The 70,753-nt window shown below is 38.0% G+C and overlaps 4 protein-coding genes across 6 annotated transcripts; 2 read left to right on the top strand and 2 right to left on the bottom strand.

The window, feature by feature from the left end:
* Nucleotides 1–13,274: 13,274 nt before the first annotated feature.
* On the top strand, nucleotides 13,275–48,846 carry LOC106929037 (rho guanine nucleotide exchange factor 28-like). Its single transcript, XM_088008733.1, has 31 exons — nucleotides 13,275–15,462; nucleotides 23,282–23,403; nucleotides 23,516–23,880; nucleotides 26,602–26,776; nucleotides 27,179–27,290; nucleotides 27,621–27,701; nucleotides 28,709–28,751; nucleotides 30,878–30,967; nucleotides 31,573–31,696; nucleotides 32,492–32,636; nucleotides 32,866–32,921; nucleotides 34,618–34,675; nucleotides 36,586–36,730; nucleotides 37,069–37,199; nucleotides 37,278–37,418; nucleotides 38,650–38,900; nucleotides 38,976–39,101; nucleotides 39,180–39,297; nucleotides 40,469–40,723; nucleotides 40,814–40,890; nucleotides 40,985–41,163; nucleotides 41,355–41,452; nucleotides 41,551–41,748; nucleotides 42,902–43,033; nucleotides 43,127–43,260; nucleotides 43,347–43,394; nucleotides 43,954–44,058; nucleotides 44,171–44,344; nucleotides 44,769–45,020; nucleotides 45,781–46,123; nucleotides 46,216–48,846. The coding sequence occupies exons 1-31, from the start codon at nucleotides 15,348–15,350 to the stop codon at nucleotides 46,404–46,406; spliced, it is 4,584 nt and encodes a 1,527-aa protein (XP_087864859.1). The 5' UTR covers nucleotides 13,275–15,347; the 3' UTR covers nucleotides 46,407–48,846.
* A 47-nt stretch (nucleotides 48,847–48,893) lies between these two features.
* On the top strand, nucleotides 48,894–57,582 carry osmr (oncostatin M receptor). Of its 2 annotated transcripts, XM_088008734.1 has the most exons (17): nucleotides 48,894–49,125; nucleotides 49,244–49,389; nucleotides 50,300–50,453; nucleotides 50,676–50,948; nucleotides 51,211–51,340; nucleotides 51,732–51,880; nucleotides 52,170–52,303; nucleotides 52,380–52,521; nucleotides 52,681–52,760; nucleotides 52,851–53,064; nucleotides 53,334–53,513; nucleotides 53,590–53,691; nucleotides 54,627–54,794; nucleotides 54,910–55,062; nucleotides 55,189–55,270; nucleotides 55,357–55,441; nucleotides 56,143–57,582. In XM_088008734.1, exons 1-17 carry the CDS (start codon nucleotides 49,032–49,034, stop codon nucleotides 56,503–56,505), a joined length of 2,649 nt encoding a protein of 882 aa, XP_087864860.1. In that variant the 5' UTR covers nucleotides 48,894–49,031; the 3' UTR covers nucleotides 56,506–57,582. The 2 variants fall into 2 exon arrangements, with proteins under 2 accessions (XP_087864860.1, XP_014861189.2); XM_015005703.2 differs by lacking the exons at nucleotides 52,170–52,303; nucleotides 52,380–52,521.
* Nucleotides 57,583–57,856: 274 nt separating this feature from the next.
* Nucleotides 57,857–61,761, bottom strand: LOC106929041 (uncharacterized). Of its 2 annotated transcripts, none has more exons than XM_088008737.1 (5): nucleotides 60,874–61,761; nucleotides 60,442–60,570; nucleotides 59,965–60,036; nucleotides 59,248–59,332; nucleotides 57,857–59,046 (listed from the first exon to the last, which is right to left on the bottom strand). In XM_088008737.1, the coding sequence occupies exons 2-5, from the start codon at nucleotides 60,500–60,502 to the stop codon at nucleotides 58,998–59,000; spliced, it is 267 nt and encodes an 88-aa protein (XP_087864863.1). In that variant the 5' UTR covers nucleotides 60,503–60,570; nucleotides 60,874–61,761; the 3' UTR covers nucleotides 57,857–58,997. The 2 variants fall into 2 exon arrangements, with proteins under 2 accessions (XP_087864863.1, XP_087864862.1); XM_088008736.1 differs by having other exon boundaries at nucleotides 60,442–60,484.
* Nucleotides 61,762–61,908: 147 nt separating this feature from the next.
* On the bottom strand, nucleotides 61,909–67,229 carry ykt6 (YKT6 v-SNARE homolog (S. cerevisiae)). The gene is made up of 8 exons (XM_015005704.2): nucleotides 66,809–67,229; nucleotides 66,390–66,532; nucleotides 65,702–65,784; nucleotides 65,149–65,249; nucleotides 64,968–65,072; nucleotides 64,672–64,737; nucleotides 63,547–63,648; nucleotides 61,909–63,461 (listed from the first exon to the last, which is right to left on the bottom strand). The coding sequence occupies exons 2-8, from the start codon at nucleotides 66,491–66,493 to the stop codon at nucleotides 63,426–63,428; spliced, it is 597 nt and encodes a 198-aa protein (XP_014861190.1). The 5' UTR covers nucleotides 66,494–66,532; nucleotides 66,809–67,229; the 3' UTR covers nucleotides 61,909–63,425.
* Nucleotides 67,230–70,753: the final 3,524 nt, after the last annotated feature.

The following is a 70,753-nucleotide window of genomic DNA, read 5'->3' as shown; positions in this document are numbered from 1 at the left end:
TGTTGAATATATTGTAAACATGTTAAATATTTGCAAACCTCCAAAAACAGTTGCTTGTGGATGTGATTAGATTTAAATTGAGCTTGGCTTTGTTTTTCAAATTTTATTGTGATTTCTCCAATCGTCCTTCCACAACCTTTTGCAATCAGGTCAAGAAGGTAGAGAGAAACAGGGATATAATTACCCAGTCTCTGAGATTGAAAAACATCTCAGTTTATTCCATTACAAAATTAGGTCATCTGTTGAGCAAGGCTAATAGAATCTTAATGAGAAAATGAGCATAAAAATCTCCTCATATCAATGTCCATTTATATTCAACATATTGGCCGAGTCCTTTTCCTTCAGCCCGTTTCCTTTGCTCCAGCCTGAGTCAGTTGTTTGATATGTTTCCAAGAATAACCCAAACGGCTCATCTTGTGGCCTCAATACTCTGCTCTATTTAGGACACTTGAGGTGGACAAATTGATTTCTGCTGCTTTATGACTTTTAGAATGTGGCAAATCTGTGAAATGGCTAATGGCCCTGAAATACTTTGAATGACTAAAACTAAAAGCAAAAGTACACTCATTTAATTATGACCATCTGTTTAATTGCTTGTTGAAACAAATTCAGAGTCAGCGACTGACATGACAACGTCTTAATGTATTTGGGGAGTCGTGAAGACAACTTGCAGAAGCTCAAATTGAGCACCAGGATGGGAAAGAAAGACATTAAAATGGCTCTGAACACGGTATGATTGTTGGTCTGGGATTTTGAATCTCTTAGGTTCGGAGTTGGTCATCAAAAAAAAGAGAAAATATCCAATGCATCGCAGTTGTGTGAAGAAAATAAATACCTTATTGATGTCAGATGAAAACGGAAAAATATTTTTCCTTAGGATGTATGTCAAGTTCATCTTTAGTATTCACATGGACTGAGCATAAACAGGATGAATGCACTGATTCTGCTTTATGCCAACAGTGCTAGTTGGTTGTGATTGTATTACAGCGTGATGGATGTTTGTTTGGGAGTCCATGGACTCCTTATTAAAACACTACCTGAAGTTGCTGAATATGTTCATTCGTTTGTGGCCATAGTGTATACATCTTCTGATAACTAATTCACCATATCACAAACCTCGAATAATCACAAACTAGTTTGTTGAACCTGAAAATGAATTTATTATATTTCAGTGGTCACTTCATTCCTAAGAAAGTGGTGACAGATTATTTGCATTTAACTTGCAATGAACAAAACTCTCTTCATTGTGATTGATGCATCATAACTGGAAGTTACATGGACTTTGACATTTAAAGCAGGGAGAAACTTTATTAGGTGCCTGAAATTACATTTGGATGTACTGCTATGAAAAAAATGAAACGTTGTGTACTTTTTTGTGCTGCTTCACATGAGAAGTTAGAATTATTCTTGCCTGTCGGGATCAGGGCAGGTCTTTGCATCAGACACATGAGGCATTCCTTTTTTTATTGAGGGGGGATTCTTTATTGTACCCTCAGGGAGCGCTGTTGGGGGATTTGGTGTACTTTATAAATCTGTAGAATCCTACAGAAGTCAAAGCTTAAACTGAGCCTGCATACTCCGCAAGAAGATCAGTTTTTCTCGGTTTATCATCTTTCTGCTTTATTTTTCTCTCAACTATTCTCACCTTTCTTTATCTCAGGGCGAGGCCAAGGTATTTGCATTGCTGGAGGGGTTAGACACGGTGCCAGAGGATGCTGAAGTCTATGTTGTTCTGGAGGGATCCACGCTGGTCCATGTAACCCGGGCTCAAAACGATGTCATGCTCTACTTTATTGTGCCAGGTATGCATTCTGTTTTTGCTTGTCTTTTTAAACATAAAGGTTTAATTCTATTTGTTTGTCTTGAAACAAAAAATAGTGGGAACGTTGATTTATCTTATCTGCCCTGTGGAAAGCATCGCTATATCTCTAGAGCACATCTGCAAAAGTAATGAGCTTCCTTCTCTGTATTTTGCTAACTCTTTTTTGAAAAAAGAAAAAAAAAATCACTTAAAACAAAATATAGCATTTTTTACAGGTTTACAGACATTAGACATGAATTTATAACAATTCATGTAAATTAATTTTGCCATAATGTCATACAGGTTTTTCTGTCTTTTCATGCCTACCAGTCACCTGACCATCTCTGGCTGAAAATTCATCAATCCTGACAGTGTCTACTTAGCATAGCATGAGATTAAGAAGCGTTTTTATTAGATTTACGGTATTTTATTGATTTAATGGAATTTATTTGTATTTTAATTGTCACATAGGAAAATAAAATACATTTAATTTGATCAGACGTAAATAGGTCAGTATAAAGTTAGTCTTATTGCTTCTTTAGGACACAATCTGCCAGAGGAGGTGTCTGTGCAAGCCTATCTATGTTCTGAATCCATGCAGCTCACCTGGTTGGGCGGGGCTTCCTTAGAGTACGTACATGATGATGCTCAGGTAAGTGGATTTTATTTATGCCACCTGAAGTGTTGCATTATTCTTTTAAAATGTTCTTATCACTACATCCCTTTTCACCAGATAAGGTTTAGCTTTTCAAAAATATTGTTTCTTAAAAGTTGCAGTATGTAGCTTTTATATACATAAAAAAAAAGTTTTTTTACATATTTGTTAAAACTGCCACTGTATTGTGATAGTATGGTATGAGACAGATAATCTGTGAAAAAAAATCTATGTTCTCTGCCTTCTCCCAATGCTCCCAGTGCTATCTGCAAGAAACAACCAATCAAAGCCAGGAGGAGGGCCTTAGCGCTGTTAATCTTGCTTGTGTATGCTCTGCTTACCCTCTCCCCGTTGTTTTCTGCCATGGTACAATTTCTTCCCGACAGTAGAGCCTGTTGTGATGGCAAATTAACAGTTTTCCTGACCAAATTTATGAACTTTAAACAGCAAACGGTCTTTAAAATCCTGTAACAATATTAAATCATGTGTAGCTGGTTTTATAGGCCTCTGTGTAATTGTATACATTTTATGTCAGAATAAATGATGAAATATCCTTATTTATTCCTCATTAGACATCGTTTCCATCAAATTTTACTTTATTGTTACAGGCCTTTACTTCAGTTATTGTATTTGAAATATTGTCTTAGAAAAACACAAAGGCTTTTTAAGGGTTTTCTACTTTTTCTCACATGGCTGAGATTATCCAAAAACATTTGAGTGCAGATTGAGAAGTATCACGCTAGCAGTATTTTTGATTTTTTTTTTAAAGCATCAAAACAAGATAAAAGAAGATTCCTTGAGTTTTCTTCTTCCATGTACTGATTTTATCCTCCTTCACAATTGCTTTATTCCCAGGACTTGGCAGAGCATATCATAATTCACGGACATTGTCTGAATGGCACGGATCACAAGGAGCTGAGCAGCCTCTTCAGCCTGCGCCAGGAGGGCTCTCGGTGGGCTATGGATCGCAAAGTGGCCCTCGCCATGGCCAACCTGGACATTCCTCCAAACTGGAATGTACTGGGCAGCCAGCATGGAGATGGTAAAAGCAGGACTGCACACCATGTTATAGTGTGTATGCAAATATTGGCATTGTTGAAATAATGGAAAGCTGTCTTTTTTTATGGATTATCTAAAGCAGGATTAATCAGAAATATTAAAATTCAAGTGAATAACTTTTCTGGAATGTTAAATTTGAGTTGATTTGGTTAAAATCTTCTGCAGAGAGAAATCAAATCCAGCACCTTGCAGTAAGAGTGAACTCTTCAACCTTTCTGTCCTCCAATTTACTCCCTGCTGCTGTTCCTATTTTCTGAGCTCAGAGGGTTGAAATCGGAAGTGAACATAGTCACATGTGTGCTTCGGTCAGATTCATCAAAGCCAATTAAGCAGTGTGTTATGGGGTTAATAGAGCCTTTCTATTGGGAAGTAACCGCAGGTGCAGCTCAGTAAATCTGAAGGTGAGTGAGTGAGTGCAAGGTTCCTGTATGTCGGTGCCGATCGTTGCTTCCCAGCTGCCACCATCTGTTTGTGTGATCCAAGTGCCTGTGTAAGGCCACCTACATAATTTCACTGGTTAATGTCGTTATGGCAGCCTGTTTCATTGCAATGTCTCCCTCTGAATGTCTGCAGTGGGTGGACTGCATCACTCATGATGTCACTGTATTGTCTGCATTTTATAAACTACTGGGATTAAATCTTTTTTTTCCCCAAGTTTATTTGTAATATCGCATTTCAGCAACAAGGCAATTGAAAAACATAATGCAGTAAACAATTCTGATGTAATTAGCTGCTTTAGTTGGTTTGTTTGTTTAATTAGTAGCATAAAAAATTTAATTAGTTATTTTCATGACCTGATGTTACTTTTGTAAGGTTTCAGAAGCAGGCTGAAAACCTGCTTCTGAACAGTACAAGCAGTACAGCTGCTTGTACTGTTGAATTAGGTCAAATCGAGAGTTTTTTTAGTTTGTGTGGGAAAAAAAAGTATTTTATGTGGGTCAGTTTGCCCATTCTTATTTAAATTAAATAGCTGTTTTGTTTATTTGGTTTAACATTTGGAACAAAAAAAACATCCACACAATTTGTATCTTGATGTTTAGTAGTTAGAATGTATGTGTTAGTTACAAATCAATCAGGATTTATGAATAAATTATTATTAATTTATATATGTTTTTTAAATATTTATTATTATATTATTAAATTATATATATTTTTTTTCAAATATCCAGTTTAAGATTCAAAACTCACAACTTGTTTTTGATGCAGGTTCTACATGCCTTGACTACATGTCTCTACCTGGGACTGGGACTTATTAGTGACTTGCAAAACAATGATTTGGTCCCACCTCTTGCATCGCCTGACCTTTTCATAAACGTAATCATTTAACTGCATACCCATCACTACTCCGCATGTGTAACAAATCAAAGCATTCCCTGTGAGGCTTAACTTTTTAAAAAGTTCCTCTTCTGATCTCTTGCTCCCATAACGACAACATCTGTCTGTGACCGGTGTCTGAATAGTTGGGATTTTAAGCAATGCTACAAACGGAAAGAATTTTCAGGAATGAAATACTTTGGGATAATTTGGAGCACCAAAGAAGCTAAATGAAACTGCACATGCTCCATGTTAGCAGTTTGTTTTCAGCTAATTAGATTTCGGAAATGACGCTCATCTGCTAAAAGATAATCTGTCCTCACTTAGTGTTCAGTTTTTATAGCCCTGAATTGGATTATACTGATTATAACCTAGAATGGATGCATGTTTTTAAAAACAAACGTATAATTCATGTGTTGTGTTCTCCTCACATTCTGTAATAGCCAATCATTTTTCTCTTCTCATTTTTTTCTAATTCCTTTTCTTTCTTGCTTGTGCCTTTTTTTTCTGTATATTGTAATGCCAGACATTTTTTAATGTTGTTGTCTCCGTTTCTCTTTTCTCCAGGTCGCATTCCCAGAGAGTGTCCCCTCCACCTGGCTGTGCGGTGGGGTTTTTATCGTCTTGCAGAGCTGCTGCTTTGCCAGCCGGGGGGTTTGATGGCTGTCAGTCTCCCTAACGAAGAGGGAGTCACACCGCTGCAGCTGGCCCAGACCACAGGCAACACTGAGCTCCTGGAGCTGCTCACAAAGTAAGGAATTAGGATTCTACAAGGAGTTCTTTGAAAAGTTATGACAAAAAAATGTTGTTTTGCTAAAGAGAACATAGAGCCTTCAGTTGCAATGCAGAGTTTAGTTGGTCATTTGTAACATCCCACATTTTATATCATTTTTTGATTTATATAAGTGCTATAAAGGCTTTTCTAGCAAGGCTTTCCATAACATTTAGGAAGTTGTTTTAGGGGAAATTTTTGACCATCCTTCTACAAGGCAAGGATTTTTTTCTTACAATCTCAGAATCTTTAGATGAACAAAATTATGTGTGCAGCCCTATTTACAGTATTACAGGATATGTAATACTGATATGTTTATGAATAAAAGCTGGATTTTTTTTTCTTCCTGCTTTGCAGATTTCTGGGGTTGGATCTGAAAAATCACAGACAGGTCTTACAGAAAATCCCATGTATTTTACCTTTAAAAATGACATTAAAACCATGTATTTCATGAAAAATAAACATGTAGTTCACTCAACTTCTGACATGTGAGTGATGTCAGATCACTCACATGTCATCCACACATGAATAGGTGTGGATTTGGGGCATTTCATTGCAAAAAAGCAATTTGATTCACATGTTTCATGTTTTTATTCATCAAACTCTGTAGAGCAACAACAGGGATCAGGATATTCTCATTTCCAAAAGCCGTAATTGGGAAACTGAGCTGATACCTAAGATTGAATTGGATCATCCCTAATTGATATGTTTAACTATTATCTGTAACATTTTTCTATATTTTGTCAGTTAATTTAGAACAGTTTAATTTCTCTTAATTTACTTTTTTTTTTAAAATTGTATCATCTTGGCCCGTTGCAGCCCACCCAACCCCCTCGCCACTCCACCAGCAGGTCTGACACAAGTGTGGGCAGATCGGTCCCGCTTGCTGCGGTTTTGCCACGACACTGGGAACCTGACTCTGTCCGTTCGACAAAACCTGAGATGGAGTTCAGTGCAGAGTCGATACGCTGATATCCTCCTGCTCAGAAACAGGCTCAGAGATGAGAACTTCCTCAGGGAGGTAAGGAATAGTAAGGTCCAAAAAGCTCTGAGAGGAAGCTTAGTCACATTTTTTTATTTTTTATTAATTAAATTGTTTTTAAAAAGCTTAATAAGCAAATCTTTGTTAATCATAGCAGGAAAATGTGGAATTATCTTATAATTTATTAACAAACAACTAAGCAAGTCTAGATCTGAAAATAATGAAAAAAAAAGAATTTCTTAAATATCTCTTTGAACGAAAAAAAAGCAAAGTTCTCAAAGGTGCTTACATGAAACAAATAACTTTAAAGTTTCCTGAACACAATGAAAGGAATAGAACCACGTACAGAAAAAAATAGCAACTAAAAAGAAAAAAACTCTATACGTAAGAGTAATATTTTATTTCTTCAAGTTTGCCCAACCCAGAATATTCATATCAAAAATTATGTATTGTAATATTACTTAATTCAGGTTTTATTAATGATGGCAGGAACTATTCATTGCTGCAACACAAAAAGTGAAAAATATGCAGAACTTAAACTGTAATTAGATCATTTGCATGAAGAATACCAATGACTATTTATACACAAAAGCTTAATGTTTTTTTCCAATGCGTCTTATCTGTTTCTAGTTTTATTTATTTATTTATTTCTTCATAAACTTTTATTAGTATGGAGTTGGAAAAACGCACAAGACTACCACTGTGCCTATAGCGTAATGTATCTGTGTAAATAGTGTTGTATTCTATTCTATTCTACATGTAAATTATAATTATTTACTATTATTAACGTTACATTATATATATTACATAACATCACATAATTATTTAGTTATGTAAATGATTAAACAGACAAAAATCACAGACAAACAAACACAAGCACAGATTTTATTTGGTTAGTTTGCTGCATATTTTTTTCTCCATCATTACTTTCCATTCTGCAGATCAAAGCGCTCAGAAGGGAACAGGTGGAAACCATAACGGAGAAGGAAGAACTTGTGGATGATCCTGCGGACACCGGTATAAACTCTCTAATTGTTTCTATGAAAAAATATATAACATGACCTGCTTCCAAACTCTGACCTTCTTGTAATATTTAAAATGGTTTTAACCAGTATTATTTTGGTGCTTTCTCCAACACTAAGCTTTGTTGACTCTTCCTCTCATTTTTAGTCAAATACCAAAAGATTTTTATACACATCGGTGAATTTGATCTTTAGGTACTTTGTTACCAGCAACCAACACTTTTCCTCTACTTTCTTAGTTGTGAAAAGAGGACCATAAAAACAGTGCTTGAAATTAAATTGTCAAGAATTAGTGATGCATATGTTATTGGAGAATGGTGAGAGGAGTCGAGTCTCAATGTTTTCACCTGATTGTTGACAGGAACAGACTGCCATCTAATGGGGAGATGAGGTACTGCAGAAGTTTCTCCAAAGGGAAAAATGTGACTTTTGATTTTGGTAGTTTATATAAAATTCAAACCGGTTGTTACAACAAATTTCTCCATAAATAGATAATTTACTTATTCAATTTTTTTTTTAATTTTTTGTTTCACATCATCTAACGCCACTTTTTTATATTTTGAAGAAATATTAAAAGTTTTATGTTTAACAGTTCAGGCCTTCATGGTGAGGCTACCATGTTGGTTTCAGCTGAGCACAGTGAGATTTTCTTCTTAATCATGAACTGAAATTTGGACAAATTCACAATTTTAACGAATAGATTAATAGATTTATGTTGGATCATTAAAAGTCAGCACCTTCTACACTAAGTTGAACCCTGGTAAAGCATAATAAAAATCATTTAACATAATATATCACTCAGGTAAAGATTGGCTGCAGCTGTTGAACAGTGAGTTTTATATTTTCTTTTTTTCTGCCTCCCATAGCTAACCTTTTCACTGTGTGATTAGAATATAAACATTAGTCTTTTCACTGTTCAAGTTGTTTTACACCTTTTATGTATTACTCTGTCTCAAGTTAGGGGCAAGTTTTGGTATTTTGAGTAGCTCAACAACTATATCTGTTACTTAAATTACATGTCTGCTTGTCTTTCCCATTTTGAAGAGTGGCTAAGAGACATTGGCGTTGGTATAACATAAGTACTACCAAGGAAAGCAGGAACAGGTCATCATTTTTTACTGTTTTAAAGTTTCTCAACACTGATTGGCATATTATAGTATTGCTTTAAAAAAATGCTACTTTATTTGCTTTAAATAATTATGAATTTGTGCCAGTTAGTTTGGGGCGTGTTAGTTTTTTTAATGTGGATGCAGACGTACTGCACTGACTGAGATCAACTCTGGCCTGCAGGAGGCGCTGGAGGAAAAGTCTCATAATTCGTCTCAGTACATATTTTTATGGGAGATGTTTCATTCAGTGACCAACAAACAGAGCAAGAGCCACAGTAATGACAGGATGACTAATAGAAGAGAAATGCAGACATTATTTCTGGTGTTTTCCCTTAGTCTCTTTCATCCTTTTATTGTGCATTTGTTCTTCTGTTATCTAAACAATAGATATTACTGCTGTATATCACTACTGTAATGGGGCTTCTACTTCCTGATGTCACAAATTGGAAGAGGAAAAACATTCAATTATTTAAATAGCTTAAGAATTTGACACATTCTTAAGCTGTTGCTTTCTCCCTTTCCCAGGCGTCTTCAAGCTTTTTCGTTTTCTCTCTTAACCTTTCTCTACTTTACGTCATAAATCAAAGCAGCCAAACACTATCTGTTGATGCTTTGTTTCTGGTAAGCGATTACATACCACAGTCTTTGGTCTGAGATGCACATGGTAGTAAAAAGGGGCTAAGAAGAAGGTTGCACAGTTAAAATCCCCTGAGGTTATACAAAAAAACAAATGTCAGACTTTACATGCTATCATTAAAAAACTGACTAACATGTGTGCTTGCTGGAGTTTCTTTTTGAAGTTTAACAGCTTCTGTATGGCTTCATCTTTCAGCTCTGTATGCTGACATGAACGGAGAAAATTCTGCTGATGAAAATGTGAGTATATGATGCAGACCAGATGGTATTAAGAAAAGACCCACAGTGACAAAGCCATCAGAGAGTCTTTGCCTGCACTGCTGATTTTGTCTGTTCTTTTGCTTCTCTCATGCTTAAATGTTTCAGATTATCAAACAAAATACTAAAATAATCTTGAGTTTGTAGAGAAAACTGTGGATTCAGCAACATTTGACATGCCACAACATCCCAATCTGAAGAACTGTCTTTAACCTGAAGCTCACAGTTTGAATAGGTCATTCCAAAACTTTGATCTGGATTTGTTTGAGTCATTTAGAGGGGAACCTGCTGGTGTTGCTCTGCTCCGAGTCATTTCTCATGATATAATCCAGGTGCACATGAGATGTAGAGCAGAATTTATTGTTGCATTCATTATGGCAAATTGTTCAGATTCCACCGCAGCAAAGCAAACCAAGACCATCACATCCTACCATCAGACCTACCATTACGTCCGATGGCAGGACGTTCTTTTTCTGAAATGCTGTTAGATTTTTGTCAGGTCTCATGTGAAATAGTTTTATTTTTTGTCACAGGAGTCCACAAAATGTTTTCATAACATTTCCTAAATTCGTTTTAGGCAAATGTGAGACCATTCCTTCCTTTTTTGCCTAAGCTCTTTTGGATAGTTATGAGGTAACCTTGGTCTGATAATAACATTTGTTTAATAAACTAAAACATCCAAGTGTGACAAAGAAAGAAAAAAAATCAAAGAAATTTGTGAGAAGATGAATATCATAGTATATTTTTCTCATTCTTTTAAATCCTCCTCTGAATGGAGGTTTGATAAACATCTGCTCCAGCTTTGCAGCAAAGTGCCTGTGCCTCTATGCTCTTTATTGCACCTCTTATTGTTGAGGTGTTGGAGTTGGCACCTTGCACACAGTAAAGAAAAGCTGGCTTTGTTGAGCAGGTTGAATGTGTGTTTAATGTTTTGACAGGTGTGACACATGACTCTGGTCATCCAATGGAACCTGTTTTATGTGATACAGATGGTTAACTAATTGATTTCTCTCACACGGCCAGGCGATGGCCAAACACTTGTGTTTTTGTGCTTAGCTATGCTTGTGCTTTCTGGCACGCTCGAGGCAAAAGGTTTCCCTGAGTAAACGTGCTTGTTGTTCCACCGAAAGGTTCTCAACTTCTTCGCTGAGGACTGCGAGGAGCCGTTGATTTTTGCCCTGAATGAGGAGGACGAAGAGGACGATCCTTCACACTCTGGCTCCGGTAAATGTCTTAAGGTTTCCTTTAGCACAAGTGTTTTCTTTACAACTTGGCTTTAACTCTTGAGCTTCTCATGCTTCTGCAAGAGATCAGGCTTTGTGCTGATTTAAACAGATCATTGCTGGTTTATTTGTAGGATGTTATTAAAGTGTATTTTAATCATTAAAGGAGGAAACATTTACTTCTTTTTTTTTTAAACCAAAACTTGGAGCTTAGCATTAATCGTCAACCATGGCTAACTACATTCCCAGCTGACATTGGGATCACATGTCAGGCCAGCTAATAGGTTTTTCCTTCCGACCTTTAGAGGTTTTGGAATCTTGCTACTCTATGTTTATAGTTATGGTGCTACCAAAAAGAAGTCGTTAAATTTGATGTGATGGGCAAAGAAGATGTTGAGCCACCTGATTTCTGATGAGCAGGAAAAAGCTAGACACAGCATTTTAAAACTGTGGCGCAAGTAACTTAATGGTTCTCAGAGGAAGTTTTGGTGTCAAGTATTGACAAGCTAAATCGGACAAATTAATTGTATAATAGATGTAAGGCAGCAACATTACCAAACATTTGTATTCAGACTGTAAATCAATGTCCAAACTTTAGATATTGGTGCCAGATTGAAGGTTTAAAGACTCTGATTTGAAGAACAAGTTTTTTTTTTTTGTAGCCTTCAAAACAAGTTTTAAATAGCATAAAGTCCTCAAAGCAGTATTAAAAGATATAGCTAATAAAGTGCATGGCAGGGTCTGGATTAAGCAGTGTGCATGTTATTACTGTGAGCAGGAAAAGTTGTGGCTTGGTTTTGTTTTCATCATGAAACAGCTCCACCCTTTCACCATTTAATGTTATGATTAATAGGGATTAATATAAAAAGCTGGAAATCTGATGTAATTTATGTCAGCTGGATAATGTTTTCCAACAACTTTTTACTGCTTCCTGTTTTTATTTGTTTTGGTTCTGATTCTTGTTTGAGCCAGTTGTCCCATAAAATATTACAGATTATGGGACCCTAATCCAATTGGAGTAAATTTAGGAAATGTCCTGCTGGAATGAGTTATTTATGGGATTGATGTAATAATTTTCTCACAGTAGTGTATGAGGAGAATATATATATATATATATATATATATATATATATATATATATATATATATATATATATATATATATATATATATATATATATATATATATATATATATATATAAACTACTTAAAATTGTTGCTTATCAGAGGAAGATGAATGGTTGGTATCAAACATCCCATTGAATATTGCTTCAATGGGAAACAATCAAATCTATGAAGGCACGAAACCAATAAGGTCCAAGTCCTGTTTAATAAGCCCATCAGTGTGGTGGTAATTTCAATAAATTTATTTTTTACTGTGTTGGTACTAAAAGGTTTGAGTATCTCTGGACTAGAATAACATGCTAGAAGCTTGAGTGTGGTTTTGCTCTAAGCAGCTTCTGGATAGTAAAACGAAGGTCTTTAAACTGGGAACATCCTGTGGGTTAATAATTGTCCTGATTGCTGCAGAGAAGACTGATGCCTTAGTGTAAGAATGTTGTGGTTACAAGTTAATAATACTTGGAACTGGACGACAACACTCTGTAGTTGGTGCAGTTTTTCCGGTTTCTGGTCCTGCGAGTTTATGTGTTTTTATTGGCTAAATTAGCTTATTTTTGTAAAGTCTCTGAACACTGACCTCCTTCAGCTTTCTAAAAATGTAACTGGAATAAAATGTGGTGTCTCCTTTAACATCACCCACTTCTTTGAACCTTTGAAGACATTAAGTTTTTCATTAGGCATTCTGGAGCATCATGAGTGGCTGACCTTACATATTTAGCAAACTATCGAGCCTTACATTGTGAGTGCATCTGCTTGTTGACACATGCAGTATGGTGTTTGACTGGCGCGTATGCGTCATCAGGTAGACAGATAGAATCTGTGCAGCCGGGGCCTCAGCATGGGATGTGGTATTTGGAAGGTACTTGTCATGTTCCCCCTGTCTTCCTGATGTCATCCTTCTTCTCACCCGCTCAGCTTACTGTAACTTCATTAACAAGGCCATACTTTTTGCAGGTGTTCAAGTATATATTAAAAATGCACTTTAATTTGTTTAAGTTTAAAGACGGAAGACGCAATGGGTTTTTGACCATTCTAATCAATTTCAAAAATAAATTAACGAATGAACTTGCGTATATTTCTGACCAAAATGTTTTAGAAATGATGCAATAACAAAATGAGAAGCTTTGCCATTGATCACATTTTTAGCACTGTATCACATTTATAATAGTTGCAGGTTTTTCCATTTCTAACTCTATTTGCATGATATCCTGTCCAGTAAATAGACATATAGGTGGTGTTAATAAGCCACCTCAGATTTTAAATGTTTCTGCTCTGAACCTGAACCAAGGCTGTTGTGTCTAATGCTAGCTCTAGTGTTTTCGCTTGGAGCTGCATGTTTTTGGATTGAGGTTAATGTGTAGTATATTTACGTAAAAAATTGCTGGTCCATCAAAAATTTTGGGGCGACTCTGTCTCAGTCAGAAGAGTAGTAATATTGCAGAGGTAGGTTTGATTGCAGCTTCCTGCTGCCCCATGTAAATGTACGCTTGGGCGTAACTGCAAGTTTCCTACTGGTCAGTGTGCATTGGGGAAAATGAGTATTTGACACAACATCAATTTTTCACATATTCCCACTTACAAAGAATGGACAGGTCGGTAATGTTCCTCATAGGTACATTTTAGCTGAGTGACACAATCTAAAAATCAAATCCAGAACATTTATTCTTTGATTTCTTGCTCTCACAGACCTGTTAGTCTGTATTTTAGTTAAGAAGCCCTCCTTTCATCCATTCATGTATATAATATTTTCCTGTTGCACCCCCCTGAGTACTTATGTTGCCCAAATCAAAAACCTCCGCTGTATACGTCTGTGTTTAAAGAGAGGCTCTTCACAGCTCAATGAAGAGAGAAGCTTAGAATGTGGAAATGATTTTGTGTGAGAGAAAAGAAAACCACAGAAGGGAAGAATGATTTTAAAAGGGGCCAAAGGAGAGTTTTTTTGGTGTTTTTTTTTTTTTTTTTTTAACAGAGGTGTTTGTGGCTGAATGGGGGTTGCCAAGGATTTTTCTGAATGCAGTTTTCCAGCCGCTCATTGAGATCCCCATAGGCGAGGAGAGCGAGAGAGTTTTAAAGCTGCAGGGAAAAGACACAGAGCAACAGTAAAGGGATTTATGATAGGGATAGTTTGGTGAAGTGACAAGAAACGATAAGTGCAATGCCGGGAGCCCCAACAAGATCAGCCCCCCTCCTCCAGCTCCTCGACCCCAACCGAGGGATCTAATTGGAGACTGGAAAAAAGGATTAAACCCCACACAGACCCCACAAAGGCCAGCATTAATGTGCACCAGTACAGTGCCAACATCCTCCAGCAGCCTTCTCCATACACATGCACACGCACGCACACAACTTTTTTCTGCAGCCACAGTGTGGCTCTTTCTCTCTTCTCAGCAGATACTCTCCCTCCTAAACCCTTCCTGTCCTTTTTTTATCACATTCTTAAATTTATGTGCATTCATAAACATGTGTTTGGCCTCTTTCTGCAGAACCATTGTCCAATTTCTCTCTTAAACTCTCTTTAACCAGCCCATTTGGAGGATTTTTACTTGCCTCTGGGTTGCTGCGCTGTTCGTGCCCCTGCAGGTCGTCAGCAAGAGGAAAAAGTAGGAGAGCAGCAACGTGGAAGAAGAAAACAGCAGCGGCTCTCACTGCTGTCTCCATGGTGAGGCTGCTGACCTGGCAGTCCCCCTCCCCACCCCCATCTCAGCTTTGACATGCTAAAATATAAAGAACGAGAAGGTGGACTGCTAGAGGGGAACTCTGGTCGGATGTGGCATGTTTGGACTCAGCTGCAGAGCGGCTTGTCTTTGAGACGATCACGAACTCAGTGGGTTGATGATTTCTCCCACGTCTGGAGCTGCCTGTCGCATTTTTTTCTGCAGTTTCTGAAGTCACTCCTATCTTCAACTTTGTCTCTCTATCTCTCCCTCTCTCTTTTTCTCTCTCTCTGCTTCACTCCTTCCTTAAGTCACTCTTCAGCGAGTCAGGACCCTCCTCCCCCTTCTGCTGTCAGAATGTGCCGATATCTTCCCCACTCACTACTGAGCACAATCTATGAGTGGCTGGGCTAAAGAACATGGACGCAGAGTTGAGACAAACTGAAAGGCAGCAGCAAGTTATTAGAGAATAAAAACGAGGCTGCAGATGAAAAAGTTGAGTCCTAGCTCTGTTGGACGGGTTGAGGCAGGGGGGAGGCGAGGATTTTAGGGGGAGGGGTGGTTAGAGGAGACAGAGGGGAACATGCTGGCTCACTCTTGAAGTGTCAGACTCTACAGTGGGGCTCTGGAAAAACAAGAGCGAGAGCCGCAGCTTGTCTGGAGCCTGTTCAGCCATGTGGGGAATGGATGTAAAATGAGGCACCACTCGTTTATGTTTGGGACTTTCTGAGCTATTTGGATGAAGGTTTTTTCTTTCACATCAAAAGTCATGGATTCTGACTCAGACTCTCCTTTCAACTACTCCTGGCCATCGTTTCCCAGGATGAGGATATGCCGGAAAACAGGGAAAAAAGGTAACAGGATGTCAGTTTATTTAAAAACTATTGCATTTAAACGTAAAGATAAAAACGTTCTTGAATATGTTTTATGACATTTTCAAATGCCTACAGTGGAATAGGCATAGGACATTCTCACAGCATGACTCCCTCAACCAAAAATACAACGGCTTCACAATATTTAGAAGCTGACAAATATAGAAAACAAAAATATACAGCGTGATGTAACTGGTTTAATTTAAAACAGGGAAATGACAACAATTTCTACTACTGCAAAAAGAATATGCTAATCATTCTCGGTATAATAATCCTACCTATGCTATTTATTTATAGTTCATTTGATATAAACCAAAGAAAAAATGCAGGAAGAACCGTTGCTATGTTCAGTGAAAGACAAGTACAAGCCTGACAAGCTAATATTGGCTGGTTACGCACTGTTATCTGCTGAAGCAGCCACTAGCTGATGGACTGAAAAGGACCTCATACCTGTACAGTCTTAAACCTCTGTTACTTTAATAAATGTGATGATTAATGCTCCTTCAGTTTACACGCCATGACCGCTCATGTTTTGTTTAGGCCAAGAGATATGATTTGAAGTAGTTGAAGGGTGTGTTAGTAACACTAACATATCTGTCAATGAGGACGTTATGTGAAGCGGTATGAAAGGATAAATGTAGACCAAGGAGAACTGAACGAAGTCCAGAATCAACTGCGGTGTAAAGTGATGCTGCTTCAGTACTGTGAAGAGAATAATCAGGAGTAAGTAGAGTTTATTTTTAAAGTGCTTTTCACAGACAAAATCGCAAAGCCTTGTACAATAAAAATCAGTCTTAAAAACCCTAAAAAACACAAGATTACCAGAAGAAACACAACAAAATCAACAAAATGACTTTAAATCGTAGGAACAGTATTTTTCAAATCTTGGTGGTTTTGAAAAAATAACGTTTAGAAAACTCTGTACCTTGATAGAGATTACTGGTCTATGTCTACTACAAAGTTTCTCTATTTGATGTGAGCTGGACAACAAATAGACATGGCCTGGTTTAAAAAGCGTTTCAGTTCTAGGTTATTTTCTTCCTGTACGCTAAAGGTGACAGCTGAGTGCCCTCTTGGCAGATATACGTTTCACCATTCACTGTGGAACAATAAAGTTAAAATTAGAACTGTTCCCATTACGCATTGTCGCTCTCAGGCCTTCTACACCGCAGCAGCGGCTCAGTCAGACTTAGATTGCCGCATCTTTTCCAGTGATGTAACCTGATCTCTGACAGCATGTTGGGGAATGTCAGATGTCCGCTCGAAGGCTGATGAAGCGCTCTGCGGCGTTCATCGTCCTCAGGCCGCACTGCTTCATGGAAGAAGCCTAAAAGTGGTGCTCTCATAGCACAGTTCCAAAGAAAAGCTTGATCCTGTGTGTCTTTCCTGTGTTTTACTTTTACTGCATTGCAGTTTCCTTCAAGCATCTATTGAAAGTAACGGTTTGCATTCAGTCATCTGCTACCAAAATTCACATGTGTGCTTTAACTTAACATTTCCTTCAGGGAGAATCATGGGAAACCTAACATAGGAGCTTAAAATAGCCCAAATTTACACTATTGTGGTTTTAAAGCTTATGACTTGTATGCAAGTGGCTGTGTTTGTTGGAAGGAAAGAGAGACGCAGGGGAAGATCCTGTTACTGCCACGGCTGTGTCATGGCTTACCTCCAGTGCTCTTTTCTTCAACTTTCTCCATAAACCCCGTGGAAGATCATCTGTGTCACGGTGATGCTTACTGACATTTGCAAATATCTTACACTCTCTCTGCGCAAACATTTAAATCTCACAAGAGGATGTAACATTTACAGACATTTTCATTTTTCAGCACATGAAGAGTGAATTGTGATTTCAGGTGTGCACAGCTGTTTCTTTACTGCGAGAAGTGATCGCTGCTCAGTCTGGCTGTCTGACTTGATCTCTTCATGCATTCAAATGTAAACACGACGAGTATGTGATGCTTGGACCAGGAAGTTCGACCACAGGTGTCATAACTCAGAGCCATTTTTGTGGATATTGGTGAGCAACTCTTTAATGGTTTAAATGTCCTTAAAAACAAAGCTGAAAAATGATATTTCAACATTTGTTATGAATCCTTTCGACTATGATTATTATTCTATTCTCAGCTGTCCTCAGAGTGACTGCTGGTTTAGATAGGCGTTTAAAAAGAAACTTGCATCATAAGGAATGTTTCAACATGAGCAAATTATTCTTTAGCTCTCAAAATGAATTGCTCCAAATGTTTATACTGATAATAATTTTATTTATCTGGAATTTTTTGGTTTCTGCATAAACACTTGAGCTGGACAGAAACCTTGAGAAAGTGTTTTTGTGTCAAAGCACACTCCATCTCTTTCTCCCTGGGGTGTGCAGGAGTTGAAGGGTCACTCTCTGCATGTTTAACTGCCCTGGTCTGGAAACCTGGCTGTGACTGCTGTCTTTGTCTGTGCAGACCTGCATGCTCTCTTTTTCACTGTGCTGCTACTGTATAGAATTAGCTCTCACACAGCAATTTATTCTGACTATTGCATCGCTCCACATACATTAAACACGCTGCGTTTATTAGGATGTTTGGTAAACATTGAAGAATCATCTGCAATTTCTAGGTTTTGTAAAGCTTTGACATGCTGGTTTAGATTTCTTTTTGAGGAACTACAATTCTTACTGGGTAATATATTTCTTTGTATAATTTCTGTTGTGAGTAGTTTGAATTATTTATTATTGGAGCAGATTACTGTATGTCTGTGAGAAAACAGCTCCTGTAAAAACGGGGTTTGCTTTTTCAAAACAAAGGCTAGACATGTTTTATTTGTATAACTGGTTTTATTATTGGTTATTTCAAGGTAGATATGAACAAATTAGCTGTGATAAAGTAAAGTGCAGTCAATTAGGAACAACAACAATGCGCACGCACACACACACGCACACACACACACACGCACACACACACACACACACACACACACACACACGCACACACACACACACACACACACACACACACACATTATGTAAGGACAATTTAGAATAACCTAACAGTCCTGTTTTTGAGTTGTGGGAGGAAGCTAGAGTGCCCAGAGAGAACCTCCTTTAGGGAGAAAATGCAAACTTCTTGCACCCTGAAAATCTTGCTGCAAGCAACTACTTCACCATGCAGCAGCCATTTTAAACATTCACACACAAAACATATTCACAAATAGATAATTCACCCAATTTTTACCACAGTTTTAGTAAGAAGCAAACCATGAGAAATTAGCAATAGTTTGCTAATTAAACTTTTCCTGTATTGTGAAGGCAGGAGGCCATATTGGACAGTGAACCCAGAACTGTTTGGGAAGCTCCTAGTTTCTCAGTTCTTTGGAGAACTGACTTCATGAGGACTATCGGTTAGTTTTTCTGACATTTAAATGAAATTTTCAAATCCTCAGTGACAACCTCACCCTTCAGCCAGCATCATGATTCTGCAGTGACAAATGATAGGAATGCTTTATCCTATTGTTCTGTGTTATTTTTGTGTCATAAAAACAAGCTAAAAAAGACAAAGTCCTGTTGTAAATTTGTTGATTCATCTGTTTTTTTTTAAACAGTAGGTTTTATAAGACTACACTATTAAAAAAAAAAACAAATCACATGTGCATCCGTTAAAAAGTGTTTATAAAGGAGTATTGAGTAAAATTTACTTTTTTGAGGCATATAAATCCTACGTTGCTCCCTTATCAAAAACATACTTGGAATGTTGCTTTGATTCTTTCATGCATCATTGAATCTCTAGTGACAGGAAAATATATAATACTGCTATTTTAAGACAACCTGACTGTAAGTCTGCTTTGTCTCAAAGTTTTTAGAATTAAACTAAATTAAATTTAAGTATATTTAATAATTATGTACCTTTAACATTGGCATCAATTGCTGTGGAGAGTTGTAACATCTAGGAGAACAAAAAAAAAAGAAACAAATATAGAGGGATCTCGTGCACTACTTTTAAAACTGTTTTGTAGTTTTAGATCTGCTAAACCTGTGAGCAGGTTTATCTTACCAATAAAGTTAGATAGTCCTCTATCTTGTTAAGAATATAAAGCCTCTGCTTCATGTGTTATTTCACCGGTTAACTGATGCTAAACACAGATCTCGCTGCCTGACAGTAATGTTCACTGAGTCACTGTTTATAGGTCAGAGGTGTGTGAGTAATTGAGTCCATGGCAGCCAGCTGTGGCTTTGGATCGGGCCCAGAACCTGAAATATTTAGCCCGTCTGTCAAGTTCATGACGTGGGCTTGTATGAAACGGTATCTACTTTCAAACAGCAGTCTGACCGCCATCCAGGCTATAACCACCCCCTGTGAATTAAATTGCTGGACTCGTTCTAATCCGATGATATGTAGTAGCGTGCCTGATGTGATTTTGTGCAGATATCTCAGATGTGGTTTCACATTTCAAACGGAGTAGAAGCTTGTTGGACCCAGAGGATTTAAGAAAGTAGCTGCAACGGTTTGTTTTCTGTTTGAAAGGTATGTCAGGACTTTGGAGAATGAGGAACGATGTCGGGTAATCTCTGTATACACTCGGCTGGTTCAGCTGGAGTTAATTCATTTAGATTTAATGTGGATGTGACGGGAATCATCTGGCGTCCTCATCAGTGTCCGTTTGACTCCCTGTTGCCTCTCAGATTTATGGGACTTGCCGCCCACAGGAAGCACAGCCAATTGTGGGTCTGATTTATTCTCTGTTTCAGATGCTGAACCTCTCTTCTTCTGCTCACTTTAGTAGTTATGATGGATTTGTTTTAAAGAACACTGCAGAGTTTTGGTTTTGAACAATGCTGGAAGAGAAATGGTAGAAGCAGCTCTGCCAAAAATATGTTTTCACTCCCCCCACTCCTGGTATAATTGGAGGCGAGTTTTAAAGGTCGTAAAATGAGCGTTGTAAAAATAATTAACATTTACCTAAGCTCATAAGTTTCCCTCCTCTGTTTAGTGTGGAAACTTTCAAACAAGCTGTTAATTTGATCAGTTTTTTTTTTTTTTTTACATACTTATCTTTAATATAATACAAAATACCTTGTAGTCCCTACTATAAAAAAATACACCATCAAAAAACAAAACAAAACCAAAATAAAAAAAAAAATATGCAGCAGATTTTCACTTTAACTGTCTTCCTTGTTATGTTTTTCGAATTGTTTTGGGAATCAAATTTTATCTTCACATTTCTTCTGGTGAAAAGGTGATCACCCAGAGACTTTCTCAGACTATTAATGTCTTTTAATAATCTGTTTAAATTTGTTGTAGTTTCTTAATGATGACTTCAGACTTGTCTGTCATACTGGACTCTGTTGTAAATGACCTAAATCTGTCTCACCCTCGGCATCTTGATCTGTTGCTGTTGAACTGCTTTGAAAAACACTTTTTCAAAGAAATGCACTTCATTCAGAAAATAGATACTCTGACTCACTACGTTGCGCTTGGTTCCCTATTTATTATTTTAAAACAAACTTTGAAACATGTTTACAGTTCTGACTTGACAACAAGATTTTAAATCCATGTTTAACTTAGCAAATCCTCTGAGTCAGAGAAAAGGCAAAAAATGCTTCCAAGTGCACCGTTTCATAAATAATGGGTCAAGTTGAAGATGGGTTCTGGAAATAAAGGCTCTTTTTTTTTATATCTGCTAAAAATATTAGCTGGTGTTGACCCATTTCCTATTACTGTTCTATCAGCATTTTATATTTCTAATTAGGTAAACAACACACAGAGTAATATTCTAATAATTTACAACAGTCCATAAGAGTCTCATGTTTTGTTGAGTTAAATGTTCTGCAGTGGCCTGCCAACATGTACATGATCCTAGAGACACTAGAAGCTTAAAGTTGCGATTTTGGAAGGATTTAGATTTTTTTTTTTTTTTACATCTAATGTATCTAATGGTTGTTGACAAACTGAAAGTTTTTGTGCTGTAGGTTTTTTTTTTTTTTTACATCTAATGTATGAAAAAAATGGTTGTTGACAAACTGAAAGATAGTTTTTGTGCTGTAGGTTTTACTTATTATTTATTTATTTTTATTGCTTTTCTCAACTTGAGCTTAGAACAGCAAAAGATTAAAAGTAAACATTTAGACTTGTTAGCAGATTCTCAGAAGCCAAAATAAAAACATGGCTTAGTGTGTGCACACATGTTTTAGTGTGTTTTTTGAAACTGATGGAGTAAACTGCCAAAATATGACACTCATGTGAAGACTCCTTCAATAGACTATTATTTATATATATATATATATATATATATATATATATATATATAAAAAAACAATAAAGTTACTTCTCAAACCAGAAAATGCACAAAAATGCACAAAAATTTCAAAGTAAAGGTGTCCGAGTACCAATTCAAGCCATATCTTTTTGATTTTTATTTGGTAAATACTGTATGTTGGACACCATATGTCATTTTCCGTCTTCTTCATTATTATGCACGGTTTGGATTGGTCTGGCCAATCAAATCCCAATAAAATCCACTGAAGTGTGAGGTTGTTATGCGAGAAAGTGTTTGAAATGGCAAGGGATATGAAAACTTTTGCAAGGCACCGCAATTTACACACAACTGTACCGCACAGTGAGATTAGGTTAGGAGATCCATAGGTTAAAACATATAAAGCCTGAAAACAGCAAAAGTAATCTAATCTTTCTGGGAAGGTAAGAGAGAACCGGGTGTGCAACATGTATTGCAGAGGGGAAGCTGTACATTTCAAATAGAGTTTAAAAATAGTCTAACTCTGTATATGACTGTACACAGTTGAGCTGTTTACATATGGTTATTGAGAGCATAGTCGTGAGCTGAAATCAGGAGAAAGTGACATGTAAAAAAAGTGAGTTCAGCATGACTTGAAAAAAGAAAAACTAGTTGGAGATGAGATAAAGCATTGGTTTGGCCACAGGGTGCAGTGATGATATTTAACAAAATTAGACTCTAAGCAATGTTTGTTGTAAGAAACTGTGGAAATTTCCTGGAACTTGACTGAAGTTTAAATCAAATTAAAATCATCACAAACATGCTGCAGCTTTGAGTTTCAAAATACTTTTTCCCTCTCCTCTTCTTCTTCTTTTTTTTTTTTTACTTTAACCGTGAAAACTAAGAAGTCTTTGAAGGCTTTTGATCATTCACATGATATTCATCAGCAGTTTGGGCCTGACTGGTTGTGTTTTAAAATGGACATTCTCAGATTTCTGAGTTTACTTAGCATTTACAGACCTTTAGTTGTGCTTTGTTCAGATAAGTTTGAACAATAGTTCACTATTAATATTTCCTCAGAGGCTCATGGGGCTGCAGCCTCTTTACTCAAATGCATATGCTACATTGTAGCCTGATATATATATTTTTAAAAAAAGCTGTGTTGCGGAGAAGGTGTGCTTTGTGTGGAGCAACATGCCCAAGGGAGAGGTGTGTGTGTTTTTCCCCTGCTGATCAGCACAGCCAGGCTGCAGCTCACAGTGCCTCCTCTGTGTTGGAAGGGTTCCTCTCAATGCCACTGTGTGCTCGCCAGGAGTTATTTCCACTCAGCCGCTGTATCAAAAAGCAGGGCGGGGAACAAACATGTCTACAGATTTCCATCCACAGCAACTTCATGTATGTGCAAAAAGACACAGACACACTCACACACACTCGAGAAGAGAGAGAGAGAGAAAGAGAGAGAGTCTTGATACTGAACAATGACATGCATCTGCCCAGGATGTCTATGTCACTTCCCGTGTTTGTGAGCAGTCATTTGGTGTTGCTCTGGAAACCAAATGTAATATTGAAAAATCCCCTCTCCGTGCAGAGAAAAGCCAGTCTATAAGGGAGAGCCAGGCCTCGTCCCCGACTCGGGCAGCAGCTGCCAGACTTTCAGCAATGATACACGGCAAAGACCAAGTGTACGCCAACGCCATGCTGGTGGACCAGGTGAGCCACAGTCACTTTTCAATCTGTGAGTTGAAAGTTCTTTTAATGTAAAACACTGAAATCTGCTTACAGAAAAGTTTCTTCTTGTCGCTTTTTCCCTTTTCTGCTTCAGGTGGACGGAGCTGACATTAAGTATCGGTCTCCAGGGGATGAGGAGGAGGTCAGCCCTTCGTCCTGCTGGGATTCCTTCTCTCCCACTCTCGTTGAATCGGGGAATTGCTCCCAGACCCGTTCCCTATCCTCACCCCATCGCAGGCCGAGGGGAAGTCAGGGCCCAGGCCGGGACAATGGCAGGGAGGCATGTGTTTCTCCCCCTTATCCCTTTGCCTCCTCCCCATCTTTTCCTTCCTCTCCCTTGGCTTCCGCAATTCGTTTGTTCGACGGAGGGCAGAGGCGACAGACGCTGACTGGTCCTTCTGACTCTCCAGCTTTGAAGCACAAAGAGTGCAGCTTGACAGATGCGAGCCGGGGCCTGAGGTATGATTCTATTTCTGCTGCGGGTTTCATCACTGTGTGGTCTTGCTGCAATAAATATTTAAGGCATCATGGTAAGACAGCCAAGTTTAACGCAGCTGCTTCAATGAACTATTTTGGGCCATTTTCTGCAGCAGTTAGTGAAGATAAAGTACAAAGAAAGAAGTCCTGATAGTTTTGAGCTGAGTTTCCTCAGTAAGATTTGATCTCAAGAAATCTCTCAGCAATCTTTATGGTGTTCAGATTTGTACACACTGATAGTTAGTACTGTTTTCTAGGTCATGAGGCCAATTTCTCAAAAAACTATGAAGCTTATCAGAAACTAGGATGTTGTCGTACAGCTAACTTTAATTAAGGACCTTCTTACATTTTTACACTCATGAACAGGAGGTGACAATATGATTCTTTTGCTCTTTTAACATGAAAAATATTGAATTTACAGTTTTGCTTGAATTTTCGTTTTGTTTGAAAAATTGTGCTTTTCAAGTTTTAAACAACTTTTTGCTGTTCACATGCTGTCCAATGCATGCTTGAAAACATGACAAGTGGTCAAGTTGTGCAGCAAAGTGTCAGACCTAAGAAAAAAATATCCAACTATAGAACAGCATCTGAAAATCATGTTCAATTTCAAGAAAAAGATAAAAATCCAACAAAGGCCTTAAACAGGATCTATAATATGCAACACCCTTAAGTTGATCAGCTAATTCAGTGGTCCCCAAACTTTTTCCTGTTAGGGCCAAATAACTTTTCCCTTCTCTGGTGGGGGGCCGGAAATTGTTGACATGGGGCTGGAGGGGGGGCTGCGTTTCTTGATTGAGTTTTACCCAGAAAGCACATGGGCAAAACCCATGAGTGAAACGGTCACTGGGACTGACTAGTATATATTCTATTGGGGGAATGTAACTGTAACATATTAATTTCTCATATGTTAACATAAAGGCTCGTTTTGAAGTATAAGCTGCTACTTACAGGCATCGCTTCGAAGAATTCAACCTGGAATGCGGCGTTCATAACAGACAGGTGTGTTCATCTGCTCTACCGCTAGCAAACAACCGTACTGATAACATAAAAGTCAAGCAGTTCCCTAAAACTCCAACAGATGGCAGCAATGGGCCCCACAGTTTACAGGACACACTTCCTGCTAAAGAGCCCCCTGGTGGTTGAAGAAAAATCCACATATAAACCGGAAAATACAATAAATGAAAAAAAATCTGAATGATCTCTGGTATTGTTCAAGTGGCCGGACCAAATGTGGAGGCAGGCTGGATCCGGCCCGCGGGCAGAGGCGCAAAAAGTAGGTATGCAGCATATGCAACGCATAGGGGCGCAGCACCAGAGGGGGCGCCAAAACCCCATCTGGAGGGGGCAACGCGCCGATTATGTTTTCCCATACACTTCAGCGCGCCTCACGCTCCTTCACCTCTCGCACATAACGAGGTAAATGTAGCGATTTTTACACTTCACGTATCGTCGCCTCGGGGGGGGGAGCGTCGCTCCTTCACCCTGACGTTCCTTCCCTCGGGGGGCGATTTATGTTTTCGCATCCACCTGAATAATGTGCAGTTGCGCCACTGCCCGCAGGCCGTAGTTTGGGGACACCTGAGCTAAAGTATGGGAGTTTTTTGCGAATAGAGGAAATCTTATAGATATACAGAGCTGGTACCCATTGAAACAAAATAAAAATAGAACTATATTATGCTACAACATGAATAATGTATTCTTCTGACAATTCACTTTTCATGTTTGTACAATGAATGATCACATTGGTTCATTGGAAATTTAGTATTGTAAGAACATGGAAGTGTTTTTCTTGTAACATGATAAATGGGTATAATGTAATAAAATAAAAACGTGGAAAGTATATTGTTGTACAATTCATGTTTATTTGTGTAGCACATTTAAGCAACAACACAGCTGAAAGTGCTTTACATCATAAAAACATCATACAATTGTGAACATTACATTTTGTCAAATGCCGTCATCAGAATCATCATAAAAATTTCATTTAGCTCCGTTTTATTTTGTGTGGGTTGCCACTCTATTCTTATTCTTCTGTAGAAATCATCTTGATGATATTTGCCAATGTTTTTTATGTTAAGTAGTTATCTTTGGTGTTGCTTAGAGATTCTGACAGGAAAATAACACATTAAACAATGTTGATTGAAGATTACAAAATCATAATTGATCATTTCAGCCACAAGTTCCAGGGTGGATGGAGTATTTAGGTGCTTTCACATCTGGTCTTAGTGGATTTCAGGATTTTAAACAAACAATCTATGTTTAGAAGCACATCTCCAACTCACTGCCAAAACACTGGGTTTTACCGTGGTTAAGTTTGAGTGCATTGGCAGAAAAACTGAGATTTTCTGCTAGACAAGAGTTGACTTGTTTATGTGGCTAACCTGATGACAAATAATTTATTGACACTGGATTACATAAGAATAAAAGGTGATGGTCTGAGTAAACAGCCTTGAGGCACTCCTTTCTTAACTAAGATCAAGACTTATGTTGAGTTCATAAAATATGGAAGACCCCAGACTCACACAGCCACAACAAGTCAGTCAAATAAGATTGCAAATCCAGGACTTCAACTACATTTGTAAATTGACCTGTATGTTCTTTGGATGATGTTGAACAAATTAGCCTTTGAAAAGTATTTTAGCATTCAGGGTCGTAACCCCGCCATGTGTGCTGTTTGTTTTGCATCTCTTTGTGGGTAAATAGCCCCAGTCTGGAGTGTGACAGTGAAGAAGAGGATGTTTTGGGCCACTCCTACCCTTGCTCATCTTCGAAACAGAGGTCCGTCCTGCAGTCCAGCTCTGGAGAAGAAAGGGACTCTTTTGACACTTCACCTGATTTTAATTGCTCACACTCCGAAACTGCAAAGAAGTCCAACAAGGTAAATCTCAGTCCATTAGAAGCAGATGAAAATTGGAACTGGGCAATTAGAAAAAGAAAACCTTCAGTGGCTAACATCTTGGATTCAGTGTTACTTTATATTTTTGTAATATTCTCCATCAAATGGATTATACCCTTTTTAAAACTAAATTCAAATTTGAACCCTGTTCAGTCATTCCACAAAAAAACATCCTCCATTACAAGTTTTCCAACAGACACAACCTACCTTGACAGCCATCAGTCGATAAGGTCAGATTGTCAGTAGCTCAATAATGAGGACTAAAGGTCAGAGATGGGTCTGTTTGCCTTGCGCGATTGTGCTGTTCTCCAAATTTCCTTGCTCACTGACTGAACTTGTGAACTCCTCCCTTGTAACATTTTCATCACACGTTTTCTTACCCAGAATTCAGAAGATGCTGAGGTTCGTCTGCGCTCCTACTCCTACTCCTCCCCTAAGGCGAGGCCGTCGCGGCCTCTGCTGAACCGGGACTCGGCTATCAATGATCTGGAAGAAGGTGTGTGAACTTTGGCATCTGTATCCTGCGATCCCCCTCCTTTGTGTTTACAAGCCAGCTGAACTGAAAAATGTGGCCAGTTCAAGCACCATAATGTACAGTTGTATATTATGCTGCTGTATATTATGCTGCGCCATAACATACAGTTGTATATTATGCTGCTGTATATTATGCTGCGCCATAACATACAGTTGTATATTATGCTGCTGTAGCAGCGCTATACCAAGGCGCACTACTGTAGCACTACTAATGATGAGACAATTGTAGTTTGTGATTTACAATTGTAAACTAAAAGTTTTCAGCTTTAAGTTCTTGCTTTATTCCATGTAGATGGCACTTTGAGCAGCGGCGGTCGTTCGCTACTTCAGGCTTTATCTCTCTCTAAATCCTTATCACGTCTCAACCAAGTTAGTAAGTATGAGTGCAGGTTGCAACTTAGACATCAACTTGGTTTGTTGGTAAAGGCTTTTTACTATTTCTTGACTCATTTCATGTGGAGAGCTGCTCAATTACAAGGTATATTTGAGATATTTATATTTTTAAGCCTTTCTATAAAGAAATCAGAAAGGCAGATAAAAAAAGCCTGCTTTGGTTGTATCATAAACTTTGCAGTAGTTTCCCATTGTTGCCCTAATTGTGCAGTTCTGTCTATGTGGTGGGATTTAATTCTTGGTGGTGAGCACGAGACCACTGTCTCACTGAAAGAACATATTTTCAGATGTCCAGTAATCAAAAGCAGACCTTTTCCCAATCTTCATCATTTTTCCTCCATGGATAACAAAATAATAGTTTTCCAAAAACTAATTTATAACAAAAAAGAACCTATAATGGCTGACGAGCAGAAGAATGGAGATTTGGAATAACACTCAGCTCCCGTTGATCATCTGATGGATGGAGGAATTGTTTCTGGTCTGAGGCTTCTGTTATGTTTCCCTTTGGTCACGTTTTGTTTTCCTCTTGGCTCTTTATTTTTCCATCTTCACTGTCATCTGGTTTTTCGCGGAAAAGGTTGTGTTTGTTCTTGCTCTGTTGGGGTTTGCTGGATCCAGGCTTCTTTATGCGATCCCTGTTTTTGCCTCTAGCTAAATAATAATGGGACCTGGTGGGGGTTTCCAATTCTGTCAGCTGATCTTTCTGTGATTCTGTGGCATCTAGTAAAGTGCTATGAAAAAAATATTTGCCCGCTTACAGATTTCTTCTGTTTTTTATATTGGTCACACTTAAAAGATAGCTCTACTTACATTTTTAAAGAATCGGTTTTCAAACAGTGATTTTGTTCATTAGGGGGGAAAAGCATAATTTCTTTTTAACAAAGAAAAACAGAATAAATCTGATGGGGGAAAAACACGTTTTTTCACTGCATTGTATCTTCAAATGCATTGACTTATATTTGTAACTTCTTTGTTTCCTCGCTACAGAGCAGAGAGCCTTCAGCCTGACCGAAACGACGAGAGAAAAGAGGTAAACCAGCACATCGCTTCCTGACCATCAGGCCTGCTGAACTGCGTGTGCTCTCACTCAGACCTACGTCCCTCTTTTTAGTCATCAGCAGTGAACAGCCGATAGAGATTGGCTTAGATGGAGCCCGCATGTGTACACATGTGTGGGAGGTTGTGTGTTTGCATCTCTCTGGTTTTGAACTACCCAGGGTCTTAGTGTGCAGGATATGACATGCTTCCTGTAGCCAGGCTGGGTCTGAGAGTATTCTCTGATTGCAACCTCAAAATAACCCAGAGTAAACAGCAAAACCCTGGTCCTTCTTGGATGTCAAACTTCAGAAACACCAGGAAACATCAGGACCACATCAGTGGTACTGAATTTATTGTGTGTGCATACTGTAGTGTTTATGCTGGGTGGTGATTTAAACAGCTGTTCTGAAGAAACATTTGCTTTAAATTCTTTCCATTCACGTAACACATTTCATTCATATGTCATTGTTCATCTTCATCTTACTGACTTCATCATTGGCTAAAAAACATTTACTGCTTTTACATAGGAAACATCAGGGCACTATATTTGTAGGGATATAAGGATACATAAAACTGTACTGTACTGAGGACAACATTTTAATGTTACTTTAAAATAAACTTCAAAGATCAGGCAAAGCCGCCGCGACTGGCTAGGGCTTGAGATAACAGTCACTTCAATAAGAAATATTGTGATGTGAAATATTGTGATGTTTTAATGTTATGAAGAAAACTCGTATTAAACAATTAGAAAATTACAATGGACACAGAGACACTTAAATGGATATACTAATTAACTTTTAATGTCTTTCAGAAACGATTGATCTTTAATATGAACAAGAGATACAATAGTGGTGAAAAGAAAACACACCCTCTTCATTTTATAGCTGTACGTATCAGGGCGTAGTAAAAATGATTTGGTTACACATTTATAAAAAGCTGAACCTTAAGTGTACAAATACAAAAAAAAACACATTCTGCAGTGATTGTTAGTTAAACGAAGACAAAGACAAAATAGAAGAGCTTAATTTGAAGAAGAAAAAACAAACACATTTTCATTACTTATTAACTGATAATCATCAGTGTGACCATAATTGTCTGAAAATAACATGAATCACAAGACTGCCAGAAATATATGCCAAAGTAGAGATGTTCAGCCAAAGCCAACAGAATCATGTTTGTCAAAAACCAAACACAGGATATCATCAAAAACACCTCATACCAAGCATGGTTACAGAGGGATACTGGACTGGACTTTTAGTCACGACACCGTTTTATTTCATGGAGTATTCACAGTATTCCAGAATTAGTGGTAAGATCTGTCCAGTAGGTGAAGCCTGGCCAAGAACATAAATGTTGCAACTTACATGAAACTGACTGATAGTGGGGGAGAAGTGTTGGCATGAACTGGAAAATCCCTGATTTTAGACATGTCGGAGCCTTTCCAGAACTTTAATGACTGGTTCAAAGAAGGCACAGTTGCATTTATCCAGATTGGAGTTTATGAAAGTAGGAATAAGAGTTTCAGCTACAAGATCAGATGGAGAAAGACAACGTTTTGAGATGTGTTTAACGTGGAAGAAGGCAGATTTGGTGCTGTACCGCTCAAAGCACAAAGAGGTTCTGTAAAGAATAATGTGCCAAACTTCCTATACAACAAGATAAAAGCATGTAGTCATATAGAAAACAATTACTGCTACTGAATGTGTTTCTACATGCTGCCTAATCATGGGATGTACCTTATTTTTTAAAAATACAGATATTCCAATAAAAGTTTATTCAGTTAATAATGAAACTCTGGAATCAGTTGTGCGTCTTTGCACACTCGATTAGTCTTAACAACCAGCAAAGATCAGACTGTTTCTGTGTGGCCTGATCTGAAAAAACCCTTGAACTGCTGTGCACATTCACTTTTTATAATGACCGTATGTCCTCTTAGTGCTTTTCTGGTTGTAATTTGGTTCCACTAAAGCTCCCATTTATACCCTTTAGTAACAAATGTCGGTGACGCAGTTTCCTTAAACCTTAATCCCAGATACCACCAACAAGATTAATTTTCCATTTTCAGTTTCCTACCTGAGAAGATATGAAGCCTTTCTGAGGTGTTTTATATCCACACAGGATTCTGGGTTTCCGTAAGCGGGCCCAGTCAGCAGAGGAGGAGAGCACGACATCACTCCAACATCTCACGCTCACAGAGTTCCTCAAAGAGTATGTCTCCTTAAAAAAATGGGCTCACAGACATGCACGTGTGGTGTATCTCATTCTGTCCCTGCTGTAGCACCAATCTCCAGCCCATCTTTTAAACACACAGATTTTTTTTTTTTTTTTTTTTTCATTTTTTGCATTTGTATTTGTACTTGGCTATGCAGGAATGCGCAGTAGTTTGGTCTAATAAATAAGGGAAGGTAGCTTTTCATTGCATGTTTCCTTCATATCTCGCTGTCATTGTTTCTTTTAACCTAGGAGGCCTGTGGTAACCAATATTAGTTGTTGTAAATTAGCTGATAAATTAATAACTGGAGTTTGCCAAGGTGGATCTATAAATAGCAACCACTAGAGTCCATAGTGACTTCCAAGCATGCCAAGCATGTTATTAAGAGTAATAATCTGTAGACCAGGGGTCCTGGAAGACTGTCTGGACATTCTTTCATTTCAGCATGACACCATTTTTCCTGATTAGTCAACCTTTTCCAGTCTGTTGAAGTACTAAAATAATTGCTCGTTTCATAGCAAAAGAGATGCATGTTAGATTTTAGTGCTGAGGTAATTCTGAAACCATGTGAGAGTGAGTTCCCTTTGAATATATCATACAGGATTGAGGATGAAGAGTGGGATAAATACATAATCCCATCTAAGGTTGAGTCGGAGAAGTACAAAGTGAGCCGGACCTTCAGCTTCCTAAAGAGCAGGATGTCCAGTACCCGAAGCAAAACCAAGGTGAGTCGGCGCTGAGGGACTTTGCTCCAAAGGGAAAATAAAATTCCTACTGGGTGAGATTTTGCTGGCATGTGTTTAAAATGTGACTGAAAAATCCCTGCAGCTGACCTTTCTAATTAAAAAGTCAGAGCTGAAAGGCCTCTGGGAGAAGTGCACTAAAACTTTTAACAGCCCTCAGAAAAGCCCGGTCAGAATTCCTGCACTGGGGGGCCCATTGTCTGAAAGTTGTGCCTTTATTTGGAAAGGGAGAAGTTTCCTCTCTTCAGGACTTTGCAGAGGACATAGTGAAAAATATTCCCTTACATAACATGTAGCACCCCCCTCCCTCTTCCAGCCCTTGCTTCTTTTTCTCCAAAAAAGCCTGAAGAACTAAAAACACGTTCTGCTGTAATCCCGTGAACACATGTTTGTATGAGCTTGAAGGCATGTTTTCCTCACACAATACACTGGGACAGCAATAAAAACAAACACACGCTCTCGGACTTCCTTGCAAAGTCTGGGAAGAAAATAAATAAGGCCCCATCACACACATACAGAGAGAAATCCCTCTAATGCCCCCCCGAGGATAAAGCACTCTAACATCAGCTGTTCCCGTAGACCTTAGCAAAGTAAACAGAAAAGCCCACTCATGTGCCTCTTTATCTCAGCTAGCCTCACTGCAGCAGGTGTCTTGCACCAAACTGAGGGCTGCTACGTGCTACATCTTTGGTGGTTTACATAAAAATGTGGCTTTAAGTACAGTACACGTCAGCCAAAGGAGTAAAATCCAAGTATTTATGACCTCTTTTGTTTCAGGTAAAAGGGAAAGAGACGAAGGAGGGAAAAGAGAAGCTGGGAGCGTCTAATGGGCACCAGTTCGTCCCCGTGTCTCCGCCTGCTCCTTCTCTCTGTGTGGCCTGTGATAAGCCTGTTTCTGGGAAAGAGTCGTTGCAGTGCGCCAGTGAGTATTTCATGTCAGAACTGGTGTTGGATAATGTCCTGCAGTGGTTGAAGTGTTTGAAGATTGTTTAAATTACTCTGCACGCGCTGCCATGATGTTTTCCATGGTGATTCTAAGTATGTTTCATGACTGAAGAATCACTGGAAACAGAATCCATATATGTGATACTTCAGTTTGCTGTCAGTCAATTTATGAGATTAAATTGGATTTCCTCTGCCTTAATCTGTAGACTGCTCTCTGAATGTCCATAAAACCTGTCGGGAATCTGTGGCAGCCTGTGGAAAGGTAATCACTCATTATTCATTTTAATGTCAAGTTTAACAAATAACGATTTTATTTTTATTATAATGTATCAGAATTGATTACCCAGTACTAATAAGAAATATCTTTTTTACATCATATCCTAAAATATGATAAACTCGCAAAATTCTTTGAGTATAAAGACCTCGGCCAGCAGCCTGTACTTTGTTAGTGTTATGTGTTTTGATGCATTGAAGGAGATGAGATAATAATTCCTTATGATTATTTTCACCTTAAAATGATTACTTCTATGAAACAACCTGCATAATAGTTTCCCTTATGTGTTGGAGTCCTTAGAATGAAAAAACAAACAAACAAGAGGATCCATAGAGCAAAACAGAAATCGAGGCTGACCAGAAAAAAAACCGTATAATGCCTTGTTATAATCAAATTAATAACAAAAACTAAAAAGTAAAGACTCACATAAGCTTGGAAGTTATAAGTAGACTGCATTTTGGAAAATTTCTACATAAATCTAAACTATCTGAGTTTAGATTTACTGAGTCAAAAGCAGTAATTACAGCAAAAGAAGCTTATCTGAACTCAAAATAGTTACTTTTTACATGACGAGGCAGGAAAATCAACTTTTTTAGGGTACCAGAGCTTTTTGGTGTTTAGATCTTTATTTTTTTTTTCATTCTTTATGAGTTCACCATCAGATAAACAGTGAACAACTGGTCACTGTTCTTTATAAACAATAATTCTGGCTTTCTACATTTTACTATAATGATGGGAACAGGCTGGAAGTGTGTAGCTGAACAAAAGTGGAAAGCTGAGACCAAGTGGAGAAAAGAAAACATCCCTGGTGTAACATCGTGATGCTATCTTGGTTTAGGCCTGTTTTGCTGGGCCAGTGATTGAAGAGTGAGAAATAACAGCCAGTTTAAAAGAAAATGTTCAACACTTTCATCTTTGAATTGAATCTTCAGAAAATGTGTTGTCACAACAGTGATTGTAAGCACACATGTTGTTCCACCACACCGTAATTACAGAAGGATTAAGTTCTTGTTTAGGAATAAAATGTTTCACCTCAGTCCAGTGGAAATGTTATCAACAGACTCCATGTTTGCCTTTTCCCTAAACTTTGCTGCTCATTGCACATATCAAAAGTAAACATTTATGTAGTTTTACTACTCAGATTGTGTTTTAACATTCGATTATTCATAAAATTAGTATGAATCACACATTTTTCTTCCTCTGAATAGGTACAGTATTTCCCTTTGAGATACTCCTGTACTGTAAAGCAGGATTGTGTGCCTTTTGCATGAACTTGGAAAATAAAACATGTATGTTGTATCAGGTTTTAAAAAGATAGACCAACTGATTTTTTAAAAAATTAATACAATATGTTTTTCAGTAACTTTTCGACACAAAAGCAATAGTTGTTAGATTATGTGTTTTTTCACTTGCACTTTTTTTGCAGGCCAACATACACACAATAGGTTTCTCACAACAGAGTTGGGAACTTGTCACATTAAACACTATTGAGCCTCAGCAAACACAAATGACCTTTTAACCCCATGAACTGCACAAACATAGAGGTAACACACTTAAAAAAAATAGAAGTGTTGTGTTTTTCTTACAGTCACCTTGTTCTTATGTAAATATTGACTGCATGTGCATTTTATGAACAAAATACTTCACGGCTGCTCGTGTTAATATAATTATCTTTGTTCCCCAGAAGCAGCAGGAGAGGAATCTAGTGCTAATAAAAAGCAAGACTATGTCTCTCCCACAGAGTGAGTATCCCCGCCCCCACCCAAGTAACTCAGGATCAAAAGTCCTTCTTTAGTTTGTATTTATTTAGTTTTCACCTGTCCTCCCTCATCTCACAGTTCAGTAAACCTCTGCCCTCCTTCCCCCAGTCTGCCCAGTTAAACTTAAATCCACCTCAGCTGGGGGTGAAGCCTGGCTTGTCTTTATGTGTGTTTTTGCGTTCACCTTTTTCTTGCACTATTGGGAAATTAAGGTTGCTCATGATCTGAAGTAATTCATACAAAGTTATCGGTTAAGAAAATAAAATCTAAGACATTTTTAATGTCATCTACTGCAGTTCTCCAAAAATTTAATGAAGGCTTTTGAAAGGATATATAGTATTTCACAAGTTTTTGAAACTAAGCTGGTATGGTAACCCTGAGTAGTGCAGCAAAGATTTAAAATAAACATATTTAACATCATCTGTCATATTTAACATCATCTTGCAAGCCACAGTTGTTACTATGATAATAATGCAATCAATAACAGTTTTTTTTTTGTTGCTATTTTCAATGTGGTGCATAAATTCAAATTAAAACATTAAAGCACAATGACTAACTTTAGTTTACATTTTCAAGTACTTACTGTGCAACATATTTTGTTTATGTCCACCTTTTAGATAATTTTTCAGAAGTATAACAACCTAAAACAAGAGAAAAGTTAAAAGTTGGAAAATACTGTACATAATTTTACAATAAAGAAGAGAAATGATCATCAGAGTGATTTGAACAGCTTTGTTTTAACATGAGAATGAAAATGGAAAAAGAGCTAACTTCCTGTTGTCAGCTCTGGAGGACAATAGTAAAAACCAGATGCTTCTACTGGAACGATCCCACAAAATATTAGACTATTTATGGGTCACTATCAGAAATCTTTGAGTAATCAGAGGAACTATCAACACGACTGTGATTCAATCATCCTAAAGCAGCACAAGAGGGCTTGTGTGATTTAACTCTACACTGTGTCTGCTTCTGCTCAGATAATTTTTTTATAAGGTCAGTCTCTTTTACTGGTGGAGTTGCAGAAGGAGGGAATTCCAGAGGGCAAAGTGTCTGGAAGCTCTGGCCCTCATGATAACCACACAGTGACGAGAAACATGATCTGTAGATCAAGTGATAACACAGTTTTGCTTGGAGTAACAGATGAGAGAAGGCTATTAAAGTTAACCAGAAAGAAATATGTTGAGGAGATTATCTTGATAATGCGGGCCTGAAAGAACCCGAGTTCAGTCGAGAATAACAGTTAGTTCTTTAACCTGAGGGGACGGAAGAACTGGTGTGTTGTCAATTTTAGCTAGAAGGCTCCCATGTTTCATTACTCTGCATTTTGTGCCAACAAGGACTTCTGTTACTTTTAAATTTCACTGGTAGAAATTGCAAAGGGAGTTGGGAGGTTTAAAAAATATACTGTATTTACAGAAGGTGTGAACAAGGGTAAAAAGGTAAAGCACAAAGAAGATGGACCCAGCGACAAGATGTGACTAAAAAGGAGCTGGACTTAAATTTTGATTCAATTGAGTTAAACAAAAGAGACATTTTTGTGTTGATGCCAACGATGGTGGCTAATCTGATGAAAAGGACATTACGTGAATAGATCAGCAACAATGAGAATGAGCAGCCAATTTTGTCTTTCTTGTAAGCACCTAAATGTAGGTGGGGACTTACTTTCAGCCAGCTGGCTGGCAGTTCTTAGCAAATTCTTGTGGCAGAGGCAATGGAGCAGACAAAACTCTAGTCATTACTTGGCATGTCATTTAAAATACTTTAAACCACAGAAACGGTGTTACTAAAACATCAACAGTTTAAAAACACTTTTAATCTGAAATCCAGATACAAATAACTTGCCAACTCCAACTCCTCGCTCAGTCTGGTTCATGTTCCTGTTTATCTTTCAGGTTTTGTTAAGGAGAGTTCTCCAGCTTCTCTTTTTTCTTCCTCTGCCTGCTCTTCCCCGTCATCTTCAGCTCCAACAATGACCAAAGAGAAAAGGGAAACAGTCGCTTCTTTCTCCAAAAGCCAATCAATCTCTATAGACAGCAGGTAGGGCAGCAGCAAATTATATGCCAATGTACTCATTTACTTATGCAATTATTTTAATATTCATTATTACTATTGCCAGTGTTGTTATTATTGTTATGAAGGACTTTTAGACACTTGTGGCTGTGGGATGATTTTAGACTGCACTATGAATAGTAAGTGGTGCAAACAAGCTTTTTAGGAAATGTCTGAATCTATAAACACTGAATGATAGCTGTAAATATTGATCAGTCAACATCACGCTCATGTGGCTGAAGCTATCGTTGAAGTTACTGTTGTTTTCAACAAGGACGTCGAGCCAGCCCTGATTTCTTTATTTATTTTGCATTGTTTCCCTGAAGAGGCTGGAGTGAAGCAGCAGGGGTGGACAGTGAAAGCAGCATGACAGCTTGCACTAACAGCTCTCCGCCTGAAGAAGGAATACCTGTCACAACAACTCCCCATTTCACCGACCTACCTATCAGCACAAAGGGTGAGTGGCAGAGAGCAGCAGGAATTTGGGCAAACATCAATTAAAAAGTGACTCTTTGTCTTGATGCTGTATATGCAGATACTGTTGATGCTCCTCTGCTGAGTGACCTGTCAGCTGACCTGCTGGGGCTCGAGGCGGAGTCGTGGAGTCTCGCCGTCTGTCCAGACTTTTGTAGACAACTTGACAGACGCACAATCAAACGACAAGATGTTATTTATGGTGAGTTCTTTCTGTCTTTGGTTGTTCCTTGCAGGACGTTGCTGTGCAGCTGTACTGCACAAACAAGGAGGCTTTCAAAGTTTACAAAAAGACACATTTAAAATGACTCCTGGTTTCTTTGCAACGTTCTGTTTTGTCGACAGCATTCTTGGCTAAGAACTTCTGTGTTTCACTGTTTTTGTTTCCTGGTTGGAGCCATTTTTAGACTTGTTGCTGTGTTGTATCTTCTCTTTGATTTCTTTTCTCTCATATCAGTACTTCTGCTTGGAGCTGTGTCTCTTTCCTGGACAGAGTAATTGGCAAAACTGTTACTGCTAGGAACTCTATATGTTCTGTTTTTTCTGTGACCTAGAAAACACTTTGAGCTCCATCTGCCACTTTCAGAGCCATTGATGGAGCTATTACTGTCCTCAGCTTGGCGTCTTCCTTTTTCTTCCTCATACGTTCTCATATGTCTTATTATGTCTCCTGGATATAGTCAATAATTGCTGCGATGTTAGTGACTGCGCTTCTTCACACTTTTTACCAACTGTCATTACTCTAAATAATAATAATCTATTTGCTTTTATGTAACTGAATGACTATGACTGAATTGTATTATGAATTATAATTGACTAATTTGGACCGAATTGGATTTTAAATATGAATGTGACCTGTTTTTGACCTATAATGTGGCTTACGATGACATTTATTGTGTATTGGTGCCTTATAAATATCTTAAATACTAAATTGAAAGGGACAAAATACAATTCCATTATGTTGGCTATGCGCCTTTAGTCTGTGATTTGATTGTAATTGCCATTTTGTGTCAGGATATTATAATATGTGTATTATTTGTCACATATCTATTGAAATCTAGAAATGTGGTCATTCAAAAGACCAAAGCATTCCCACAGAAATGCTACAAATACAAAAGCACATGATAAAGTTTCCCAGTTTCACACAGCTATTTTTTAATAGTTGTGACCAAACTATTATGTAAATATGTTCCATTGAAAAGAGCCTAAAACCAGCCCCCCAGTTACTGAACACCATCTTATCCTAGGTATCCAAAGAAAGGCTCTTCTGTTGAACCTGTCCTGACAATTTTATTAATTCTCTTTCATAATGTTACGTTAACTTATGTATTAACAGTTGGCCAAAACTGTGGGAAAACTTCCCTCATAAATGAGTCATCTGTGTGTGTAAAACATTAGACGTTTGACTCTCAGTGTTCTCTCTCTCTGTGTAGAGCTGATGCAGACGGAGCTGCACCATATTCAAACTCTCACGGTCATGTCGGAGGTGTTCAGGAGAGGCATGCTGGAGGAGCTGCAGCTCGACTCAGACTGCGTGGCCCGGATCTTCCCTTGCTTGGATCCTCTCCTGCTTTTCCACAGAAACTTGTTCAGAGCGCTGCAGGAGCGCCGGCAGGCTGCAACACAAACCGACAATTCCCGAAATTACCTCATCCATCGAATTGGAGACGTACTGCTTCAGCAGGTTGGTGGTAGGCAGGCTGGCAGTCAGTGATAATCAGAGATCGATGTTAGTAGTCATCATCATCATCTCCTTCAGTTCTCCGATGAGAATGCTGAGACGATGAAGCAGGTGTATGGAGAGTTTTGCAGTCACCACATGGAGGCAGTCAATGTCTTCAAAGAGCTCCAGCAGCAGAACAAAAAGTTTCAAAGCTTTGTCAGAGTAAGTTTCCCTCCCACCTTCAAGATGCCTTTGTTTAGCTGAAGATGTTTTACACTCACATTCCTTCTCTCCGGACAGCAACAGAGTAATAACTCTCTGGTCAGACGAAGAGAAGTGCCAGAATTTATCCTGTTGGTTACGCAGCGCATCACAAAGTACCCAGTCCTGCTAGAGAAGATACTGCAGTACACTCAGGGTAACGTATCTTAAAAGATTTAAAATTCATGCATGTTAAATCTTGTTTTTTTAATAGAGTACCTTGTAAAATGATTCACACTTTTGTCATATTAAAATATTAATTTTTTTTAGGATTTTGTATGATTGCCAAACACAAACTAGTGCATACAAGAAAACCTTTTTTTTTCTGAAGAATATGACTTCCATGTGTATTTAGCCTCCTTGACTACTTTTGTAAAACTACCTATCGCTACAATTACACAAGTATTTTATGGTATGTCTGATGTTCCAACTTTGCAGAATACATTATGCCAACACTGAATGAAGGGTGTTTGTCCACATCAGTTTATAGTCTTGCCATTCTGTCATAAAGTCCAGATTTGCGAAGTCCGTAACTAATTAGTTATGTCCAGTCAGCAAATTCTCCCTCCCTTCCTGATCTTTAGATCTCTGCAGCTCCTCCAGATTTACTAATGCCCTCTGTGCTGCCACTTTTAGGTGTGGAACCATATCTTGGTGGGCTTACGATACCCTATTCTTTCCATATTTAAAAGACAGTAAGATATTTAAACCTTGGGATATTTCTAGCCAAGCTTGATCCTGCTCTACAACATTACATTTGGCGTGTTTGCGGTGTTCCTCTGTTTGTCTGATGCTGTTTCTTCACTAATGCTCTCTAACAAACCTCTGAGGCCTCCACAGAACAGCTGGATTTATGCAGAAACTAAATTTAATTATATTAGGTTAAATCTAGGATCTTCAGAAGATAGACAGGGTAATTCAGCTGTACATCACACTTTTCAGACTCATTAGTAAATTAAAAAAAAAGTAAAAATACTTACTATTTTTTTTTTGCATTTATGTCCTACTTTGTTCACTTCTGTCACAATTTTTTTTTTTAAAGTTTCAGGTTGTGTTGTAGAAAAACTTAAATGGCTCAAGAAGTATAAATACATTTGTGAGGCACTATGTTAACTGGCAGCAACAAAGCAAATATACATTCAGTGTACTACATATTTATGATCACTTCAAGAAACTGCTGCTTTATAAACTTTTCTATGCAAGATAAGATCGCAGAAGGCATGCATAAATGCGTAATTCGATCAGGACTTATTTCACCGCGTCACAGCGAAGCTGCATTGCATTACAAAGTTATTTATTAATTTTGCCGCCACGGCTTCCACCCCCAGAAAGAAGCCAGGAACACTCCAACTTGTCAGATGCCCTGGCTCAGATCCGTGACATCATCACAGCCGTGGACCTGACGGTCGGTAAGCATGAGCGATCTCAGGAGCTGCAGGAAGTCCTCGCCAGGCTGGAAGCCAAGAGCTTCGCCAAGCTCAAGAACGGCAAGGTGTTTCGCAAACAGGACCTGCACAGCAAGCACAGAGCTCTGCACCACAAAGGGCTGCTCTACTGGAAGACTGCCACGGGGCGTCTAAAAGGTGTGAAGATCATCATCATCTCTGCTGCCAAATTAGATTTGTTTAATACTTTCTGAATAGCTGGTGTAAATATATCTATTTGGTTCCCAGACACTTTAGCTCTTTTGCTCACGGATGTCCTGGTTTTTCTGCAAGAGAAAGACCAGCGCTTCATATTTGCATCTGTGGTAAGGGCATCAACCCAAACAATGCTTTGAAATTGGATACACCTACACTCAAGTTTTCCATCTTGTAACCTTGCCTTTCTGGGCTCTCCCTCAGGACCAGAAGCCTCCAGTTATTCCTCTGCAGAAGCTCATTGTTAGAGAGGTAGCCAATGAGGAGCGAGGAATGTTCCTTATCTCTGCATCCTCCGTGGGGCCAGAGATGTATGAAGTTCACACCACCACAAAAGAAGAGAGGAATGCCTGGATGAGACACATCCGACAGGCTGTGGAGAGGTGTGTATGTGTGTGCACGTCAGCAGGGTGTTTGTCTGAGTTAAAGTCTGTGTGTGTGTGTGTGTGTGTGTGTGTGTGTGTGTGTGTGTGTGTGTGTGTGTGTGTGTGTGTGTGTGTGCGTGTGTGTGTATGTGTGAAGTTAATGGGTGACAAAGCTTGGGTTACTCACAACCTGCTAATCTACACGGCAGTTGTCCAGAGGAAGAAGAGGAGGAGGAGCGAACTGCAGAGACAGAGGAAGCCAGACAAGCTTCAGAAGTCCGAGTTCAAAAAATTAGCAAGTTCCAGGGTAATAAAAAAAAGTTAAAGATACACCTATGTATTTTAAATCTTTCTTTTAAAAAAAAACATTATAAACAGCAAGTCCTATTCTTTGTGTTTGTGCAGAAACGTTGCTTGGTCAGGACCAGCAGATCTGCCACAACTTGGAGGAGAAGTTGCAGCTGTACGCTGAGCTCACAGACTTAACTCTCCGGTCACCAGAATCTGTCCCACATCGCCATCTGCTGGTGGGACCTGCACAGTACCTCGACATTGAGGCGCCGTGTCAAGCATCGTCGCTGCTCACAGCTGCACTGAGAGAAGGTTAGGGTCAGGATTTGTTGTATGGATTTACAACAAGAGACTTCACGGCGGGATAAAATATGTTGCAGTGAAGAAAAAAAACAAAATAAAAATTTATCAAGATTTAAGCATTTATTGCAAAGAGACCGTCTTTAACATGGCTGCACAACATATTTTTAAAGTTACAGATTTCTGAATATGTCAACATTTCCATGATGCAGTTTTTTTTAAGGTTTCTTTTCTTATAAATAATGGCTGTAAGATCATAATTTATGCTTGTGCAGTGATGGAAACAAGAGATTACCCTCAGGTTTCTATTTTTCTCTATTTTAACTTTTGTGTGCGGTCGCTTGCTTTGCACACAAAAACATGTTCTTTTTAAAAACTAGCTGTTCAGTTTGTGGTTGAACTGCTTGCTGTGGGTTGCAGCAGACAAAATGACATACAGTAGACCAATAAGTATCAGAAGTTGAGTTTAAGCTGAGTCACAAATTCAAACAGTATGATTTGAACTGAAAACACTTTGATCCCAGTTTGAAACCGGGCATCAAATTGAGAAATTCCTCCCAGAAAGTTTTTTTTTAACCATCATTCCAAATACTATGGTTTCCACCATAAAACCATGTGGTTTTATGGTGGGTTTTTTTTTAAAACAATTTTGAAAAATTGTTTTCAAAAAGTCACAATTTTCATCATGTCGGTTCAGTCCTCCAAAATGACCCTTTCTGACTTTGTTGTCATCATTTCTGTGTATTAGTGACATGTCATTTAAATGTCACATCCTGGCAAATTAATATTTTAAATCACCATTTTGTGTTTTTTGCTGTTTTTCTCACAACTTGACTTACAGATTATGAAAGAAAAACACTAAAGAACAGGCGACAGCTGTTTAAAATATTTCTTGATTTTTTAAAATCAATTATTTACTAATTAACTTATTTATTAAAAAAAAAAAACATTTTCCCATGAATCTGAGCTCAAACACACCTATGGTAGATTCTACACTTTGTAGATCAGGAGAGACACACAAAAAAAATAAAAAAACAATCTCTTGCTTTAATTGTTAGCAAGAGCACAAGCTCTGTTTATGTGGGTGATTAAAATACCTATGAGAAGCGCGTATTTTTCTGCATCGCAGAACAATCATCAATATTTACTAAAATTTGTTTTCCAGCTGAGAACCTGATCAACATTCTCCAGACCCGTGACGGCGTCCCGGTCCACAGTCAGAACTCTCCCCTCCAAGCCCCGGAGTGCTGCAGCTACAACAGCCACGGCAGCAGCATTCAGGAGTCTCCCTCTGAACGTGAGTCACAGGATAACCCAACAGTTCAGCATTTCATATATTTTAAAAATCCAGAAATCTTAATGGACAACTCTGACTTCCATATGCATGCAGCGGATTATCTGAGCACGCTCAGTATCAGCTCCAACTCTCTGGGGTCTGACAGCGAGTTAGCGGGCCTGGAGAGCGCGTCGTGGAGCTCAGCTGTCGAGATAAGGAAAGGAGACGCAAAAGGGACACTTTTAAAGGTTTGATCTCTTCACTTTTTCCCATCCGTAGTTTTCACAGATTAACAAATAGAAGTTACTATTGTGTAATAATCCACTGTGTTTAGGTGGCAGAGAGCGTCCAGAGCCTGACTCAGCTTCTCTACAGTCTGCAGGTAGGAAGAACAATGCAAGTCTTTCTCTGCATTTAAAACAAATTGAAAATCATTATGATCAACTGATCAAACTGATGTTTTGATTTGTATTTTTTGTGAGTATTTTTTTCTGTTTTTGAAGTATGTCTGTAAAATATATATATAAAAAAAAAGCTGAATAGCTCATTTTCTTTACATGTGAATAGAGGGCAGATATGTTTATGCTTCTTTCTGCTTTTTCTCATTCACAATTACTTTCAGTTGTTACATGAACTATTTACGTTTATTATTGAGTGAATGAAATAAATAAAAATGACATGAAATGAACCTTAAGGAAATTATGGTAAAATACAGGACAAGGGAATGAATGCATTATTAAAGTTTACTGTATGCTAGCCGAATTCCTTAAAATATAACTCTTAGAAATATATTATTTTTATGTTCATTATAGTAGTTAGGTCAGGAAACGGTGGCAATATATATTTTTCCTTATATTTTTTTACTAGTTTGTATTCTGATGAGGAAAAACTCTGATGACATTCAGAACATGGTGGTTATGATCTGAATTTCATGTTTTCAGGCCGCTGTGACCCTCCAGGACAGCTTCTATGAAGTCCAGAAACTCCTTCTTCAAGAGGGAGAAAGACCTCAGCTCCGCAGCATCACCTCCCTCCAAACCAACTTGGTTTGTTCATAAAAATATTAATCTGTCATTTATCTGCCAGCCAGTCAATGAGCTTGTGGCATGTGAGGTTCAACATCGCATTAAGGTGCTGATTTGCTTTTTCTCCCTCCAGGAACAGGAGAAGCAGAGGAGCACTGACAAGATGAAAGAGGAAAAGAAGAGTTTGGAGAGGAAGAAAGAAGATGTGGATGAGGTGCAGAAGCTCCAAGCTAAGCTGAAACAAGAGCAGCAGCGCTGGGAAAAAGAATGTGTGGCCAGAGAGAAACAGCAGGAAAGACTCATTTCTGTCTTATTTCTTCATTCACAGCAGTTTAAATAGAACCAAAATACTCTCATCGTTCCTGTAGTAACTTTTTTTTTGTTCTCAGCTTCAGTCTGTAATGTGAACGTATCCTTACCCCTTTGAATTTTTGAACATTATAACCACTACATGTATTCTTGGGGGAAGTGAAAGTAAAATACAAAACAAAATATTGCAAACGTAAGTCTTAATATTGTGCAGAGCATAAGTTTTCAGTTCCATAAAAATAAAAAGAAGACGTTTTGAAAACCTTGTATCACTCTCCATCCAAAAGACACAGAGCAATTTGTGTTGGTCTCACTGTACATACATGCATTTTTATGGTTGCAACATGATAAAATCTACTGAAGTTAAAAAGATATAAAGTACTAAAGCATAGATAAACATATATCTGCCTGTTTGCTTACAGACTGAGCAGGAGAGCGTGTTGGAGCAGCGAGAGCAGCAGTGTCTGTCTGAGTCGGAGCGGCTCCGCTGCGAGCGGGAGGAGCTCGACGCCCAGCTGCAGGAGTATCAGCAAAACCTGGACAGGCTGAGGGAGGGCCAGAGGAGCGTGGAGAGGGAGAAGGAGAGGATCGAAGCCCAGCAGAGGCTGCTGCACAGCTGGAGACACAGCCGCCAGAGCAGCCTGCCCGTCACAATACCACTAGATGGATACAAGGCAAGCAGATCAGAGAGAGGAGGAGGAAATGCATCACCGCAGAAAATGTTTAAGCAAAAAAATTGGCTGCGCTGTAAACATGTCGTTTTCTTGAGTGAAAATTAGATCTTTGGCAACAGATCTTATTTTGGTAACACTTTATTTGAAGGAGTGTGCATAAGACTGACATGTCACTGTCATAAACATGACATAACACCTGTCATGAACATAAAGAAGTCTTTATGAAGGTTTATGACAGTGGTCATGAAGTGTCATTCAGTAAATAACGACACTTTTAATGCAAAGTTGCTCTAAAAGTTGCATTGAAAGTCCATTACAAATGCCAACTTTGCATTAAATTATCATAATTTACAAAATCATACAAAGTTGGCTTTTTAATGGACTTTTAATAAATCATTTTATTACATGTATTAAAAGAAGTCACAATCACTTAGGATAATTAGAACCAAATTAATTATCCAAGTCTAGATTATAACTTTTGAAAATAACTTTGTGAAATGTTAAAGTGATCAAATCATTTCTCCTGAATCAAATAGTTTGTATAACAAGAAAAAAAAACTTTCTATTTCATGATTACCATATAATATTTTTTGCATCTCAAAAAAGCTAAAGTAAAATTTTAAGCGGGGACAGCTGCTGTCGTCTGCTGTAGAAATGAGCAGAGAAATGAACGTTTATGGAATAAAAAAAAATGTATAAAAGTAAAACAGGGTGGTTTGCTTGACCTCCACTCTTTTGTTTGTGTGTGTTACCTCTCCAGGTTGCCACACACAGCCGCACAGGCAGCCTTGATGGGAACTACTCACTGTTCAAGACCGAGTCGGGTTTGTTCAGCTCCCTGCAACAGAACCACCTCCACCAGCCCCCCATCTACAACCACCAGCACACATTCTCCACGCAGAAGAAGAATAATCCGGACGGGCCGCCGCTCAGCTCAGCCGACTGCAGCGCCAGCCTCTACAACAGCCTCAACACGCTGCTGAGCCAAACCCACGGCAAGCAGCCTCTGTACGGCAACAACCACAGCTGCTCCCGACCGGCCGCCGATTGCCTCCATCCCTTCAGCAGCAGAGTGCCGTCACAGCAGCAGAGATGCAGCAACAGTAGGACATATTTCTGCTTTTAAAACATGAGCTTGATTCATCTCCTCTTCATTCAGATCCCAGAATCGTTGACCCGTTTTTCCTCCTTGCAGCAGATTTCACCCAGCTGGAGGAAAGGCAAACTTCAGGTCCCTGGAGGTCAGGGATCACAGGTCACGGACCCATTAAGGAGCACGACTCCTCCTCTCCCTCTCTCACCCCGCTGCTCCCACCCCAGGCTTATCTCTCCCTCGAAGGACAGAACGGAGAGGAGGGAGTCGAGGAAAACATTGTTTACCTCTGAGAATGCAGGACGAAGCAGAGCAAGCTGCCAGTTCAGAAACTGGAAGAAAAGGATAATTTATCTGCGTCTTCATTGTGACGTATCTATTTAAAATGGACTCATGTCCATTTAAAACTCCGAATATTTAAGCATTCTGACTGTTATGTGCCTTTACGTAATTCGGTGTGCCTCCTCGATGATCAAACCATTGTGCCTTTTTAATTTTGAAAATAAATAAATAAATAAAATTCAGTTAATTTTTTCCCCCCTTACATTCTAGGTTATTATTTGTTGCACTAATTTGAAGACAGAGGTACATTTAACTCAGACAGTTTAAACAGAAGAATTGATACATTTCTCCAAAAGCACTTAAAGTAACTATTGTTATGAAGTCAATGAAGCTCTGCCTCAGACTGTAATATTCTGTTTGCCAGTTCTGCAGTGCCATCTTTGTTTAAGTTGTACATTTACAACATAACTTGTTGTAAGCAAAGGATACAAATATGCTGACATTTTTTATGTACATATATACATATATATTTAATGTTTATTATTATGAATAGGCTACCTATGCACACTGTGTTGAAAAAGGATCGTATATTCCTAATTTTTTAATCTCTCCGAAGTGCCAAAAATATTGCTGATGCTGTAACTGATGTAAAGATAATTGTTTTCTTATAATTTATTTGACATAGATAGCTTCACGCACTCCCGATATTAATAATGTGTTGTTTTTTTAAATGTCTCATTGTGTATTCTCTGGGGTTAGAAGTTTACATACCCTCATCGGCGGCATGAATGCCACTTTAATAGTAACCGTTCATTTTGCAGCGTGGGACTGTTGTACATAAAACAGCTTCAGTGATTTTTAAAAAACAATCACTAGCTGAACAATTTTGAGTTTTTACACACAAGGGGTCAAATGTGTTTGATTTGTCTCAGAGTCCATATTTGCAAATGACATTTCACTTCAGCTGCAGCTGTGGCACTTAACGTCAAGCACACCTACAACGTGGGAATGTGTGTGTGTGTGTGTGTGTGTGTGCGTGTGTGTGTGTGTGTGTGGGGGTGTGTGTGTGTGTGTGTGTGCGTGTGTGTGTGTGTGTGTGTGTGTTTGTGAGTGTGATTGGGTGAATGAGGAGGTTCTAGTGTAAAAGTAATAGTCGGTATGTTCAATTTGATCAAGTTCTAGTTGTAAATGGAAAATTCAGTGAGATTTGTCACTATTTTGACAAATACAAGCTCATGTATTTCTCTCAGTTTGCCTCAAAGGGAAATGTTTACACGTAGATGTTATCAAAACTATGTTTGTGACTGGTTCACTGAGATACACAACTGTTTTTTTTTTTGCACAACTTTAACTGCATTTGATGTGCATAGAGGATCCTCCCATTGTTTTTCTGACAGAATTAGAAAAAAACAAAACAAAACACAACATCCAGGTACAAACAAAAAGCACCAAGAGAACCTAAATAATTATTTCTGGCTCACACTTCTGAGTGGAATTAGTTCAGGTTAACTGGTGAACTCTTAAGTATGGTCTATAAGTTGGGAAGCTTAGTTAATATGGTTCATTCCTAAACTAATTATGATGCATATAAACAGGATAACTGTCCTGCTGAAACAGCCTGCTGTGTCCAGGTTTCTAACACATTGATAAATTGAGGTGAAGTTGAAGTAGTAACCAGCACAATTGGCAGCAGCAGAAGAGCTCAGTTCAATGATCCTATCACCACCAGGCCCAGTAGTGAGTTGTCACAATGTTTACTTGTTCAAAAACCTCCCCTTCACTCCTAAGAAATTTCCTGTCATTGTGTAAAACCAGCATAGCTTTTGTCTGCTCTGGCCATAGAGATGATCTTCAGAAGGCATTTGGTTTGTCCATGTGGGTCAGCAGTGTTTCTCTAAAAAGGCTACAGGTTTTATGTTAAGACCTTCTTCACTGTTGACAGTAATTCTTTATGTTTCTGCTATTTTGTTCTTTTAGTTGTGACATTTTCGGTCATATATTTGATACTTGGACGTTGGTGAGTATTCTGATAAAGCAATTACTCCAAACAAATGAAAACGGGTGTGGTAGTTTAAAGCAGGATAAAACAAAGCTACTGGCTTTGTGGCCTACCCAAAGTCATGACCTTAATCCTGTTAAAAATGTTTGGAATATTTTAAAAGGCCAGGTTTGTGCAAGAAACCAACCATTTGACCAATTCTATCAAGAAAACGGTTCAAACTTGGAGGAAATCCACGACCAATAGAAACCTTTCCATCGGTTACTGTTTTTAAAGACAATTAAGTGTTTTCTTATACAGTTATTTCATATTTCAAAAAAGCCATTTAAATAAATGAGTATGTCACTAAGATCAATATGACATTCATGCCAACGATGTCTGTATGAAAGCTTCTGACCGGAACTGTACGTGACGTAACACTGTGTATATAAAACTATCTTGGTAAACATCTATTTCAGTGTCTTCCACCTTATTTCAAGCATCCGCTTAATAGTTACACACTTCTCATGAGTTCCTGTGAAACATTTCGCAACACTCCACTACTCACTGCACGCAAACTACCATTTGACTTTGACCCAAGAGGCTTCCCGTTGGTGTTTGCAGTCAGCGGCCAGAGTCCCACTTTGTTGATTTAGTCATGATGACGGGAAACATTGAACTGTTCTCCGCTCACCTGCTTGGCTTGTATCTTATATTTTCTCATCCTCACACTGAGGGCTGTGCTGACTTTGGTAAGTTGGGTTTTCTGGATTTCCATTTATAAATGTATTTTTTTTCCTGCAGCATTTTCAAGAGTTGTTTTTTTTTTTGTTTGTTTGTTTGTTTGTTTTTATATACATGTTGGACCAGGTTCTCTGCCACCAAAACCAAACATTCGTAATTATAGTGCCAATCAAAGCCTTGTAGTGAGCTGGCCAAGGAACAGGGGAGCATCGGAGAGCGACGTTTATGAGATCCAAATCAGCCGCACAAAAAGTCACACCATTATTTATAATGTGAGTATGGAACAGGAGTATTGCCTCAAATTTGGTTACATGGTTTCATGTAATACTTTACTAACTTTCTCTTAGTATATAAAGAAACTACAAATGTAATTGTGATGAAACCCGTGTCTGCAAAACTCTTCTTTGAGAGAATTGTGGTTGATACAGCAGCAAATTGAACTTGGAACAAACATTTTTGTTTTGACTGAGGCTTTCCTGTTTGTCATTTTTTTGGGCAGTAACTCTGTTGTAACGTAATCACTTGATTCCCGCCTGAAAGTAACAGTTTGTTCATTTGCTAAGAGGTGAACAATCTTGATAGTAGCTTTATTTAAAGCAGTGAGACAGAATATGGACCAACAATGTGCAAAATACGTGAAAGTAAGAGAAACGGAGGTAACTGGGCGAAGCAGCACTGAAATCCTGCCATTATTTAGATGTTCCTGGCTGAGTTCAGATGATCTGAACATAGAACGTAGAGTTCCCCTGTGTGAAATGTAAGATGAAGGAACACAGGAGTCGGTGTCCTCACAGTTAGTGGATGGAGCTATTTAACAGGCAGTCATGGAACAAGTTCACCTTTCAGCATTACAGTATCACTAAACACCACTGCAGTAGTTTTAGATCAAGACATATTTGGCTCAGTCAAAGTCCAGACATAAATCCAACTCGAAAAACGTGTCAAAACTTTAAATTTGATGCTCACAAATCCCACTGAATTTGCATAATGAGCTCCTTTTTGTTGTCTATAACGTAAAATCCAAACAGAATATATAATAGAATAAGAGTATTTTTAAACCATGAGGTGCACTTTGCGTTATTTCTTTAAAAATTAAAGCCATACGGATAAAATTTTAATATCTATGTAGATCTTTCTTTTGATAAACTCCAAACTGTTAATGTTTTGTTTTTTTAAACCCAGAGAAATGTGAGCATACCTACCACGGACTCGGGTTGGTCCACTTTGACGTGGATCTCTGATTTGCCGCTTGAGTGTGTCGATCACTCGGTCAGGATACGAAGTTTTTGTAATCGAACCGCCGCTGGTCCTTGGAGCAACTGGGTAACCAACCATGGTGAGTCGATTGGGAGTCAGCCAAAAAGACAATCATTTAAACAAAATTCAAAAAAAGCCACCATGTTTCTTTCTTTAAATCTTTTAAGTTGTTCAGTTCTTTTACAACCACTACAACAAATGGAAGTTGTTTATCTTTTCTTCATTCTCTTCACTTATTCCTGTCATGTTTCAATGCAAATATACATGTAGAGCTCCATTAAACTGCTTATCTGTGTCTTAGGAGCCAGAGCAGCAGATAAACCCCTGATATTCCCTTCCAAACGGATACTGAAAGAGGGAAGCTCTGCCACGCTCTGCTGTGTTCCCCCAGTGGGTGTAAACGTCACGCGTATCACCTTGAGGCAGGACTCCTACCCACTTCTGAACATCGGAGATGGGGTTCAGGCTATTTTAATGACCAATCTGACAATCCCAAACACCCACATCAAAAGACTGTTTTTCAAATGTGTTGATTCAACAGGAAATAGCAACTCAGTCGAGAACAACATCAGCTGTAAGTTTATAACATTAATCTGTCTATTCATCATCAATATCCACTTAGCCCTTTCTGGAACACGTGGGGCGGCTGGTCTACTGATAAAAGTGACTAATCAACATTGGATTGATGTTATTTATTCCTTTCTGAAAGTATTTAAACTTCTTTCTCTAAGGCAACATTGCTAACCGTGTCCCCACCATGCATGATAAAGATCTACAGATATTTGGAAAAAAAAAATGCTGATGATAAATTCTAACGCTGTGTTTGTTTCCTGCAGTTCCTCCTCAAAAGCCCAGAAACCTGAACTGCACAACCTCAGACATGACGAACATCACCTGCATGTGGGACCCCGGGAGGAAACGAGACGAGTTTGACTTCAATAACCAGACACACACACTCTACATTGAGTAAGCATAATCAGCACAATAAATGTGGTTGTTTTTTTTATGATGCCCTTGAATGTGCTGTTTTTTACCAATAAAGACGAAAAAAAAGTATGTTTGACAAAAGTTTGGCTCGTGAGACATTTAAATAAGAAGTTAGTCTGACTTTTTTTTTTTCTGAAAATCTGTAAACTATCAGGAATCATTTAAGGCTTGAGGCTTGACTCGTGCTCCACATTACACAGTTCAACTACAAGACACACATTTTGCATTTTATTGGTATTCACACTTTCAGAAATGTAAAACTAAGACTTTATACATTTAGATATTCTGCAGCAGAGATGCCAACGTGATTATGCAAGCTGTTCATGCTTAAAGTATTTTCTCTTTATTTTTATGTGATGTCAATAACCAGGAACACAGACCAGGCTCCTGTCCGCTGTCAGCCGCCATCCTGTACTTTCCCAGCTGTGCCACAGCAGCAGGAATACAACATCCGTCTGGAGGTGAAGGACCAGCTGGGAGAAGAGACGGCGACCTACAGCTTCAATATCTCTGAGAGAGGTTGTTCATCTTTTAAACTAAATGAATCAGACAGCATCACCTTGTTATTATTCTATAATAACAGATGTATGCATCTTTGTAGCGAAAAAACCAACCTTCAGTCTGAGGACATTTATTCAGGCTGGAATCCAATATGTACAGGAATATGGGAAACAATGGGCTGACACCAGTCCCACACTTATTGGCACTCATACCAATTCCTATAAAATGAATATAATCTGCATTTTTCTTTTATTTGACACTTTCTAAGTTGCTTTGAGTGATTGGTAGTTTAATAAAATACGTGCAGTGTCACCTGTGTTGGAGCTGGACAGAGTGATTCCCGGGGTGACTGACGTCAGCTTGATCTGGACCGTAGAAGGGAACCTGACCCAGAACAAACTCCTTTGTCAGGTTTCTGCATCGAATGACACCAACAGAGAGGTAATTTCCACCCTGTTTAACTTCAGAACGACCGGAGGTTTTAAAGTTTTGTTGTAACTTTCATTCTTTGCAACAGCTGCCTTGCAGCAGTGAGGATGGTCTCTGTAAAGTGCGTCTGGATGGCCTGCGTCCAAACAGGACTTACTCTGCTAAGGTGCGCTGTTCCGTCAATGGGAGATTTTGGGGACAATGGACCGAGCCTGTACCATTTAGAACACGTAAGCTTTAAATGAGAGTTTCTGACTTGTCTAGAATGGCCTAAACATAAAGAAGAAATTAAAAGTTGAACTGACATTTATTCTAAAACGATTATTTCTATTTTTTTTCTAACAAATGACATCCCACTTTGGTTCCCTTGAACAAACAACGCTCCTCAGTGGTAACCTTGGACTTATGGAGGAGAATAGAGAGCAAACCTGATTCAGGCATTCGTAACGTCACTCTGCTATGGAAGCCTGTATGTTTGTTTTAAAAAATATATTTTAGTACAAATAAGAGCCGAACTTTGTCTTCTGAACAGTTTTAAACTGATCCATTCTGTCGCCAGCCTGCTTTTGGTACAGCAACCTCAGTGAAGATCCAAAGCTATGCAGTCCAGTGGTCACAGGAAGGTCAAACTGTGACAGAGCTGAAGGACAGCGGCCAGAGTCAGGCAGTCGTCCTGATTGGTCCCAGCAGGTGTAACTTTACTGTTCAAGCTGCTCTCAGCACAGGGTTGTCCATCTCAGCCCGCATCATCATCCCGCCAAAGGACGACTCAGGTGACGTTGGCATACTTTTTTTTTTTTTTAAGGATTTTTCTTTGTGCAAATATGACTAAAATTAATTTTTTTAAATAAATGACCCAGCAGGCTTTTGTTCTTGTTACATGGGGTGTACATTCAAGCTATTTTGACAAACCAAAATGTGAAATAAATATTTTATATGCACTCCTTTCTGTTAATTGTTTTTTTTTCTCACTGAATGATGCATTAAGCTGAAAAGCTGAAACGTTTAGATAATAAATGATTGTAAATTTGTGGCTGTCCAGAAATCCCTCCAGTGAAGAAGCGCCTGAGCAGAACAGCTGATGGTTTCCATCTGTGGTGGAATGAGCAAACTTCAGTCACCTGCGGTCACACCGTGGAGTGGTGCATCATGGGAAGCAAAGCACCCTGCACGCTGCAGTGGATGAAAGTGCCTAAAGGAAACAGCACTTTCTTACCTGCAGGTACGTTTTTCTCTTCTCTGGTATTTTTTCTATCAACTTGGACACTTACTGTAATTTCTGTGGGATGGTTTTGCAGGATACTTCAAACCGGAATTGAGATATTCATTCAATATTTATGGATGCACAGATCATGGAGACAAACTACTGGAGACACAGACTGGATACTTTCAGGAGTCCAGTAAGTCTTTTTTCTTTTTACTGAGAGAAAATATTTCTTTAAAAATATTTTATTTACTTTTTTGTCTGTTTGATGAAAATATGTCTTGTTTCAGAGGAAAGGAAAAATTGGAGTCAGGATTAGTTTATTACAATCCTCAATTTATCCTCAATAAAACATTTTTAGCACTAAAATGCTGTCTAATTCTTATAAAAAGTCCTCAATCATATGTATATATATATATATATATATATATATATATATATATATATTTTTTTTTTTTTTTTTTTTTTTTTTGCTTTTATCAATGCTTTCTAACTTTCAACAAATCAGGAGCAATCATTTCATCATATTTCACAAACTCCACATTACTTACTGATTTAGGAATGTAAAACATTCAGATGTTGCTTTTACACTTCTGAGCAGTGAATCTTCAGGGCTGGACCTGATGCTCTCTGAGAGGAAAAGTGTTTGTCCATGTCATGCATCACTTCCTTCACCTGTTGTATTTTTGGATCTGGCACAAAATATGTGCAAACTGGTAACATCTGCTGAATTTAAAGAGACTGAAGATATTGTTTGTAGTAAGCGCAATCGGCTCTATGAAAAGATGCAGGTGGTGCATTTAAAACATGGAACATATAGGAGAATTTGATGAATTTTCCCCAAAAAGATTTATTTTGTAGCATTATAGCAGTTTAGTACTTTTCTGGGGTGTTTTTTTTTTTTTTTGTGGTGAGTATCAGGTCTGGAAAATACCCAGGAAGATGTTCTTTACACAAAATCATAACATTTTTACTTGATTAATTCAACAATTAAAGCCACCTTTAAATTCATGTACAAACACTTGTGAACAAAATTTAGTCTCACAACTGAGCATCACCATGCTTCCTGTTTATTCCATTGATTCTTATCAATTCTGTTCTTTTTCCATCACATCATTTCCACTTCCGCAGGATATGTGGAGCCCCCAAGAATAATACAACCTGTTAAAAGGACATATGCATCTGTGATACTGGAGTGGCACTATGACGAAGATGATCCAGCCCAGAGGGCATTCATCACTGGTTACCTGGTAACAGTGCAGGAAGTGCAGACTGATGCTCATTTAGGTCATGCTGCAAGTGAGTTCAGAGGAAAACTTTGAATTACACGAGGACTGTTGTAAACATCAATGTATATAATATAATTTGATCAGTGGGCATAATCTCAGATAAACGAAACCTTGTGTCTACCTAGTTTTATTCAACGTTTCCGTGGGCGATCCCCGGCAAAAGTCAGTAACCATGGAGGGTCTGCAGCAGGACCAGGAATACGTCTGCTCTGTGAGGGCTCTGACTACAGTTGGGCCCGGATCAGCTGCCAGCATTACCATCAGGACCAAAGTTAACAGTGAGCTTCGTTCGATCCAGGACTTCCACGAAAACACGATAGTTACCAAAATAAATCAGTTAAGCTTGGATGTCTTCGGTTTTCCCAGCTCACTGAATTCTGATATTTCTCTGATTCTCTCTGCAGATTTTTCCCACTTACCAAAGATCTTTATTCCCATCCTGCTCCTGCTGGGCTGCACCATTCTGCTTTGGCCACAAAGGAAAATGTGAGAGATGGGAGTGTTTAGATTTACTCCAGTATGTTTATATTCAAAATTTTCCAGACCTCTGAGATTTTGTGTGTTTCCCCTAGTTTACAAAATGGACTGAGGGAGATATTTACTTATCCTGCTGGTATGAACATCAAAACTCCTGAGTTTGAGAGCTTCTTGAATGAGGTATGGATAGATATTTAATTAATCTCAAAGGAAGTTTAGTTTTAATTTTGTTTGCTATAACTATATTCAATCATGCAGCTGTAGTGGTTTTTAAAATAAGAACTGGGTGGACAAGTTTGAATTGTTTTTTTTTTTTTTAAACGTCTTCAGTTCAGATATCTCATAGAAAGCTGCAAACGTTTTGGATCCATCAACATTTTCTTGGTATAATTCTGGCTGAATGTCTGACCACTGCTGACCACTGTTCTTAGCAGAATTGGTAGAAGATCCAAAGTTTAAATCCAAAGTTTAATCCTTTAAGCATAGTCCACAGATTTCTGTTGAATTGAGATCAACAGAAATATATATATATATATATATATATATATATATATATATATATATATATATATATATATATATATATATATATATATAACATTCCTAATGAACTAATTAACTACTTGTGAAAAAAACTTCCTCTCAATTTCTTTGACTTCTATAACATTAAATGTTATATTTTTATCCATTCCTGATATAATTCCAGTTTCTGTCGTAAATTCTTGAGAATGTTTTTTGTTGAGAAATGTTTGACCTTTTTAATGTTTCAGTTTGTGTCTTTTTTCACATCAAGTTTCGACACCCTTGTCTGATAAAAATAATCACAAAAATGACTTCAGGTTTCTCTAGAAGGCATGTTTTTTTTCTGCATTCTGGTTTAGACTGGTCAGAAGCTGCAGTCTCAGAGAGAGGAAGAGTGCATCAGCTGTGACATTGAAGTTTTGACAGTCAAACCTTTGTGGCATGAAAGCTCAATCCTGATGGATCCTGAGGGTACGGACACAACGTGCTCGACTGCTCCCCAGTCGTCTCTTCCTCCTTCCTGTCCACTCCAAACAGGCTACCGGCCTCAGTCTGCTGTCCTGCTGTGTCAAACACCCCCCCATCAGCAGCTGAGGTGCATTGCAAACAAGAGCTACTTGAGCCCCATCACTGAATTTAGTGAAATCAGATCCAGCTTTGAGACGTCCGACTGCCTGCAGGGATCATGTGCAGGACTTTATGGTTACATCTCTGATGGTTAAACACAAAACGAACAATGTTGAGCCTTCTTGTTCTCCCATTCAAGAGTATAAAAACTCTAAAAGTGGAGGCAAAATGTTAAAACCTAGTGCACTGTTGCTTCTAAACCTCATTTTGTGATTTCTACCACACTCTTAACATGCCTTATTTTGGTGTGTTTGGTTTCAGAATCTTTCAGATTGCATCACGGCACAGCAGTGAATGCATGCGAAACGCACGAAAGCAACTCACTTTACAGATCACGATAAACACAGAGGGAACTAGAGGTTTTATCTACAGGATGTATAGAGAGAGCAGGTAAAGATGCAAGGTGGAGATTAGTTAAAACAGTTTCAAAAACTACACTGAACTGTCTTGAAAGTGAGATATAATGTGAAAAGTTCATCTTAACCACAGGTAAACCTTCTGGTTTTCAGGTCACACGAGGCATAAAACATTTAAACTTTTAGTTGCAGATTTAATATGATGGTACATGAATGTACCGCTCTCCCCGGAAAAGGGTGCATTGCATTGAGCAGGGGGTCAGTGACTACAGCCAGAGGGAGAAATGTCCTTTCAAAGTATGTTTGTGCTGGAATGGACCAGTCAAAGCCCAGGCCTAAATCCAATTGAGAACCTATGACGAGATTTGAAAACTGATGTTCACAGTGGCTCAGCGACTGAACCACTGAAGCCCTGCAGCTTTAACTGCAGTGTGGTTTCAGAAATATGTGACACTTTGTGTTGGTCTACCACTTAAAATGCCAATCAAATATTTAAAAGTTTCCTGTAAATACTTTTGCAAATATTAAGTGTTTTGTGTCCCTGAAATAAGATAAATTGTTTTTTTCTGTTCTTTGGAGAAAATACCAATGGAAAAGAAAAATTCAATAGAGAATTTTTCTCTACATGTCATGCCACATGTCTGAGTTCCGACATGTGGCATGTCGGAACTCAGTTCTGCAACTGAGTTCTGTTGCAGAACTCAGTACCTTGTTTGTAAATCCTGTGACGAAGGGATCATCAGTTTCACTGTAAATAAGTGTAAATGTAATATGGAATAATAAAGCCATTAACTTCTGCTGTGTAGCAACAGGCAACTCAGTAACAAGATTCTTGTCTTCTAAAACAGCCAACAAGCTGCTGCTCTTGTTTTGTACATGAAGGGATTTTGCAGGAAAGCACATGAAGCAGATCCTTCAGAGCAATCAGCTCTGAAGGCCCGACTGCTCTAAAGCAATCAGCTGTTAGTTTCATATGTAACTCATTTCATTTGAAACTAACAGGTTCAAATGAAACTGTTAGTTTTATTTGAACTGGTGTTAAATTTGTGTGCAAAGAACTCCAGGAAAAAAGAAAAAAAAAACAACAACCTTTGATCTTGTTTATTTTTATTTTTAATAAGTAATGTTTTATACAATGTCTTGCTGCCAAAAAAAAAAATAACCAGAAGCAACCATTACAATTTAACTACAGTTTTCACTGTTAGTGACGTTGTACTGTGGACTGTTGCCCAAAGCAAAAGGCTGGTGCACAAGCTAAATCCATCAGTTAATTGTGGCCTGAACAACTTTTCTATTATTTTTATACATGGGTATTTGACATGCCAGTTGTTAAATGGCCCCATTTGCGACTGAGAAAAGAGAAAGCAAGTTAAATGCTTTCTGCTCTGCATCTTATCCTGCCTCCGTATCTCTAACTTATTGCGTTGTAGGGCAGCAATAGGAAAGTTTGAATCAACACTGTTTTCTACCATGACATGTCTGAGGTTTATCCGTTCATCTGGCGGTTTTTGCAAATTATGAATGTTTTGCAATCCCCAGAACAGATGCTTATCTTTCACGTTATGCATCATTTTGTGCATGAAAAGGAAAATTGCGTGCAAGTGTCATGCTATTTATGTCATGCTAAAGGAACATCTTGTGTCAATGAAAAACAGCCAAAAGTAGAAATCGTTTTGTTTCTTGTGTCGTTGAAATAAAATGTAATGCCCAACAATTGCTCTAGAATTCAAAAACAGAATGCATAAGGTTATATGAGCTTTTATGGTATTTTAGAGTTTATTTTATTATAAAAAAAAATCAAAATGATCTTTTTAAGCAACATAGGCTTCCTGGGTTCCAACGTTACAGTGAATTAGCTAAATTCAGGAACCAAAATCATGGTACAGTTCAAAGATTAGCCAGAATTTAGCTGAATTCCTACATAAAAAAACAAAATATATCTAATCTATTTCGACGCTCTGCTTTTTGAACACTGGAGAGAAGAGCAGCTGGACTTACATTCATGAGAAAAAGCACAGGCTGACCTGCAAAACTCTGTTTCAATTTATCAGCCTTTGAGTGAGCAAAGGTCACCAGCAGACCACGGTTCAGTTGAGTCACATCTGACTGACTCATTCCTTTTTTCAGGATGTTTTTTTTTTTTTTAGAGATTGTCTTCAGAGAGCAACATGGGCTTCTTGATGTTCATCCTGGTTTTCAAAGATGCTGGACACAACACATGTTCATCCTCTTCACACAGGCATCTTCTGTTGTGCCCTTACTCTCCGCTTTCTTTTCTTTCTAAGAGACAAGCAGAAGTTAAGGTTTTTACGCCAAAAAGCCAGGAAGTGTGTTTTTTTCTCTGTCTCTGTGAGGTGAGATGCAAAGTCCTGAAATGTGCCTAACAAGTGTTTAAGGAGGAGCCAACAAGATCAGCAACTCTGACACACATCAAGTTGAGGCCTGTGAATACCCGTGTTCTAGCTTGTGTTGGATTTTTACCGTTGCAGTGGCGACGTCATGCATTTCCAGAGAACGGCGTAGAGAGCGAGCAAAAAGGCAACGAACACAGAGGCTGCGATTGCACCTAAAAACCCAAATATGAGATTTAGGCATGACAAGCATAACGTGTCAACCAAGTTTATTTGTATGGCACATTTTCAGCAACAAGGCAGTTAGTTCATAATGCAGCTAGGTAATTTTTTTAAAACTCTAAACTGGTTTCTTCATGCAGAAAATGTGTCACATGACTTAATGCACTTATTTTTTCTGACTCACAGCACAAACACTGAAAAAAATTTAAAACAGTGATTTATTATTGTTTAATAATGTTTTTTTTATTATTTTTTTTCACAACTCAGGCTCTAACTTTGTATTATTCTTTCCACCTAAAACTACAGCAATATTTTCATCAACACAAACGCATCACATTTCTTCACAGAAATAAACCACCTCCCAGCATTTACATTTGCTCATTTATTACAGGATTTTGTTTGACAGGATGCTTAAAGACTAAATGAATAAACTTTCCATTAGTTTAGGGATATTTTAGAACAACAAAATAATAAACCAAACACAAATTTCCATTCTTTTTGTGCTAAGTTTGCTTAGTAAATAGAGTATTTATAATAAAATGATATATTTCAGAGGGTTTGTCTGATAAACTGTTCTTTTAAACTGCTGACACAAAGTCGACTGTGAAACGGAAAAGCTGCTCACCAGGTATGATCCCGTTGGTCCTTGTTAAAGAATCCTCCGTGTTGGACGGATGAGTGGCGGCTGCACTGGAAACTTTAGGAAACCAATACAGAGAAACATAACACACTGCTAACAAAACAGAATTTCAGAATAGACGTATGTTTATTGATGTGGCATGTCGGTAACATTTTCTAAATGTATATGTTTTTATTATTCTGTTATTTTTGTGTTCAAGATCTTAAATTTTAGTTTTTGTTTTTTTTCCCCTATTAACCTTGTTTTACAGAAATAATTAGGATACATCCAAGTCAACATAACTACCATTTAGGTCCATTTAAGGCAAAATAATAAGTAAAAAAGTAAACACTGATCAGGATTCTTTTTAAGATGCACCTGTGTAGGCTATATTAAATCAAAACGTTGCAACCAATGAAACATATCTTCTTAAAATAAAATAAGGGGACTGTCTGTCACACAACCCATCTCTAACCAGCTTACCATTTAAATTTAGAAGCTCTTCTCTCAGATTTGGGTCAACCATCTGAAATGCAGCAAACATATTGTGCTTTGAGTAAACAAAACAGTAGGGCAGAGATTCCAGGCAGGGCAGCGGTAATCAGCTTTAAACTAAAAGAGAGGAGACAGAAAATCACAAGGAAAATCAACACAAGGAGCAGACCCTGCTGCTCACTGCAACAGCTGAAACTTGCTGCTGGAAATCAAACAATGCGTGGACTTCAGACCAACAACATGAGTCAAGATAAATGTTTCTGTTTGATCGCATGTTCTCAGGTTTGCAAAAAAAATATATATATCGTGCAGCATAGAAGAGCTACAATTTCTAAACTGAATTCCCAAACTCTGCATGTTTTGGCGCAAAATCTCTGATCAGAAACGGTTAAGTCGCTGATGAACCTTTTAACTCCTCACCTTTGAGATGAAAGTTTGCCGGACGGTAGCCGAGCTTTTGTTTTCCATCTTTGTCCACATTTCAGAGCTACAAGTTCAAACTGCTGAACTGCTCGCTGCTTTTTTCAGTTCAGGTGCGTGTTTGGTGACGCATTCACGGACCTCCTTCAAACTCGCATTTTACAGTTCTCCATAAAGACTAAATTGCGGAAACTTCAAGCTAAAATCATTACCTGCACTGGTTTAAAACACATTAGGACATGCAGTTGGATATTTTACCCATATCCATAATTTTTATTTTAAATCTGAGCCGAGGGGAAGATGGACTTCATTCATTTGGCAGAAAGAATCGATACAAATATTCAGAATAAAAATTACTAAGATTGATGAACAATGAGCAATAACATTTTTTAAAAATATAGTTATTTCTTGGTTAAATTACACCGCTGATTTTTTTTCTTTTAACAATAACACAAAACTTTATTTTTAAAATATTGCTATTTTAAAGCTTATCAAAAATATTTATGGGTAAATATGTATAAAACCTTGGCAGAGAGATCGTCATTACTTTTACTTGAATTTTACATCCAAATAAGAGTTAATAACTTTATTTACATTAGTTTATTTTATTTTTCATAAATATGGGGGAGTTGAGAAACACACTGCTACTTTTTTTTTCATTTTTTAGAGAAATGTTTTATTTGCACAACAAAGGGCGTGCTTTTTTGTTATTTCTGGATGAATAGACAAGACAAAAACATACCTAAATTGAGCTAATTGGATCCTCTAATCGCTTAAATAAAAGCTTTTTAGCTACGTCTATATAAAAATTACTTGGCAAACAGTCCAAAAAATTTAAATGTGTCTCCTCTTTTAAAGCACCTATATCTGTAAACTGTTCTTTAATTTCCTCCTTTGTAACGCATTTCTCACAGCAAATTAGCAGGTTCTCCATCCAGGATCAGCACAGAATGGCTCCACAAATCTGGCCTGATTTTCTGCAACTATGGATAAATATATTTAATGCTTTTATAAATAAAAAGAAGGGACACAACAGGCATTTTGATTTTTATCCGAGCATGAATAAATGCTCTGTAAACAACCTGAACAAGCTCACAATGCAATAAACCAGGGCCGATAAAGACAGAAAATGATCTGATTTTAAAAGTGAAGCTCACATTTGGATCACAACATTTAATGCAAACCGTTTAAACCACACTGTTCCAACACAGCGGCCATTGGACCGGAGCTTACAGCATAACACCAGAAAAACGTTTTCAAAAGACGAAGCCAGAGATCTGGAAAAACAAAAACAAGAAACTCACTGGACAAGCCTCTCGTCATTCTTAGTCAAAAGTAAAGCATATCAAAGTTTAATGAAGTGTCCGTCGTGAGAAACATTTTGAGCTTTTCTCTGCACTGCAAAAGAGACACACAGCAACAGTCTGCAGATATTGCACCAAAGTTTACACTGTAAAAGCAGAAAGAGCAACAGACGGCACAACAAGCTTCTCAACGCACACAAACACGCAGGCACTCAGAATCTACACAGACTGCAGCTGTATGTTGGATCACAAATGTACACAGTGAGAGCAGAGAAACATCTGAAACGCAGATCTGAAGGCAGAGTTTCATCAGAAATCATAAATATGAAGCAAACGGTGCTCGCTGCACGTGAAAGTCAGAAGCGGAGTGACTAAAACCCATCCAGACGGGCGTGGGCTCCTGTGGGGGGCGATCCGTGTTTCGAGAGGAACAGAAGATGAGTGCAGCTTTTTCTGAGCGGGCAAAACTCTGTTCAGGTGACGTGTGTGTGAGTTTTGGATATCAGAATGATTAGCATGCTTAGGGATTTTTAATATATTTGACACCAAATCTTCTATTCCTCTTCGGCTTTAAGTCTCATCATCACACATCACAATCAGCCAAGGCAGGAATGTTGAAGACTTCATTTAACATCAGACAAAGGCAAAAAAGCAACTAAATGTAGCAATGCGGCAATGCTTAAAATTGGACATAAAAGTCTGCAAAGTTAAATATGTCCTTCAGAGTCTAATTGAGATTATAGTACACAAAGACAGCGCCCCCTGTTGGACATATATATACCTCTAGTTACGAGGAACCCAGTTTTGACATGTTGAATATATGAGATTGTCAGTTGCTTTGAAGCAAAAGCACACATGTGGTTAATACTCTGTCAATAAGTTTAAGAGATCAAGATATTAAGTTTAGATTCAACCTGAATAACATTAAATGGTTTGAAGACGTTCTAACGACACACCGGCAGTACTTAACGTCATGCTAAAATATTCTCAGCTGGTCAGAATCACCACATGGATGTTTCACCAAGGTTTGAAGCATGATTCAAAACTGTAACTTCCTCCCACTAAACGCCTTCAGTCCTTCAGCCCCCATCACAGAGAGGTCCCGTTTAAAAGCGGCCACCGTTTTTCCTGCTCCCCATCTGGGATTGACACAGCGTCCCGGTGGAGAGCGCGTAGCTGGTGCATGATGGGGGTTGTAGGAAAAGCAGAAAGCCAGAGAGACGTTTCCACAAGGACGAGGCGGCAGCATCACATGATTTCACAGCAGGAGTTCTGTTTCCGTGCCTGCAAAGGTAGCAAAGACCACAACGTTCACTGTAGCAGCAGCATGAACCCGGTTCAATGTTGCAGGAGAGTCCGTCATATTTACGGTCTTGTAGAAGGCTTTAGACTGGTTTCCCAGGTGCTCCGACTTTGACACGAGATCATCCAGTTTCTCTCCTCTTTCCAGCAGACTCTCCATGGTGTTGTGCTGCAGAGGACAAAATGTTGTCGTGAAATAGTGCAGCACAGAGATTATTATTGAACGCTATCAAATAGGTCTGTAAAAGTCGCATAAAATGAGGGGATCCTGCAAATCCATACTAAAACATAACAGATGTAAACTAAACTTTTAAATTAGTGTGACAGAAATGGCTGCTGTTGTAAATCTCTTGAGTTTTTGAGTTTGTTTTTTTTTCATAAAACTTTGCACAACAAAAGACAAAATATTAGCCTTTTACTGCTTTAGCAGTAATCCGGATCCATCTGGGTTGTGGAAACACTGAAATAGGTTGACCAGTTTTGGAGTGTGGCAAAGAGCAAATTCACTGCTTGTTTTGACATCTGGATTAAATTAAATCTGCTCTTTCCTTTATTAGTTGCCATGTAGTTCTGATAGTAACTTTACTAAGTTAAAGTTTCGGGATGGATTGATGCTCTTCAGCTGACATAATTTTCATGATCAATTTGCTACCTTAAAATTCGACACAGGTCCAGGTTTTATTTTTTTTAAAATATATATATCCTTAAGAAAGGCTTTAAAACATTTAAATACTGACAGATGATTATCAAAAGTATTTAAAAACTGTTGTTTTGTGAAAGCAAGTCAAAGCTTGTATTATTCACTATTCTAAATATTTCTTTAAGGATTTAATTTAATTTGTTCTTAGTCAGTTTGAGTTGGTACAGCTGAGGATGCGCTGGATGTTTCCTATCTTAATTCAACTGAAGCATAAAGGACAGACTCATCGGTCTAATTACAGCACACAAACAGACTGTCAGGAAGGAAGTGGCAGTCTCCATTAAACTTCATTATGGGAACAATTACAGTTCCACTTCTCAGTTTGCGTTGCTGGCATTGCAAAGCTTCGATAGTCAATCCACAAAAAAAAAAAAAAAAAAAAACTGAAAACACGTCTAATACCTAAATACACCGAGGCATCCGTGTATTTAGGCACCGGGTTTTTAAAGAACCCATTTCTTATTAATTTGGAGTCACTGTGAAGAGGTTTACCAAAATGATCTTTGTCTCGTCCAGCTCCGCTTGTACTTTGGTCATGGCGTCTGCTTCCCTGGGGTTCTGAGGAAGAACAACATTCGGAGCGAAACCAGCCGTCAGCTTTAACACGACTGTTTTAAAATGCTGCGAAATGATTCAATTTGTCTTCTAAAGGGACACATATTTATCCTTGCAAAAAAAGTTCATCAACAGTCTTATTAGCAGACATTGTAACAAGTGACTCAAGAAGAAATCATCATTTTAATATACTAGGATATTCAAACAGGTTTTAGCATGGTAGCTAAACCTACCTGGTATTTTGAAAGGTGAATGTCCAGACCTTTGTAGCTTATAGTGTCAGGATTACCAGACGGCCAGTCTATACTGTCCACTTGCCTGGAAAACTCTTCTAACACCTACAAACCGCAAGACGTTTTAAAGAAGTACAACAGAAAGCAAAATGATACCAAACTGCTTCGTTTTCATCCCCACCTTGTCGAGCAGAGTGAAGCAGACCCTCTGTGGGTATTCAGAGTCTGAGATCACCACAGCACTCAGGTTGTCGTTTCTCACATACACATGGCAAAGATACTCTGCAAATATATTTGAATAAATGCAGTCCAATTAACTCAAGAGAAATTTTATAGTGAATCTTCATTCTTCTTTTGGCAACTTCAAAGACTTTTGAAACTTAAAAAGAAAAAAAAAAAAAAAAAAAAAAAAAAAAACAGCTGAGAGTTTCCTCATAGCTGGACTCTGAAAGCCAGCCTCCTTTATGAGTCATTAACAAGCAACTCATACAGGACAGGGTAAACAAAGGAATATAAACAGGAAACTGAATAAATGATTGCGGAAATAAATGGCGGAGGAATATTAAACAAGGAAACAAGGAAATGTTTGAGGGTTTTCTAATAACAAGAAATGGAGTGAAAATAGAAAAACAAATTAAAACTCTGTTTCGTTTTCATTTGCACATTCAAAGTGTGTGATATAAATCACATCAGCAAAATAAGATCACGCAATTTGCCATCAGAAACAGTCTTACCTTGCTCTTTGACTGAGGCACGGGTTCCGACAGATGTTCGCTCCGCAATCAAGGCACTGGTGAAGGTCATGAACTCCTGAACACTAAAGGTACAAAAGATGATTTTATTGCTCATAGAAAAACAGTACACAATTATTGTAGGGGAAAAAAACAACAACTTTACAACACATTTACAGAAAAGGCCGGCACAAACTCTGCAAGAACAGAACTGGAAGGACAAACTGGCATCACTGGTTAAAAAGTCCTTGCTGTTGACTCTGAATTTATTAAATGGAAGAAACTTTCTTTGCATGTGGGGCGAGTCTGACATACAAGTTATGGATCTGCTGCAGTGTGGGGGACCTATAAGGAATTATCAGGACTTTTGCACTTGAGTACTTGAAATCTGCAGACTGGAGAGAGCATAACAACAATGTACTTCCAAGTCTCATTTATCTGGAGACAAACTGAATTTTAATAAAAGTGAGAAGCAGAAGTATGTTATTTAATGTTTTAAAGAACCCATTCAAGTTTTCTTGGGTGAAATTGTTTGTTTTTATGTAGAATTTACCTAAAAGACGTAAACATACCTACGGATATTGTATTTTTTATATATTTATAGAGATCTAGAAAAGAAATGCTATAAGAGACTTTCCATAAAATGTAATTGTTTGGGACAGGCCTGTAATCAGCGGTCAGTAAGACTCACCTGGAGCGCTGAAAGAAGCTGAAGGAGGACAGGTCATAGGCCGCCTTGAGCAGGTTGGCTTTGGTCGCTCCTTTGTAGAGGACGCTGAGGCTGTAGAGCTTCATGACGCCGCGGGATCAGGTCTGGTAAGAGGACAAGGTGGTCTACACAGGACACAAGCAGGATCACATGAGAGTATTTTATCTCTTAGTCAACTCAGCGACTGGAGACAAGTTAAACCACAAGCGAAAGTAGCCTCCGTGCCGACAGATGGAAGGGTGTTTAAGGTCTGCTACGTTTACCGCTGTAACTGACAGCGAGTAACATAGACTTTTGCTGACATAAATAATCCTTAAGTTAACTTCATAACGACATTTTATTAAAATACTGAAACTAGTTAGCCACAGATGCTATATGTTGTGAGGCCTGAGCTAACTTACTGGGACAAAACAGTAGCAAACCCCCCTCAGTTCCCGTCAAAACAACACAACCGACTGAAGGAACATCGACTAAAACTCTGATATGTACGAAAAATAAACCGTCACTAAATCAGAACGCAATTTTATTGATCTCAGTAGTTAAATTAGAACTTCATTAGTCAGACACTCCTATCAGAGTTGACTCGGTGGAAACTAACGCGTCGCAGTTTCTTCTTCCCCTCTGAGCTTAGGGTTGGATCACAATTACAGATGAAAGCGACACCTACCGGACAGGAGTGCAACGCAGAACAAAATAAAGGAAAAGGAGAAAAGAAAATAGTAAGGAAACCAAAAAGAAAAGAAAGTTCAGCTGTAAATAAAATTCAAAAGTCCTGTAAAAATAACATTTAAATTCTTCTGTGTTGTCAAAGAACTAAAGATTGGTTTGATTTTTAAAAACTCATTTATTTGCCCGTTAGTGATCCAAAATTAAAATTCAGCTCAAATCAACCCATTCATAAATGAAAGTTCTCAATTACTTGAAGTAAAAATAATTTCTGCATAACTATGTAATATGGAAACCACCTCATTCATTTGAAATGATTAAATTTATAGTAATATTTGTATTATAACATCACTCTTGCTCTAACCACACTCTTGAAAAGCTTTACACAATCAACATATTTTGTACCTTATTAATGATACTTTCATCTCAAACAAATTATAAACTTTGCTTTAAAACTTTTATATTATCTTGAGCAGAAATAAGAATATAAATAAGAATTAAAGATTGTTTTATGTACTATTATTTTCAGGATATATGAACATAACTTTAAGTAAAGGCATAAAAATACATGTCCCGCATGGAGATTGATTTATTTTGAGGCCATGTAAAAAGATCTGTAAGTAGCTGCAAAGTTGGTACTTTACTATTTTTACAAGTCTATTTATTCTAATGTTTTCCCCCATTCTCTATAGTGAAAAATTACGGTAAGCAGCCATGATGGAAAATGCACTTAATCTAATGTGTTATTCTTGGCTTTCTTAAAGACCAACAACAGATGCCACCTCAAAGTTTCTCTGCTACACTGCCATCTCCTGGATTCAGCTGGTCTTAGCTGTATTGTTTAGTATAATTTTGAGAGGCATACATTTGGGCCAATGGCAAACTGGTCAACATATTTGTATAGATGTTTAAAATTGGGCCAACAAATAAATAATAAATTAATATGTAAATAATATCCTCACTAAGTCCTGAATTTTCTGTTCTGTGTCTGCACACTCTTTTTTCTGCATCATAAACTTCGATATAGAGAGCGAGAAAACCGCTATTAGTACATTTAGCAGTGTTGTTGTATTGTAGCAGTGTTGTTGTATTGTTAAAAGATTAGATCTGGTTTTTTTTGAGGCATTTAAAGCCAAATGTAAGAAGGTACTTTGTGATCTTCTTTCACAAAAGTTCAGAAGATGGTGGAATATTTTCACCATTTTTACTCATCATTTTACTTTTGCATTGACCTTCTTGAAATTTTTTGAAACGACCTTCGGTATCATTTTCTTAAACTACTGAAAAAATAATAGTCAAAAGAAAAAAAAATCTTTTGACTTTGGGTGTTTATCTATTTTGAGTCCAAGAAAATGCCTTATCATTTGTTAAACCTCTGAACTCTCTGACCTTTGAGTCATTCAGAGATTACATGTCTTTGGGATAAACCAGTGTTGTATTTGCACTTAACAGACTTTAGATACTTTACTAATAACTTTTAACAAATACATAATTAAACCAAGAAACCCAAAGCTAACATACTTTGATAAAGATTAAATTGTGTTTCAGTTCAAAGATATTTTAGATTAAAAAAAAAATTCTTTGAGATTTTGTCAGGTCTTTGTTGGTATATTACTTTTTCATAGATCTTACTCTTCTTTTGTCGTCAGCTTATGAATTGTTTTCACTTCTGAGCAAATGGTGCACATTTATAGGTGCAATGACTGAGTAGAAAATAATAAACAAGTCCGAATTTGTTAGACATTCAGCATAAGAGCCTTTGATCAAGACTACTGTAAGAGCTGAAATAAAAGGCAGCTCAAACATAAGGAAACTGAACCTAGCTTCAAACCATTGCACAATGTTGTATTAAATGTATATTTAATTTAGTAATACTAATTTATTTAGTTAAATTAATTTATTACATTGGGGCTAAGAAATTAATTATTTTTTTTCAGTCAACCAGCTGTTTTTTTCAACCACAACATGGTTGCCTCAGTTGATGTTGCCTCTGGTATTCCTGCTCCATTTAACAATTTCCTCCTGGCCACTTAACTTGGGGTAAGTAAGTGTTTTCCATGTCACAAGTGTGCCTGTCAGTGATTTCCCAGGCAACACAAAGTGGAAACCGTTAAGACTTTGGGTGCATCTGTTGGATCACCTACAGCAGAGGGAAGAAAGGTTGTGTGTTTCCAAGAACTGGTGCTAGTTTTGATAAGAAACTAGAGCAACGCAATCAGTGAGGAGTACAGCCACAGATGGGAGGTTATCTTATTTTTTTGGTTCATATATTTATTTTTCATCAAGCCTGTAATATCGGTGGAATAAAGGGCCATTTCTTTTTTTTAACTGAGAGCTTTGGCACTTTCAGAATGTCAACCAAGAATGAAGAAAGAAGAATAGGACTTATTTTTTAGGCCATGTAGCCTGCTCACAAGGGATGAAGACATCAACATTTGTTTTTTTACTTACTTGAGCGTATTTTTAGACATGTCTGAAACCTTCAAGAAGGGATGCTTGTGCTCTTGAAGGAAAATCCTTTCCTTTTTGCATGTAACGTCTGCAAGAATGGAGGAGAATACATGAGCCTTTTTTTCATGCCTACTTTCTAAGTGATTTTATTTGACTGTCAAGTCAGAAATGTAAATGTTTAATCACAAGCTAACAGGCTGGACACATAGGTCTTAAAATGCTGGGCCTACGTCTCATTAAAAATTAAGGGATTCTTCTTTTTTTTTTTTTTTTTTACATTTTATGCACTGACTCCAAGGCAAAACGTCACCTGAGGCAGAAATTTGGGAAAGTTCCAACTCCAACGGCAGAACGCTGATGGTTGGCAGGAGAGTCAGGATTTAACCTTCGTTCTAAAGCGATGGATAAGGTAATAGTCAAAGTTTAAATCCAGCGCAAACTTACGTAATCAGAAAATGGGTCATGGGGAACATCGAGGAGCCTAATTTAGGTTGTGAATGTAAATAATAAAAACCTGTTCTCAATAAAAGTTGGAGAAAATGATGTCTGCAACATGATTCTAAAAAGAAACAATGTATAGGAACTGACTTTAAAAATGATGCCTGATATGATGCGTCATATATAATCTAAGAACGTGCTTGGTTATGTGAAAGGTTACATAAAGAAGATCGTATCACAGAAGCCAAGCCTCTTGGATTTAGAGATAAGACAGAGGGTGTGTGTGACTGTGTGCAAATAATTAAACAGTTCTCAAGGTAATGTTGCAATAAGTTTTGGGGATTTCATCACTCAAATAAATCCAAATGACTTTCGTTCTCAGAGAAGAAAAGATCCATCTAGACCACTTCACTGTCCAAGAAGCAGTGGCTGCACTTTAACAAAGGGAGCTGCAAAACACAGCCTTATTAAAAGAAAACACACATCACCAACTCTTGTCAGTCCTGGTAACATATTCAGAAACCTTAGAGCAAAATAGTTTTTATCGTAGACAGAGTAATTTTCACTGAGGTGTTTTTAAACCTCATTCTTAATCTGAGTTAATTTACTAAATGTATCACAAACACCATTGATTTTTTTTTTAAAACAAATTCATCATATCCATAATTATCTGCAGTCCTAACAGTTGCTTCAAAATAAACTATAGCCAAAGCACTTTCGCATTTATCCTTTACTTTTAAGTTGATCTTTTGTAAAAGCCACATTGCCAGCGTGGACCCAGCGTTTATTTT

Source organism: Poecilia mexicana, unplaced genomic scaffold (genome assembly GCF_051168715.1).
Source record: "Poecilia mexicana isolate PSO_F unplaced genomic scaffold, ASM5116871v1 scaffold_9, whole genome shotgun sequence".
Classification (NCBI taxonomy): Eukaryota; Metazoa; Chordata; class Actinopteri; order Cyprinodontiformes; family Poeciliidae; genus Poecilia; species Poecilia mexicana.
Note: the sequence above shows the minus strand (reverse complement) of the source record. Positions and strands in the feature narration are given on the sequence as shown.

Coding starts and splice junctions, on each gene's coding strand:
- LOC106929037 (XM_088008733.1), top strand. CDS start 15,348: ATGAAGGTTTTTTCTTTCACATCAAAAGTCATGGATTCTGACTCAGAC. Junction 40,891..40,984: donor GCTTCATATTTGCATCTGTG/GTAAGGGCATCA, acceptor GCTCTCCCTCAG/GACCAGAAGCCTCCAGTTAT. Junction 44,059..44,170: donor CCTCCCTCCAAACCAACTTG/GTTTGTTCATAA, acceptor TTCTCCCTCCAG/GAACAGGAGAAGCAGAGGAG.
- osmr (XM_088008734.1), top strand. CDS start 49,032: ATGATGACGGGAAACATTGAACTGTTCTCCGCTCACCTGCTTGGCTTG. Junction 51,341..51,731: donor ACACACACACTCTACATTGA/GTAAGCATAATC, acceptor GTCAATAACCAG/GAACACAGACCAGGCTCCTG. Junction 54,795..54,909: donor TCATTTAGGTCATGCTGCAA/GTGAGTTCAGAG, acceptor GTGTCTACCTAG/TTTTATTCAACGTTTCCGTG.
- LOC106929041 (XM_088008736.1), bottom strand. CDS start 60,933: ATGTGGACAAAGATGGAAAACAAAAGCTCGGCTACCGTCCGGCAAACT. Junction 60,485..60,873: donor GGCAAACTTTCATCTCAAAG/GTGAGGAGTTAA, acceptor GCTGCATTTCAG/ATGGTTGACCCAAATCTGAG. Junction 59,333..59,964: donor GACCAACGGGATCATACCTG/GTGAGCAGCTTT, acceptor TTGGGTTTTTAG/GTGCAATCGCAGCCTCTGTG.
- ykt6 (XM_015005704.2), bottom strand. CDS start 66,493: ATGAAGCTCTACAGCCTCAGCGTCCTCTACAAAGGAGCGACCAAAGCC. Junction 65,250..65,701: donor TGCCTCAGTCAAAGAGCAAG/GTAAGACTGTTT, acceptor ATATATTTGCAG/AGTATCTTTGCCATGTGTAT. Junction 63,649..64,671: donor ACGAGACAAAGATCATTTTG/GTAAACCTCTTC, acceptor TGTCCTCTGCAG/CACAACACCATGGAGAGTCT.